Source organism: Lepidochelys kempii, chromosome 3, assembly GCF_965140265.1.
Source record: "Lepidochelys kempii isolate rLepKem1 chromosome 3, rLepKem1.hap2, whole genome shotgun sequence".
Taxonomy (NCBI): Eukaryota; Metazoa; Chordata; order Testudines; family Cheloniidae; genus Lepidochelys; species Lepidochelys kempii.
Genome location: NC_133258.1, coordinates 104677190 through 104740013, shown reverse-complemented (window position 1 = coordinate 104740013; position 62824 = coordinate 104677190). Strand labels below are relative to the sequence as shown.

The window sequence follows — 62824 nt, the reverse complement described above, 5'->3', positions numbered from 1 at the left end:
TAATTTTGTAAAGTTTTGTGTATAGGCAGCTTCAGGAGAGAGAGCACTTGTGCAAGAAGCTGCAGAGCTTGGTCTCTGATTAGAGTCTGTTCCTGAGGCATGCTTGGGCCTTAGGAACAGGACATTGGGGTTGGGCTAATATTCCGGGAAGAAAGGATTGGCTGCATGTTGTTTGACCATCTCATTTCAGGACCTGGGTAGATCCGTAAATAAAATATGTTACGCTTAGAATATACCCAGACTCCGTATCACTGATTCCTCCTTCACTGGGAAGTCCACTGCAAAGCCCCGATATCTACTACCTCTCCGCAGAGCGATGCTGGTGTTTGAATGGCTCCAGGGTGTCAGAAGATGGGGCAACAATGTATTAAGTGCATTTAAATAAGTTCATAAACACAGCAGTTGGTACAACAAGTTGGATAGCACAGTAAAGCATGTCGGAGACTGAACTCCGAGGCTCTTGTAAAGCATGGCACTTAAGTCATAATGGCTTTTTTTTTAACTGCTTTTTTTTCTCCTAAATGTTCTTACACCTGCAGTTTGTATAGACGTTAGTGGGAGTTTTGGGTGCTTTGCACCTTTCTGCTATTTAAAGGCATAAAGCAATTGTATTTTCACTCACATCTCTCCAAAAGTACATTTCAAAATGAATGTGTTAAATAAACTTGGAAACTAAAAGCATTCTGGACCCAAAACCAAGGCTTTCAAGCCAGATTACCTTTAATAGCAAAGTGCTGTACATTATGAAGAGCAGTTTTGTCGTGTTCTTTGATTTTTGGATGGGCAAACAGCGAAGCAGAATAAGAAGCAAAAGCCTCTTCACAGCTGAGCAAGTGATAGCCAAAAACAGACAAGTGTGGCATTTTTGGTGGCCTCAGAATGGACATAAAACATTGTGGTGTTTCTGGGAGCTGCTAGATACGCAGCACTTCTGACCATCAGCTCATTTATTTAGGTGCCTACATATGGTCTTAAGATGCTAACTTTAGGCACCCAGGTTTTTTGATCTTTTAATTTTAGCCTAGTTATGATGGAGGGGCAGCCAGGCCAAACCTGAGCAGCATTGCGCCCCTGGGTGCTGGGTCCCTACTCCACTCACTGAAGTTGGGGTTGGCCGCCCCTCCATTACAACAGAAGGGCATCTGGGCCAAACCTGAGTAGTGTGGGGACGTGAGACTGTGGAGTGAGTGAAGCTGGGCAGCAGAGATCATCAGTAGGGAGCTGCCCTAGCCTGGGACGGGATTACTGGCCTGGGAGGCACTGCTAAGTAGCCGGGAAGATCCTGGAGGCAGTGTATGAGAGGCTGGGGATGAGTTATCGGTGGGCTATGGGGTGAGTGGGGAGTGTTGGGGGCTGTGGCTTGTGATGCTAAGGTGTTGAGCTGCAGAGAGAGGCATGTATTTCAGAGCTGCTGCGGTGCGGGGGGGGGGCATGAGGATAAATGGGGGCTGGTGGAGAGTTGTGTTGGGGTATATGTGAGGTGGGAGGGGCATGCTGAAGTTGGTATGAGGCAGGGTCACTTTGCTGTCTAGCTGATGGGAGGTGGGGAGCCCCAATTTCTATAGTGCACAGTGCCCAAAAGTCCAGGCCTGCTTATTATAAAGCTTTATTCCAAGCCTAGAAGTGACACAGCTGCCAAGTCAAGAACAAGTGGCTGTCTGTTTAATTTGGAACAATAAAGATATTAACTTGGTTAGATCAAAAGTTACTTTTATGTAAGGCCCAAAAAAATGGTTACTCACCTCGTAACTGTTGTTCTTTGAGATGAGTGGTTCATGTCCATTCCAATCAGGTGTGCGCGCACCGCATCCACAACAGCCGGAAGATTTTTCCCTTAGCAGTATCCATAGGGTCGGCTTGGGTGCCCCCATGAAGTTGAGCCTTCATGGCTCCCAATATAGGGCCCTGCCGACCTGCCACCCCTTCAGTTCCTTTTTACTGCCGGTGGTGGCTAGCTGGAACACTTGCTTTGCAAGCGGTTTGGGTAGTGTCCACTCTTCGTGTTTATAGTTTGTCGTAGTTACTAGTGTGTGTTAGGTGGTAGCAGTAATAGTAGTTCTTAAGTTTCCTTTCGGGGGTTCCCCCCACCAACACTCCCCCAGTACTGGGGTATGCCCCAGTCCCCAGGGTTCAAGCTCTGCGAGGACTGTGGAAAGTTTATGCCTCAGAGTGACCCGCACTCTTCCCGTCCATGGTATCTCAGGGAGAGCCACCAGATGGAGAGGTGCAGAATTTGCAAAGGGTTCCACCCTAGGATCTTAAAAGACCGGGATCCAAAGGCTCAAGGGCCTTCTTAATGGAGGCAGCACTCCAGCCCCAATCCAACCAGGGTCAGGAGAACCCACTCCCAGCACCTCCTCTCTGGTGCCGACGGTGCGCGAGCCAGTGCTGAGGAAGGATCCCAAGAAGTCACAGCACCACCATGGCTCCACCCAGAGACTATCTTCTGTGAGGCACTGGTCTCAGTCCCTAATGCCCCAGAAAAAGAAGAGTCCGGAGAGGGATCGCTCTTCCCCGTCCAAGCCCAAGGAGCCTGCGGCAGGGACACCCAATTCGGGCCATGTCACCTTGGCTCCTCCACCTCCCAGAGTCTCGTCAACTCCTGCCCCCACCCAGGGACCAAACCTACCCTTGCTAATGGGCGTGTGGGTCTCCAACGAAAGGGGAACTAAATATGGAACAATGATACTTATGAACGACACACACTTCCTTTTTAAAGTAGTGATACATTTGGTTATATATGACCAAGAGCTACAGAGATGCTCTCCATCCATGCAGCTGCTCTTCTAACTGTGCTGATTAAACGCTACCCCCTGTACTTATTGATACATTTGCTTTGGACTGGTGTAACTGGTAAGTAAACTCTTCTAATTCTTTTGATGTGGAGGCAATGTTGGGTTTTCTTAATGAATCTGGACAAATGACTCAGTCAGGATCTCTAGGTGTTTTCACAAATGTATAAAGTTTTGTCATTTCCAAATGTTGGTTGGTTTTATTGTCTTTCAAGGTTCTGAATTAGAAGCTAAGACAAATGTTTCCCATTAAAAATAATTTTATAGCTATATCATCAGTCACTTTAACTAATGTAAAAAGAAAAGGAGTACTTGTGGCACCTTAGAGACTAACCAATTGATTTGAGCATAAGCTTTTGTGAGCTACAGCTCACTTCAATGTGTTTTAGTTTATTCTGTTATAATGCTAGAATAGGTAGTCTGGCTGTATCACTGAAAGAGGGAAATTGGATGCTTCTGAGGCTTGTTAACTGGTTCAGATTAGCATGAAAATTGTTGCCCAGGGTGGATAAACATCAATTATTATTTTTTTAATAAAAAAATCAATTTTTTTATTTAAATCGAATTTTTTTGATAAAATGCTTTTTGAGGGAAAAACCTATCTAAAGATAGTTTTAATTAAGATACATTATAGCTCAAAGATATCTCATCATGGAATGCATCAATGTCCACTGAATGCATCCGATGAAGTGAGCTGTAGCTCATGAAAGCTTATGCTCAAATAAATTGGTTAATCTCTAAGGTGCCACAAGTCCTCCTTTTCTTTTTGTGAATACAGACTAACACGGCTACTCTGAAACCTGTCATCATGGAATAGGGATTATAATTCTAATTCTATAGCATGAGACAATATATTCATGTAATGTTTAAGAAAAGTTTTGTAAATGAGTTTCAATAGTTCACGAATTAAGGACCCAATCTTATGGGGTTCCATAGGCTTTTGTATAGATTATTTAGGTTAATCTCTCTATCTACCCAATGGGACTCCATGCTCAGTCTAGAAGATACCATCAGAGATGCTTAGTTTTGCAGTTCTCAGAAATGTGGATGTGTGTATCCAGAGGTAACATGCTTGTTAACAGCAAAAATGTTTTAAAATAAATAATATAGATGAGAAATAACAGACCTCAAATCTATTGTCCCTCTGCAAATTTGTGTACACAGAGCCAATCCCTTACCTCTCTCTAAAAGTGCAAAGTTTCAAAAAGTTCAATGAATAGAAGATTGTTGGGGGCAGAATAGATTTGGACAAGGAAAAGAAGTCTGGAGATAAATGTGAGAAGCGAGGGACATATGCTTGTTTTGTTAAAATATTATATGTTTGTTGTTGAAGAAAAAAATCCAGAACACTTAATCACAGGTTTCAGAGTAGCAGCCGTGTTAGTCTGTATTCACAAAAAGAAAAGGAGTACTTGTGGCGCCTTAGAGACTAAGCAATTTATTTGAGCATAAGCTTTCATGAGCTACAGCTCACTTCATCGGATGCATTATGTTGTTTGTTTTAGTTAAATAAATCAATTTAAATGTCTGTCTGGTGATGTTCTCCTAATACAGCATGGCAAGAAAATCCTCCAAATATTAATGATTAACCTGTTGAATTGGAGATGATTCACCTCCCAATGACTTCATAAATATCTGCTTCGATTACCTTTAGTAAATGAAATAACCAAACAAGCATTCATTTTCTGATATAGCTGTAAAGTTTTTTCAAAATAAATCACTGTTTAAAAATGTATAGTGTGTACCTTCTAAAAATGAAACCTACATCCATCTCTGAGTTGTGAAGAACATGTCAATGTCAATATCAATTTGATTTAACTCAAATCCACCCTGTTGTTGCCATCTGACAAATGTTCAGTTTCTTATGTGGCATAAACTGGTAAATTTCAGATCACTTTTTACTGGACAGGAGTTGACATCACAAACCAGCACAACAAATGGAACCTTGATTGACCATTAAGATGTTAATATTTTCAATGGGCATACAGAGCCTCTCACTCCTTAGCATGTATATGGGCACTGCATAAATAATAAATATTAACAATAATAATCCCTATAGTTTATGGTTGAGACGTGGGTGGGATGGCACTGGGGAAACTAGAAACTGCTGATGTAGCTGTGCCTGTGAATTGACTTAAAATGCTTCAATTTTCTAGGATGTCAATGTGGACCCTGTTACTGGCACTAAATTCACTATTCTGTAAAAGAAAATAATACCACAAATTACAATTTAACTACTTTAGTTCTGTATGTGTGTAAAACAAATGCTTTCTATCCTTTATTACTTTAGTTTCAGGAAATCGAGAATTGCACGAATTAATTAAACCACAAAAGGTCGAATTTCACTCATTAAACTTCAACAATACTTTGCTTTGGCATCCTGGGAGGGCTGCCACAGGTGACATCATCTACTTTGTGCAGTACAAAGTGTAAGTACAGTGAGGAACTCCCAGCTCCTGTTTGTCTTTATGCCTGTGGTAGCTGGGCTGAGAGTGAAACTGAGCAAGAACTGATTTTTTTTCAGTTCACTGGCAGTTCCAAAAAGTCAAGAACAAAATTGTTTTGGGTTGACCCAAAGAAAATGCTTTGCAAAATATTGGGCAAACTGAAAAGTCAAAGAAAAATTTGTTTTGGGTCAAAGTGGTTTTGTTTCAGTTTTGAGCTTTTCAAATGGTTTTATGATTATTTATTAGTAAAGTAGTGTTTAATTTTGAAACAGTCTTTTTGAATGCAAAAATGTTCAAATGAAACATTCTGACTTCAAAGAATGTGCTGTTTTCCCCCTCCACAACCATTCAATGAAATTGACAAGAATTCGCAAAAGGGTTCACTGCTGCTGAGTCTGCATTTTTCACTGAAAAACTTCACTCTTCTCTTCCTTCCTATGTTTGGGGAATTGCCGTGTTCTGTTACCTCAAAAGAGGTGATTTAGTCAATTGCTACAAATAGCACAAAAGATGACTTTTTAGAACCTGACAAAGGGTGATGTCAAGTCACTCCCTGCAATGTGCTGAGCATCTTCATCACTCATTGTCTCTGGGGTGGAATGTGCTATCTCACTGGCCTACATTTTCAAAAGCAACTAGTTCGCTTGCATGCCTCAGTCTTTAGTTGTCCAATTTTTGAGACACCTTAAAAGGGGTTGGTTATTAGATATACTGAGCTCCTTCCCTCTGGGTGAAATTCTGTGGCCTGCATTGTGCAGGAGGTCAGACTAGATGATCAAAATGGTCCCTTCTGACCTAAATATCTATGAATCTATATCATGTAGGTCATCCCACATGGAGGCACCTTAGATCACTAGTCACTTTTGAAAATTTAAGCCACAGTGCCCAGCAATAGGAAGTGAGAAACAAGACTTCATTTGCTGATTGGAACCGCAGGAAGCCTTAGATGGGCAATTTGACATTTTGCTGACATGGAAAAATATCTAGTAGGCTGCAGCTAGCACCCTTTATCTAGAGGGGAAAAAAGTGCCATAGGTTTTTAATAACAAGAAGCGGTCAGCACTTCAGTTTTATGTCTCCTTTAGAAAAATGCAGTAATACACTTCGGAAAGCACCTATGACATCAACTTTTCCTGCAATCAACTTGGATGAAAAAGCTATTTGCCATGGCAGATCTGAGGATCTGGTGTTTGGGTGCAGCTCAGCAACTGGATATGGAACTATAATGTCAGAACCTCCACAACTTTCAACCAATGGTCAAAAATTACCAAAGTCTACACCTTCTCTCCCTCTCCTCCTTCCTCCCCCTCCACAGATATGGGCAAAGCCTGTGGAAAAATAAAGAAGAATGTTGGGGTATTCATGAAGTTTTTTGTGACCTAACACATGAGACATCTGATATCGGAGAACCTTATTATGGCAGAGTGAAATCTCTTTCAGCTGGAGTCCATTCAGATTGGATCACCAGTAGCAGATTTACTCCGTGGAGGGAAAGTAAGTCTGAAAGTGTTTAGCCATTCTGTATCCAGAAATATGGGCTCCCTCTTCCAGGGATGTCTGTTTTTTCCCCACAACTTGTAATTCTGAATAGTCACTTCATAACTAAAAGTTTAACAAAAGAAAAATTATTATTACATTGCAGACCAAGTTAACATTGCGTTTCTTAAATCTTAGCATATACCTTTTGTTTCACGCTATGATCTTTTTTGTTCTGAATGCACATTTGTACCCACAAAATAGGTTGCTAGAAGTCTAAGCTCTATTGCTTGTGACTGCGATTGTTTGCAGCCTTAGAATCATAGAATCATAGAATCATAGAATATCAGGGTTGGAAGGGACCCCAGAAGGTCATCTAGTCCAACCCCCTGCTCAAAGCAGGACCAATTCCCAGTTAAATCATCCCCGCCAGGGCTTTGTCAAGCCTGACCTTAAAAACCTCTAAGGAAGGAGATTCTACCACCTCCCTAGGTAACGCATTCCAGTGTTTCACCACCCTCTTAGTGAAAAAGTTTTTCCTAATATCCAATCTAAACCTCCCCCACTGCAACTTGAGACCATTACTCCTCGTTCTGTCATCTGCTACCATTGAGAACAGTCTAGAGCCATCCTCTTTGGAACCCCCTTTCAGGTAGTTGAAAGCAGCTATCAAATCCCCCCTCATTCTTCTCTTCTGTAGGCTAAACAATCCCAGCTCCCTCAGCCTCTCCTCATAACTCATGTGTTCCAGTCCCCTAATCATTTTTGTTGCCCTTCGCTGGACTCTCTCCAATTTATCCACATCCTTCTTGAAGTGTGGGGCCCAAAACTGGACACAGTACTCCAGATGAGGCCTCACCAATGTCGAATAGAGGGGAACGATCACGTCCCTCGATCTGCTCGCTATGCCCCTACTTATACATCCCAAAATGCCATTGGCCTTCTTGGCAACAAGGGCACACTGCTGACTCATATCCAGCTTCTCGTCCACTGTCACCCCAAGGTCCTTTTCTGCCTTGGTACTGTACTCATAGTTGACAGCAAACACAAAAGTGCTGGTGCAAAATTAGAGGCCTCACTGAAGATACCCTCTACAGTGCTAAATGCTTGTTGTCTTTAGCCTTCTACAGCAACATGTAAAGGTTTCTATAGTAAGAAAGAACACATTATGTCAAATTTGTTCTCCTCCACATTGCTGGCTTATTGATCTCAGAGTATGTTAATTCCATGAGAAGGATGGGGAAGTTCCTTTTTCTGCCGAAAGAGTGAATTTAGCAAAACTGAGCTATGAGCTAGCTGGCAGTGGGTACACTTTGTGCTTGTGGAAGATGCCCACTTCCCTAGAGACTGGACTATATATAACTACCACCAGTCCGAGCCGACTCACATTCAATGCTTCTGTTTAGAGTATGCTGCCGAGGAAATAGTGAAACTGTTGAACTGCTTGGGGGGGGGAGGAGGGAGGAAAGATTCCTAGGTGGCTCTGAGCTATGAAGGTCAGTAAAATTCAGTTGCTTTAGCAAGTAAGACTCTCCGTGCAGGGTAAAACAGCTGTGTAGTATTGCTGTACAGTACACCCATGCAATCTGCACCAGGTGGTGGGCAGATGATATGTTTGCTAAATCAGGGTGTGGCAGAGGAGCAGCAAAAAGATGTACAAGTCCAAGGGTGAAGCATGTGTTATCCAGACATCAGGTGTCAGAACCTTATTCAGAAACAGAGCATTAATAGTCAGACATCTAGGTCTCAGGAATCCGCCATTCTCAAAAAATTGCTATTACAAAACAAATACTTTATACAAAATTCCACTTAGCTTGAGTACACACGAGTACTAATTAGTTGCCTATACATAACTGAGAAACCAGAGGCTGATGCTCTTTAACTTAAGAAACGGGTATCTCCAAGATAACTAAATGGCATGGAGCTGGAACAAGCACTCTCATTAGCATTCAACACCACGGCCACGTCTGGACAAAGGATCGAGAAACCTGAGAGTAAGGGGGGAAATGTGTCCTCCTTAAGGTATGGAAAAAAGGAGCAGAAAGTCAAGAGTTATTGGCTACACTGGAACATCCTGCCAGTAGTCTACACCAGCACCTGTCAAGTGCAAGTTCAGTGCCTTCAAGAACACAGTATATCTTCCAATGAAGGAACAGTTTGTAAAGCTTGTTGTATAGCTGGATCATCATCCTTTACTGCACTGCAATTTCTTCTATGTGTTGTTTCCTAATTGCATGCTTAACTTTCTTGCTAATGCATTTCCTTCCACCTGGGGCCAGGGGAACAAGTCTGAAGGGAAGTTCATAGCAGATGAACCTTTGTTTTGGCACAGTAGGTTTACAGCTTTACAGTATTTAGAAGTTGGTAAATGTGTAACTTTTTCTTTTGACGGTATATATCCTAGTGATGACATACAGAGAAGCAGCAACAGAAAAGGTGATAGCATGCTTTTCTAGATCACTTTTGTTTGGTACAGTTGATCTCATGGATCTGTGAGAGTCAGTGTTAGGGGGCTTATTCCTTCACCCACTTACTTCCCTGGTCCTTCTTGCATGAACAGAGAGCAACAATACCCGAAGTCCAAGGGTTCAAACAATTCAATGTTTATTGGGGTGAACTTCCAGCAAGCATGATTCCAGTTTCCTTCCTTAGTGTCCCCCTTCCCAGCTCTGACACCACAGAGCCTTAAACCTGTGTACCTGTTCCCATTCTTGCCCTTAGCTAAACATGATTCCAATTTCCCCACCCCCATTCCCTGTTCTCATTCCCCCCTTTTCTTCCTGACTGACTGCAGACTATATAGTAAAACTTGAGTTCTGCTTAGCTATACCTTAACCAATCATTTTCCTGAAATTTAACTAACCAATCCTAACATATTGTAACATGATTATGTAACCAATTATATCCCACCACCTTAATTAGTTTACACCCAGCAAAATTAATTATACAGCAGACAGAAACAATCACAGAACCAGACAGAGATTATCCAGACAGACAATAGCAAAGTGGGAACTATAATGACAAAAGAATACAGAAGTGAGGATTTCACATCCCAGCTATTGATAAGTGAGTTCTTGCCAGACAGGATGCTATCAAACTAAGTTTCCTTTTACATCTTCTAGGCACTTCCCTTTCTCTGGAGGCGATAGGCATTATCAGGACAGGATTGTATTCGTAACAGCCCAACAGCACCTTATTTCAATGTGACTAGTTTGGAATGTGAGGATGTGACTGGTCGCTTCCCAGCTTATGGCTGCCTCTGCTGCTTAGCCAAAGGCCTTAGCCTAAGAACAGGGCCTCAGACGGTCACAATAAGAGAAGGACCTTACGCTGGCAGCCAGTGATTTTGATTCTTTCTTTTATATCTCTATAACTAGCCAAGTGATAATAATACACCTAAATTCTTAGCATATAGGCCTTTACAGGTAGGCCCGAATATCTATATCCTAATAGTCAGACTGAACAATCCTCATTACAATTTAAGGGACTGACGTTTTCCTTAATCATTTGCTTGTGACTGAGACTAAGCTTTGTCCCAGAGACTAGTATTTTATGACAGTAGCTTGGGTGATGAAACATGTTCACCTGTTTCACTTTCATGGGTGGTGGAACAACTTTTAGAGTGGGGGTGCTGAGAGCCATTGAACCAAGCTGTAAACCCTGTGTATAATGGAAGCCACTTCAAGCCAGGGGATGCTACAGCACCCTCCTTCCATCACCTTCCCCCTCCAACTCCACCCACCCACCCAAAAAAGAAATAACATTGGGTTGATTCTGCCTTACCATGTCATTGGGAATGGCACAAGATTTAACCCGTAGCTATTTAAAAACCCAAATGTTTTTCAAATATGTCAAAAGCTCCTGTCCTCACTGAGGACTATGTCCATGGCAAGACAGTTGTTTTTAAGGTAGCCATTTTGAGTAATCCAAACACACAGACAATTCTGAAAGTCCTAGCTCATGAAAATTCCCTTTTGCTTACAACAAATATACCTTGTGAACAGCAACATGGAATTTTACCAAACTTTCACAAGTTTTCATCTTTTGAGCTGATATTTCTCATGGTTGTAAATTAAAACTTTGCACTATTTAAAAAAAAAACCTTAAAAGCAACCCATCAGCTGTAAGTACCGCTTTACTAGCATGATGCCACTATACAAAGATAGTAACATTACAAATTAAATTATTTGATGGTCTATTTTTCCCCCAATTGCTTACAATTCAGGAATGTGAGGTAAGCATTAATCAGTTATAATTATTTTCATATTTTTGTTTATTACTGTAGCAAAAATAGGACCTCCATCAGTAAATGTGACTCCTAGAAACAAATCCATAAAATTAAAGCTCCAGGCTCCAAATTCACCTTATACAAGGAGAAGAGGCAGCAAGATACCAATGACAAACTATTATGATCTATCCTATCGAGTGTTTCTAATCAGCAACATGCTAGATGAAGTAAGTGCACGTTCATATACACATTGTACTTCTAAAAATTTAATTATGTAAGCCTGTGCAAACCCCTCCTGTTTTAATAGAGCCGGTGCTAGACATAAGAAGGGCAATTGCTTAGGGCCCCGACCAGCTCAAGGGGACCCCTTATTCACTTTCTCATTTAACGTGGACTATATAACAAGTTTATTAGTATGTGGGCGGGGGGGAGAGGGCAAAAAATATTTCTGCTTAGGGCCCTCACTGGGCTAGCACAGCCTCTGTTTACAATTGAATTAACCCTCCAGATTTTCTTGTGCATAGTTAAATGAATGTAGAGGTTTTAGAAAATAATTCATGACTTTATTATTGTGTCGCCAACCTTTATCCTATCCCTTTGTTAGTGTGTTTCAGCTCTCCTTTATCATTCCTAAATAAGCTCTTTGCGGAGGGTCTTTTTGGATGCTACAAGCTAATAAATTATTTTATTTACATACTGTTGTTGGCTCACGCACATCCTAAACATGGCTGTACAGTGCTGCTGTCCTTAACGAAGCCATGCCATAGAAATACTTATTACAGAAGCATACTGATTGTGATTTTCCCCTTCCCCCTATATGTAGAAAAACAAAATACTGGTGTATGAAGGAACAGACAAAATTGTTAAAATAGAAGGTTTGAAACCTGAAGTCAGCTACTGCATAGTGGTTGAAACCTACTTGCCAGTGCTGGAGCGCAGCAGTGTGTACAGCAGTAGGAAATGCACGGTACCTCTATGACATGGTAAGTGAACAAAAGAGAAGCTGCATGGGATCCCAGAAGCTAGAGATGGTAAAGACCTACCAGACTACCTAGTCCATGCCCTTGCCAACACAAGATAGAACAAAAGGTCATATGAAACTGCTACTGTATTTGAAACTCAAGCAATATACCCAAAGCTTTCATGCACTTCTCTCAAAACTGTGTTGATGTCACAATTGTACAGGAAGCCAAAGCAGAAGAAATATGGTAGATACAGAACGTTTGATTATTTGCTTGTTGACATTAGTGCTTAGATCACCAGGAAAAACCCTCATATAAATAGATTAGGAATGCCCCTTATTTCCCAGTGATTAAATATGGATACACAGTATTATTTCCATCAGCTTTGATGGCCTGGAAGTAACAAATAACTCAGACCTGTAACTTAGGGTATGTCTACACTTGCAGAGTTTTTGCACTGTAAGTTTCACCGGTAATAGGGAACCAGTGAAAGTAAAGCGCTGGTTTGTGTACTCAATTCTTCAGGCTTCAGAGAGCGTTTGCCTTAGCAGCACTTGCATCACCGATGAGAGCAGTGCTCTAGGGCAGCTATCCCACAGTGCAGCGCTCTCGATAGGTCTTGGGGGGGAGGGGGAAGTTTGAGCAAAAGGCGTTCTGGGTCCCTGCTCAGTGCCCTTTGATGCACTGGTTCATGTCCCAGCAGCCCTATTACTTTCTTGTTTCTTTCACGACATTTTTTAAAACCCCCTGCTGTCTGGCTTCTTTCCCTGCCACATCTACAATCAGGAATGGATCCTGCACTGCTGTCTGCTATTCTGATAGCTGTCACTTGCACATCGCACATGGCAGTGCAGCTGTTCTTAAACTTGCAAAGAGAACTGCAGTCAGAGATGCCCGATGAGCTGCCTGAAATGGAAATAAGTAACATTCGATTGCTTTTGGCATTAGCTGAGGAGCTGAGCACTGTGGACCCGGTGTTTTTGGGCTAGGGAAACTAGCTCAGAGTGGTGGGATTGTATCATTATGCATGTCTGGGATGACGACCAGTGGCTTCAAAACTTTCGGATGCGGAGAGCCAACTTCATGGAACTGTGTACTGAGCTTTTCTTAGACCTGTGTCGCAAGGACACCAGACTGAGAACTGCACTCACTGTCGAGAAGCTTGTGGCAATCACACTGTGGAAGCTGGCGACTCCAGACAGCTATCGGGTGGTTGCAAAGCGGCTTGGAATGGGAAGATAGACCGTTGGTGCCATGGTAACTCAAGTGTGCAAGGCCATTAATCACATCCTACTGCACAAGACCGTGACTCTTGGAAACGTGCGTGACATTTTGGATGGCTTTGCAGAAATTTGCTTCCCTAACTGTGGTGGAGAGATAGATGGAACGCACATCCCTATTGTTGCCCCGGCCCACCTTGGCACAGAGTACATAAATTGTAAGGGGGTACTTCTCCATGGTTTTTCAGGCACTAGTGGATCATCATGAGTGTTTCACTGATATTAATGCTGGGTGGTCCAGAAAGGATGTATGACACACGTATCTTTAAAAACACTGGCCTGTTCAGAAAGCTGCAAGTGGGGACTTTCTTTCCAGACCAACGGCTCACTGTTGGGGAAGTGGAATTGCCCATTGTGATCCTGGGAGACCCAGCTTACCCACTGATGCCATGGCTCATGAAGCCATACACAGGAAACTAAATGTCAGTAAGGAATGTTTCAACAACAGGCTGAATAGGTGCAAAATGGCTGTTGAACGTGAATTTGGCTGTTTGAAAGCGCGCTGGAGATATTTGTATTGTAGACTAGAAATGAGTGAGGAAAATATTCCCACGGTTATTGCGGCGTGCTGTACTTTACGTAACGTTTGTGAGGGGAAGGGCGAAAGGTGTACTCATACGTGGAGTCTGGCGGCCGAACGCCTGGCTGCAGCAGCCAGATACTTGGGCTATTAGAGGGGCACAACGTGTGGCAGTTAGGATCTGGGATGCCTTGAGGGGAAAGTTTTTGAAAATGAAAATCATTAAACTTTGCTGCTGTGCTTGGGAAAGGAAGTGTCAACAGCACGTGCTGTGCTGCCTGGAGGTTCTGTCTGCAATTTCAGTGACGTTGAAGTGCTAGATGACTTGTAGCTGTGATGACGTGTACAGAAATGTGAACACGCAAATAAAGCTCGCTTCTTTTTGAAAAAAGTGTGCTTTTATTTTAAAAACAGAGAAAACACCCCATGCACTTATATCAATCCTGAGTGATGGTGGGGAACAGAATGGGTGCCCGTATACCTCACAGCAGTGTATAACTCCAGCTGTCACTGGACAAGCTGTCTGGGGGTGTGGATTGTTGAGGAATGGAAAAATTTAAAGCAAGCCTATGAGAATGTGCAGTGGGAGTTTGGGGAGTGTATACAGAATTCTTTCCCATTTGCTGCAATGGGGGGTGGGCATGAATCAGGTCATTCTGCGGTATAATGAGAGAATGCAATGTATCTGTCTGATGCACCAGAACACTGATTAGCCTCTCCGTGGCTTCCCTATGGAGAGCATTATTCTCTTTTCAGTCTCTGTTCTCTCCCTCTTTCCACTGTGTCATGGTTTCTCTCCATTTATTTTTATCATGTGTCTCCACTTGGGAGTGCAGAATCACCTTATGAAACTTGTCTGCCTTAGTGCTTCTTGGCTGCTTTCTGATGCGGCGCAGACAGTCTGCTACAGTGGGGGGTGGTCTTCCACAGTCATTTCTGGGGAGACAAAAGCAACACATTGCTGTGAAACATGCATACAGGAATCACTGTGTACCTCGCAATACACCACTGGTAAGAAATCACTGTTTTGGTGACAGAAGTCAAGCACCCATGGTGCACAAGAACCCAGCAATGGTGAGGGAATGCAGGGTTAGAGGGTTTATTGCATACACCCATTCTGAAAAGGGCAAGCGTGAAGGGAGGGCACCCAGCACACAAACACAGCCACCTTAGTACTCTTCTTTGCCCATAACCTGCTTTATGCATTGTCAGAGCAAAGCAACTTATCAGAGCTCTGCTCTCCTGCCTCTGCCTCAGCAGCCAGTGGCTGCTCACACTGGCTGGACACCTCCAGGGAGGAGAAGAGGTCCTGAGCGCACGCAGCAAGGGGCTCCACAGCTTCCTCAGCCACCTCCTCTTCATCTATGACTCCTCCTGCTGGCGGGGGCCACTTTTCACTCCCTCCAGACATGCAGAAGTACCACTGGGCTCTTTGCAATGGAGGTGGGGTCAGCACTTAGGATTGCATTCAACTCACTGTAAAAATGGCAGTTTTGGGGCGCAGCACCAGACTGACAGTTCATAGAATCATAGAATATCAGAGTTGGAAGGGACCTCAGGAGGTCATCTAGTCCAACCCCCTGCTCAAAAGCAGGACCCATCCCCAATTAAATCATCCCAGCCAGGGCTTTGTCAAGCCTGACCTTAAAAACTTCTAAGGAAGGAGATTCCACCACCTCCCTAGGCAACGCATTCCAGTGTTTCACCACCCTCCTAGTGAAAAAGTTTTTCCTAATATCCAACCTAAACCTCCCCCACTGCAACTTGAGACCATTGCTCCTTGTCCTGTCCTCTTCCACCACTGAGAATAGTCTGGAACCACCTCTCAGGTAGTTGAAAGCAGCTATCAAATCCCCCCTCATTCTTCTCTTCCGCAGACTAAACAATCCCAGTTCCCTCAGCCCCTCCTCATAAGTCATGTGTTCCAGACCCCTAATCATTTTTGTTGCCCTTCGCTGGACTCTCTCCAATTTATCCACATCCTTCTTGTAGTGTGGGGCCCAAAACTGGACACAGTACTCCAGATGAGGCCTCACCAATGTCGAATAGAGGGGGACGATCACGTCCCTTGATCTGCTCGCTATGCCCCTCCTTATACATCCCAAAATGCCATTGGCCTTCTTGGCAACAAGGGCACACTGCTGGCTCATATCCAGCTTCTCGTCCACTGTCACCCCTAGGTCCTTTTCCACAGAACTGCTGCCTAGCCATTCGGTCCCTAGTCTGTAGCTGTGCATTGGGTTCTTCCGTCCTAAGTGCAGGACCCTGCACTTATTCTTGTTGAACCTCATCAGATTTCTTTTGGCCCAATCCTTCAATTTGTCTAGGTCCCTCTGTATCCTATCCCTGCCCTCCAGCGTATCTACCTCTCCTCCCAGTTTAGGGTCATCCGCAAATTTGGCGAGAGTGCAATCCACACCATCCTCCAGATCATTTATGAAGATATTGAACAAAACCAGCCCCAGGACCGACCCCTGGGGCACTCCACTTGACACCGGCTGCCAACTAGACATGGAGCCATTGAGGGAGTTTGCCTCCCTCACCTTGTGGTAGGCGTTCCTCAGCTCCTTCACCTTCGCTCTGCACTGCATGATGTCCCTGTTATGCCCCTTCTCCTGCAAGCTGCGTGCAATCTGCTCGTAGGTATTGAAATTCCTGTGGCTGGAACACAGCTGGCATTGCCCAGCGTCCTCTCCCCAGACTCTGATCAGATCCAGTAGCTCAGTATTGCTCCAAGCAGGGGATCGTTTGCTACGTGGAGCAGCCATGGTCACCCGGGCAGATGAGCACTTGCAACAGGAAAGGGCGTTTCAAACATCCCGGGGCTTTACAGGGGGCAGGGCGGACGTCCATTTACCTGGCGTCAGAGCAGCAGAGGCGCTGGCCAGAGTGGTCACTTTTGGAACTGTGGGACTTGGGCTGGGGAGCTCATTTGGGAGACCGCGGAACTAAAGGCCTCTATCGTAAGCAGATATGGGTCTCCACATCAGTGCCCGAGAGCTGAAAGCGGTGCGCATAGCATGTCAAATATTCTGTCCTTACCTAATCAAACAATGTGTATCAGTCATGACTGACAATATGACAGCAATGTTCTATATCAACAAATGGGGGTGCATGCTCCTCTCCCCTGTGCCAAGAAGCCCTCATGCTGTGGGATTTCTGTGTAGAACATTCAATTCACCTGCAGCTGTCGTACCTCCCCAGGGTTCAGAACGAGCTGGTGGACCACCTCAGCAGGTTGTTCCACAGCCACGAGTGGCCCCTTTGCCTGGATGTCGCAATTTCAGTCTTCCAGAGGTGGGGGTTTCCCCTGATAGACCTCTTTGCCACGCGATGCAACAGGAAGCGCCAACAGTTCTGCTCCTTCCAGAATCACAGCCCGGGCTCCAGTGCAGATGCGTTCCTCCTCCATTGTGGAGGTTCTCTCCTATATGCCTTTCCGCCCATATCGCTCATTCACAAGGTGCTGCTCAAGATCCGCAGAGATCAAGCATGGGTCATACTGATAGCTCCGGCCTGGCCCCATCAGCACTGGTACACTTCCCTCCTAGACATGTGGGAGCCCCGATTACCTTGCTGCTCTCCCCAGACCTTCTCACACAAGATCACAGACATCTCCAACACCCCAACCTCCAGTCGCTCCATCTTATGGTGTGGAAGCTCCATGGTTAAATCCATTCAAGTTTTCCTGTTCAGACCAGGTCTGACAGGTCCTCCCTGGCAGTAGGAATCCCTCTAGGAGAGCCATGTACCTTGCCAAGTGAAAGAGATTCTCAATCTGGTCGGAGCAGCACCACTCGCCCCCAACGCTGGCGTCAGTGCCACACATTCTGGACTACCTCCTCCATCTGAAGCAGGAGGATCTCTCGTTGTCTTCTCTATGGGTGCACCTAGCGGCCATCTTGGCCTTCCACGCAGGCGTGCAGGGCCACTCGGTATTTGCTAACTCCATGGTCCACCAATTCCTGAAGGGGCTCGACAGGTTATACCCTCACGTCCGTCAGCCGGTCCCTGCCTGGGACCTCAGCTTGGTCCTTTCAAGGCTCCTGGGGCCCCCTTTCGAGCCTTTAGCAACATGCTCCCTGCTCTACCTCTCTTACAAGGTCGTGTTCCTGGTAGCAATAACCTCAGTCAGGAGGGTGTCTGAGCTCAGGGCCTTGACATCAGACTTTCCCTACACCGTGTTCTATAAGGACAAGGTTCAGCTCAGGCCTCACCCTGCTTTCCTCCCAAAGGTCATCTCGCAGTTTCACATCAACCAGAACATCTTCCTCCTGGTTTTCTACCCTAAACCTCATTCCAGCAGCAGGGAGCAGAGACTCCACTCTCTGGATGTCTGCAGGGTGCTGGCCTTTTACATCGAGAGAAAGAAACCATTCAGAAAGTCGTGGCAGTGGCGGACAGGATGAAAGGTCAGCCCGTTTTGTCCCAATGCATCTCATCATGGATCGTGTCCTGTATCCGTGAGTGCTATGACCTGGCAGATGTTCCCACACCACCCATCACTGCGCACTCTACCAGGGTGCGGGTTTCATCAACAGCGTTCCTGGCTCAGGTTCCCACCCAGGAAATTTGCAGAGCCGTGATGTGGTCCTCCATACACACTTTCACCATGCATTATGTGACTACCCAGCACGCCAGAGATGATGTGACCTTTGGAAGAGAAGTACTCCAGTCAGTGGACAGCTCCAATCCCACCTCCTGAACTTGGCTTGGGAGTCACCTGATTGGAATGGACATGAACAAGTACTCAAAGAAGAAAAAAACATCACTCACTTCTTGTAACGGTGGTTCTTCGAGATGTGTTGTTTATGTCCATTCTAATACCCACCCTCCTACCCCTCTGTTGGAGTAGCCAGCAAGAAGGAACTGAAGAGGTAGCGGGTTGGCAGGCTCTACATTGAGCGCCATGAAGGCGCCACTCCAGGGGGTGCCCAGGCCGGCCCGACAGATGCTAAGGGAAAAATCTTCCAGCCATCATGCACATGTGTGCGCACACACCTGATTGGAATGGACATGAACAACATGTTTCAAAAAACAAGAGTTACGAGAAGTGAGTAACCAGGTTTTTTGGGGTGGGTTTTTTTTTTTTTTGCTCTTTAAATGGCAAGTGTAGACATGCCCTTAGTGATTGTAAAGCTCTGGCACAAAAAGGGGCTATAAAAGTTGTTGTTTGTTCAGGGATTTACAAAGCTCCCTTCAACTTCTAATAGTAGTTAGTGTCTGGGTCATCCTATGGAACACTTCATACTTTATGTTCTCATTTGTTATATTTCCAAGCCATGTGCTTTATAGGCACCAACTATCAAATTTCCCTTTGCCGAATCTAAAGTAAAGAACAAACTCAGTTACTTTATTTGAAAAACCACAGCAATAAATCTGTTTTATCCATTTATCTGGCCTCCCACCACAGCATGTTGGTGCTTCACAAACGTTAGTGACAGGGAATTAGTATTAACCCATTTGGCAGGAACTGTGGCAGAGAGAGATTAAAGGCCTGATCCAAAGTGCACTCAAGTCACTTTCATCAATTGGCTTTGGATCCTGCCTTATATGACTTGCTCAAGGTTACCAAGGAAATCTATGGAAGTGCCAGGAATTGAACCCATATACTCTAAGTGCCATGGCAATCTCTTAACCCCAAGACTATCCTTCCTGTCCGTTTCATGTTAGACTGCAGAGTGGTGCCTTCTCAGGCAATTCAATCAGTGGCATTTTCTACAGAGGCAGATGTGGTGCTGAAGAATTTGTTTTCAGTGATGGAGTAGCTGCTTCTATCTGAAATGCTCCAGCTGTTCCAGGCTGGTGTCTTACCGTCACTTGCAGACTCAGAACTCCTGTTCAGGAGAAGTTCTGCATATAAAGGAATGCAGGATCTTGGTGTGTGTTGCCATTATCTTTTAGCAACTTACTCTTGCCCTTGAATTGTTATATTATTATGTGGATAAGAATGGCCATACTGGTCAGATCAAAGGTCCATTAAGCCCAGTGTCCTGTCTTCTGACAGCGGCCGATGCCAGGTGCCCCAGAGGGAATGAACAGAACAGGTAATCAAGTGATCCATCCCCTGTCACCTATTCCCAGCTTCTGGCAAACAGAGGCTAGGAATAACTGAACACATTGCTAACAGCATTACCTCAGTATCATAAGGGTTGCTGAGTATTTGGCTAACAGTGCTCTGGTGACTTTTTCATTCTTTTTTACTCCCAGTATTATAGATAACAGTGGAAGAGGACACACTCAATGCTTCCTTCTCTACCGGCTCTAGCGGTCAAGTGGACTCCTGTATTTTTGAATATTTGCAAGTCCACATTCAAATGTCTTTAAAATAACCAATGGCCTCTGATGCTTTAGCAAATCAAATTAATGTAACATTAAGCACAGGAAATAAAATCTTTATATATCACATCTTAAAACGTTTACAACTTATACATTCTTGCCATGTAAATCATTTCATTGGAGACCTTTTTATGTGTTTGAGATTTTCTGGTGGTTGAAAATATGCAGGAGGATTATTTCCAGAATTCATTTTTCTTTGAGCCTTGGAATTAAAAAAAAAAGTTTCAATTCTTTATTTCTATATCTACACTACCCATCACAAGCAGCAGCGTGTAGGTTGCTAGATGCTGCAATGACAGGCTCTGGGAGCAGGGAAAAGCTTCAGCAGCTCCCTAGTGCTAGAGCTGTTCACTGTAGGGAGGAAAGGCTCTGGATGGTGGGAGACAGCAGGGAAACCCCTGTGACATTACACCCCATATTCTTCACAGTAATATTATTATGATTGATTATGGGATAATTATGATGTATTTTATATAAGATAGGTCATGTGTGATATCACTGAAAAGGTTATGATTTACTGAACCTGATTATCCTATTTGTATGTATTTATCATTTTGTAGGAATATTGACTGTGTATCTGTATTACAAATATGTTTACTCATGGAGAGCACCCACTAGGCAGAATACACTCAGTCTAGATGGCTGGCTGGGAAGGGCCATTAGAGAAAACAATAGGTCTTGGAAGAGGCTAATCTCCTACTAGGAGGCCTTCCTAAGGACACTAAACAGCTTCTGAGTCAAGGCTGCTATGACATTACAGGTGCATGTGACCAGATCACCTGGTACTGGACTCCATCTTGGAATACTAGTGTTTTTCCACTGACGGGGCATGGGCTCCAAGCTTGGAGACAAAGGGTTCCTGCCCTATGCAAAAGCTATATAAGGCAGGAGAGTGATATCATAGTGGCTCTTCACTGACTCCCTGCCCAGAGGAGATTCTTGGAAACACCTGAGGAACAAAGACTGTACTGGGAGAAGTGCTGGACCCAGAGTAGAGGGATTTCTAGCCTGTGAAAGGTACACCTGGGGTTTTTAAGTGGCAAGCAAGTGCAGCTTGCCCCTTAAGAGCCTGAAGCCATCTTAAATCATCATTTTGGGTGATAATTTGCTACTTATATCCAATCTCTTTAGTATATTAAGCTTAGATTGTGTTTTTGTTTATTTTCTAGGTAACCTGTTTGGATCTGTTTGCTGTTCCTTATAATCACTTAAAATCTATCTTTTTGTAGTTAACAAATTTGCTTTTGCTTTATCACAAACCAGTGTGTGGAAGTTATAACTTGGGACAAAAAGCTGTTGTATATTCTCTCTCCACATTGAGAGAGGGGGCGAATTTCATGAGCTTACGTTGTACAGATCTCCGTGCAGCTCAAGACAGTATAATTTTGGGTTTACACCCCAGAGCGGGATGTGCACTTGAGTAGCTGGGCAGTTCCTTACCTGAAGCCTTCCCATACAGAGCTGATCTCAGTGTCTGTATGTAACTGCAGCTGGGTGTGTCCCTACCTGTATGTGTGCTGGAGGGGACTTGAGGGCCTTCACAGCACTACAGTGTAAAAGGAGCCCAAGTCCGTGGGTCAATTGGGCTCAGTGGTACCCCAGTTCCAGGTGGCACTCTGGGGGGAACCCATCACAACCGCCCTCTACCATAGACATTTCCCACTGTCTTTCCCTATAGCAGGGAAGGGCTCCAGCAGTGAGAGCAGCAGGACACTATACGCTTAAACATAGCAGTGTAGGCAGAGAGACACAGCTTGCGTGAATAGAGAGCCATGTAGGTACCGACCCAGGCACATCCCCACATCCTTTAGGTGTGTCTGTATTTGCCTAAGCCAGGCCTCAACTTCTACACTGCTCTTTATTACCCGTGCTAGGGGGATTACACATGTATGTGCACTACACAACACCAAAAGAAGGGTGCTGTGGAGTTGCTACTCCTGGGAGAATGCTATGCTAAAAAATTAAAAATTCTGCACACAATAGTTTACAATTCTGCAAAATTCTGCATATCTCATTTGTTAAAATAACACACTATCACACCAGTTTCAAATATTTTGGTAATTTACTTCAAATTACTTGTCAACCCCTAATGGCTGCCAGCAGCTCTGCAGCCTCAATTCTGCAGGGGGAAAACAAGAAATTCTGCATTGCACAATGGCGCAGAATTCCCCTAGGAGTAAACAGTTGCCTCCTCCCAGAACAATATAAAGAAAAAAATACAATCTCTAGAGAAAACGTGTGCTGTTTTTAAAATACACACTATGTCTACACTTCATCCTTTTTCTGGCAGCATATAGCCTACTACTCCCTGCCCCCAGTATGGGAATAAATAGCAATATAGCCAGCAAGACACAGCTTAGGCAAGCAAAGGCACACCTGCAGGATGTGGGTATGTACCTGGGTAGATACCCTTCATGTCTCTTCACTCACCCAAGCAGTGCCTCCCTCTCTACCCTGCTATTTTTAGCAGTGTTTTGTCCCACTGCCTGAGACTTCCCCTTCCACAGGGAAAGGGTCTGGCAGTTGGTTTCCCCACTTCCTCCCCCTTCAAGCCTTTCTTCTGCACAATGAAAGGTTCCAGCAGTGGGGAGCTACTGAAGTCTTTCCCCACTGCTGGAGTCTTTCACGGACAACATGTGGAGGTACACACAACAGTATGGATGCAGCTTGCTTTTCATGGCCGCATGTATCTCCACAATCACTACACACTGCCAGCACTGGTGTGTAGTGTAGGGGTAGACATACAGACTCCCTTTCTCCCTCCCTCCCCCTGCCAGGCCATCCTCACCAAGGCTGCGTTTTGTCTTCAAAGCTCAGGTGTAACTTAGGCTATGTCTACACTACCATGGTAAGTCGACCTACACTATGCAACTCCAGCCATGTGAATAACGTAGCTGGAGTTGATCTACCTTAGGTCGAGTTACCGCGGTGGGTTGAAACTCTCCCGTCAACTTACCTCACTCTTCTCATTGGGGGTAGAGTACAGAGGTCAACTGGAGAGCAATCTGCTGTCAATTTGGCGGGTCTTCACTAGACCCGCTAAATCGACTGCTGGTGGATCGATCTCAGCGCGTCGATCCATGCTGTAGTGTAGACATAGCCTTTGTGTTAGCAAAGCCAATCTATGACTGGGTAGGAGCTGAGTGACTAAACCCTCTGAAACATGAGCTAATCCAAAAGTCATAAAGGAACTGCCCCCTCACTCTACCAATGACAGCTAGGTAGGATGAAGGGGATGTTTGTAATGGTCGGTGAGACTCATGGTAAAACAGCATCTGAATCACCATCCACAAGGCTTGCTTCCTCTCAGTCTGAGAAATCAGTTTCTATTGATCTTCATGCTCAGCAGGGAAAAAGATTTCCAGCCTTAAATGTCACTCAATAGCCTTTAGGCGCAGTGGGGTGGAGAAGGGAAGTGACTTGTAGTTCTGTGAAAACTGCAACAAAGACGCTTCTATTTAATCCCCCTATTGCATCACCAGTTATCGTAAATTAGATGAAAGGAATTGGCAGCAAGGTATAATGTAAATCTGATATAAAATGGTTCATTATTAATGTATTCTGTTACTCAACCACATTTACTGCAATTTACATAAGAGTTATAATTTAAAGTGAATTGCTTCAGTCTGAGCAACACAATCCAAATGTATAAAAATGTGAAATTTTTTCATGCTATATTTAGCATTTATATTGTACTGGTCCATGTATCTACAAAACACCATCCAAACCTTGATTGAGCCATCCTGGGAAATACTGTATTCAGATTTTTTAAAAAAAAGATCGGTCAGAGGTAATCCATCTAGGCTTGGAGCAGGGCGGCACTTGTCAAGGCCAGAGAAAAGGATGATGCGCACGGGCAGCGGGTATAGTAGGCAAGAGGAGGCGGTGCCTCCCCTACCACAGCCATCTCTGCCGCCCGACACCTGGGCCATGGGGCCCCGCCCCCTCCTGCCTCTTCCCCTCCCTGCTCTGACCCTTCCCGGAGGCTCCCACGGCCTGCTGCTGCTGCCGCTGCCTAGTGAGTGTTCTTCCTCTCCTTCACTCCACCTTCCTCACACTTAGGAAGCACAGTGTGTGAGGATGGGAGCGGCAGGTGGGGGAGTGAGGAAAGGAGGGGATTCCTGAGTTACTTTACAAAGTGAAAAAGCCTTCCAAACCAGAGACCTAGTAACAGATCACTGAAACAGTTAAAGGGCCATTTAAGTAGTAATAAAGCCATTTAACAGGCATTTGCCAACGCCCAGGAAGACTTTGGCCACATTCAGCTGGCTTTTATATTGTAGGAAAATGTGTTATGGGGTTAAAAACAGTTTCTAAGAGACCCATCAGTCATTTTCTGTACCAAGCAGAAGTATTTTTTACTAAGCTCGCTCAAGAAGGAGCTGACATAGCCAGTGAGTTTATTTCTTGATCTAGTATTTTTATTCAAACCCAGCTTCAGTAAACGAGTCTGGCAGGGAATTCTATGTAAGAAAGGTTATTAAACTACTGCCCGAATGCAGGCTGTCAATGACACTTTTTCAAAAGGAGAGATTAGGCTTCAGGTTGGTGCAGGTAGCCTGGCTTTTCGTCTCTCTAGATACAGTATACACCCAACTCCCTGCCACACACAGAATCCATCTGGCTATTGAGCTATACTTGTTCAGTTCCCTTGGGGAATGTTATTAGTGCTTTAAGGTTAAAAGGGGGACGGGTCTCATGGGGGGGGGGCTGCAGCAGGGTGAGGAGGTGAGTGGCGAGCCAGCTGCACGGCAGGTGTGGCAGGGGGTCTTGTGGTGGGCAGAGGGGTGAGGAGGTGAACAGCAGATGGGCAAGCAGCAGGTGGGCAGGGGAGGAAATGAGCAGAGGGAGGACCTCATGGCGGGGGTGAAGAGGTGAGCGGCAAGTCAGCAGTGGGCAGAGGTGGGGCCTAGGGCGGAGCAGGAGTGGAGTGTTGGTGGGAATGTGGCGGAACAGGCGCGACAAGGAGCTTGCCTCCCCCCAGGGGAATTTTCACCCACCACCCATGATGATGCAGTAACTGAGATGATGAGAGTCTGAAGGAGTGTTTTAGCTGTGTGAATGAACAGGAAATGCCATATCTTAGAGATGTTCTGCAGAAAGAGTTTGCGAGATTTAAAAATATTATTTGTGTATTAATTTTGTTCAAATTCCAAAAATGGAAACCATACATTATAAAAGGTACTTGATCCTGGTATAAGGCTGTCTGTCATTTTTTCCACACTTTACTTTTCCATACCACTAATACTGGGGGCTCTCACCTTTTCCAAAAACCAGCTATTACACATCTGGCTGCTGGTAGCAATTGACTCATGAAGGATCAGTAACCAATTAGTACAAAGTAGAGAGTTCTGACACTGATCTAAATTATATGCATACATAGTTCTTTTATTAATTTATTTGAAGCTGTCTAGCTCTGTACACATGGCTAATCTATGTATCCAGGTCTTTTCTACCACTGTTCCCCTCATTGCCCACTCCCATTTTTCTTCCAATTGTTTTACACCAACAGGCTGCACTGGTTCTTAAACTAAACAGTGAGCTCTTGGGGCAGCAAGGTCTCTAATGAAGTGTTTCTACAGCACCTTACACAATGGAGGTCTCAGTTCTGATGGGACCCTCTGGGTGCTAATATAATGTTTGTGCAAATAATAATGCTTGTCTAATAAAAAGTGTGTGTTTATTATTAACTAGCTTTGGTCCATCCTATCTACTAGAATAGGCCATTCTACAAATTTCCTGTAAGGGCACTTTGCAAGAGTCAAAAACATATCTATGAAGTACAATGTTTTGAGACTTTTTGTCCCCTTCCATTGATATTTCTTGTCGGCATACAAGACCCTCTACATCTGTCGCACTTGGCAATATTTTCTAAGATGAACAATAATTCTAGTGTGAAATCTGAAAAACAGACTTGCTGCTTTTAAGCCAAACACACTGGTAGAAGTCTCTAGGCACTACTGCAATATAACTGATTAATTATAATACACAGCTATAGTGGCTTCTTGAGAGATGGGGACTCATGCAGTTTAGAGACCTATCTGTGGTATCTGGATGGGGAGTCTGTGATAGGATCATACAACCAGGCTATCCAGAAAGCAGCCTGTCTAATGACTAATAAGCCATTTGAGCCCTGTGGCGAGCAATGGCTACTTCATCCACCCCATCCCTCTTCCCCCAGGCTATGTTAAGAATGATAAAAAAAGTTATGGTAGATGTTTCTTACATGCCAAATCTTTCCTTCCCTTATATAAAAATATAGGTATATTTCACATCTGCTGCCACCGTGAGGGCTACTGGGATAGCCTTTTCACCAAAGTTCCATCAGTCATTTTCACCTCAGTGGCAGAGACAAACCATTCCAGCTTCAAGAGCAACAGATCAGATTGTTGCCAGTCGTTGGGTTCTGTAGAAACACCCTCACAATGGGAATGTACCTCTTCAGCTGTTCCATGTTAAGCAGCAGGACTAGATCAGTAATGTAGATATATTCATAACAAAGCCCCCAGCCGCCTCCATCAGCAGTGTCATGGCTTTGGCAGCTTTCTTGTTATGGGCACATTATTAGGATGGAAACCCAATGAATTACAAAGTGCATTGACCAAGGAATAGATGTCAGCAATCACGTGGGCGCTAAAAGCTTTGGTGATGCTGCAAGATCACCAATGACAGACAAATTGAATATTCAGCCAGACTGTATTAAGGACCTAGCTAGAGGCAGATCCCATAGTGCTAAAGGCCATGGGGGGGGTGTGTGTGTGTGGACAAAGTTCCTGTTCTACCTTGGTGGGTCTTGCGCTTATTGGCGGATTTGCTCACCTTGGAGCTTCACAGCAGCCCTCAGCTTGGCCATTTTTCTGAACCCACAGTCCAGGTCGACGACTCCTGCATCTGACCAGGAGTTGGGAGAATTTGGGGGGAACCCGGGCCCGCCCTCTACTCCAGGTTCCAGCCCAGGGCCCTGTGGAATGCAGCTGTCTAGAGTGCATCCTGGAACAGCTGTGTGACAGCTACAACTCCCTGGGCTACTTCCCCATGGCCTCCTCCCAACACCTTCTTTATCCTCACCATAGGACCTTCCTTCTGATATCTGATAATGCTGATATCAGTCCTCCAACAATCCACGTTCTCACTCTCAGCTCCTAGTGCCTCTTACTCCCAGCTCCTCACACGCACACCACAAACTGAAGTGAGCTCCTTTTTAAAACCCAGGTGCCCTGATTAGCCTGCCTTAATTGATTCTAGCAGCTTCTTGATTGGCTGCAGGTGTTCTAATCAGCCTGTCTTAATTGTCTCCAGAAGGTTCCTGATTGTTCTGGAACCTGCCCTGTTAGGAAACGGAACGTCTTTCGCTTGCTCCTCAGCTATCTGCTTTCTATTCTTTCCTACAGCCCCCTGGTCCGGATTTTTCTTACTTTTTGCACCTGCCTTAGTCCCCCCCCGACCGGGTCAGATGCTTTTTTGTTTTTTCTTTTCATTTTTTGTGTTTTTTTTTTCCGTCTACGTCCTTCGCCGGCCATCCCCCCCACGCCTGCTTTCGGGCGCAGCTATTTGCCTCAGCTGAGCCCCCAGAGGAGGGGGGGAAGATTGCCGATTTTGCTGTCCGGAGGGGGGAGTGGAAACCCCCAGACCCAGCTGTTTTGCCAGCAGCTCGGACCTTACAACATTCTTAACGTGCCGGAAGCCTTGGAACACAGCCAACACAGCCGGAGATGGAGATTTCAGCAGACAGAAGAAATAATATAAATCATCGTGACGAAGGCAGTAAGATTGAGTAACTTTCTGAATTATACTCTCGTGGGGGGGAGTTTGACTGTGATTACTTGCGTTTGTGGTGGCACAGAGGGTGTGGCGTGGAGACCCCCACCCCCGATCCATCGGTGCCCCTACCCCCCCATCGTTATTACAACTGTCACGGCCCCCCCGCAGTCTGTCCCTGCTGGCAACCTGCCATCTCCCTTCGGATCCAGCTGTTTGCTTTGAACTTTGCCTTCCGGACCGGACCTAACAACCGACCAACCGAGACTCTTTGGACAAACGTGTGTGGGTCTGCACCCCCCCCCCGGATTGCTTATCCCACAACTTGCCCCTTTTACTGGACCCCGATTTTGTTCCCCCCCCTCCTCCCAGCCCCCTCCCTCGGCATTTTTTCCCTTCCCGTCCGCAGCCAGCGGAAGGAGGGGCTATTCCGCCTTTCCCCTCCCCCCTCCTCCTTCCGGTGTCTCCCTGTCTCTCCCTGCTCACAATGGCGGGGAACGAGAGGGGCGAGACTGCTTTAATGAAATTAGTTGTCCCTTCCCCACCACCACCCCTGCCCGACCCCCAAGGTCCCTCCCCTACTACTATTGTTAAGGTACTTGCCACCCCCCCTGCTGGGGCACCGGTAGCAGGAGGCACCAGGGTGATTGCTGCTGCTGCTGCACCCACCACCCCCCCAGATTCTAGGAAACCCCCCCCCCCGGTTCGCTGGAAGGGCCAGGGCGGGTGGAAAGGAAAGGGCCCCACTAAAACCACTGAGCCCTCCATGGCAGGGGCTGCCCCCACCGCTGCGGCCTCGTCATCAACCGTGGCGCCCCTCCCAGCGTTTCCCTCCACCAACTCTGCGATTGTCCCTCCCCCGGCCCCCAGAACGTATGCCCGGGCAGCAGCGGGCTCCCCCCTGCCTGCCGTCTCGTCATCTCGCCCCCCCCGCCTCCGCCACCATCACCAGCGGCCGAGGCCCTTTCCCCACCTTGACCAGGAAGCATGGCGTCCGTTGCCTCCTGGTGCCCGCCTCGCCCCACATGGAGACATACGTGCAGGCGTTGGCGAAGGTGGTAGGACCCACGGCTATTGTGGCGGCCTACAAGATGTATGGGAAGGTCGTTTTCTTCTTAGCCTCGGAGGATGCCGCCCAGGAGGCGGTGGAGAGGGGCCTGACGGTGGGGGGGTGTTTGTCCCCCTAGAACCGTTAGAAGACCTGGGCGTTCGCCTCGTCCTTACCTCCGTTCCTCCCTTCTTACCCAATGCTGCCCTGTTACCCGCTCTTTCCACCCTGGGGAAACTTGTTTCTGTCATCAGCCCTCTCCCGTTGGGCTGCAAGGACCCCACCTTCCGTCACATTTTTTCGTTCCGCCGGCAAGTGCAGCTTCTACCACCGGCAGGGGCGCGTGACGGAGAGGCGCTCGAGGGGTCCTTTCTAGTCCCCTACGAGGGAGCCCGCTATCGGGTCTTTTATTCTACCGGAGAGGCCCGGTGCTACCTCTGCCGTTCAGCGGGGCATGTCCGCAGAGACTGCCCTTTGGCCCGGGGGGGAGGGGCACCCGAAACCCCCGAGACCCGGCAGGACATCGGCCCCGTCGCTGCCGACGCCCCTGGCTGCCCAGTACCAGAAACCAACCCTCCTCCTACTCGACCCATCGCTGCTCCCGTCCGGGCCCAAGAGATACCTTCCCTACAATGCCCGGGCGAGCAAGGGGTTTCCACCCTTGCTAGTACCAACCCAATAGAGCCCATGGAGGAGGGTGTGGCAAGGATATTATCGGGTACAAGAGAGGGCCCTCCCCAAGGAGAAGCCCCCACCCCTCATGTTGCCCCACCGCTACCTCCCCGAACCCCTAAACCGTCGCCTCCGCCCCCCGACACGACCCCTGCTAACCAGCCCCCAGATGATGCTATGGAGGGCTGGACCCTAGTCCAGGGGAAGTGAGGCAAGCGGAAGGCTCGAGCTCCGCTGCATCCACCCGACGCGGAAGCCCCCCGGAAGACCAGGAAAGGAGGCACTGCTATCGAGCCTCCCGCCACGGCCGCGAGCGAGATCCATCCGCCGGTGTCGGGAGGGGAAGACGGACTGGCATTGGAGGACAGAATCCCCCCTCCACGGGAGACCCTCCCCTCCGAGATTTCTGAGGACACCCCTTCTGCCTGGACGCTACCCGAACCCCCCGCGGACCCCGAGGCGGCCGTTGAGGCGGGCCCTAGAGGAGAGGCCCCCGGGGTGGCAGGAGTTGGCCTCTCCTCCGTGTATGCGGAGATTGAGGCCCTAGATTTGACCCCGGTCACCCAGGGAGGGGATGATTTGCTGCTGGCTGGCCTCGAGCTGGGCAGCCTCACCCCAGCCTCCCTTTCCCCATGCTCCCTCCCCCTATTTGCCTTCCCAGGTGAGCACCCTGCAGGAGGCGGTCCACCACCTGATGCCATGACCGCTAAGACCACCATGGAGCCAGCACCTAGCATTATTGGGAGCCCCTCCCCTTCCCCCTTAACCCTTGACTCTGCTCAGGAGGCACTTTCCTTTAGCTGCTCGCCTCCTGCACCCCAGAGCCTTACCCCTGCCCCCACCCCTGCCCCTGCCCAAGGTCCCTCCTCCTGCAATGTTAATGCCGCCCCTGGGGTTATTTCCTTTCCACCTTTTGCAGACTCCCCCCAGGGAGCAGTCTTTGCACTTTCTAGTCGCGACCCATTAGGAGTGGCAATTTTTCCCCTGCCATCCCCCTCCACCCCAAGGCGTGAAATGAATTTAATAACCCCAGCCTGTCAGACGCCCCGTCGGTGGTCTGCACCCTGTCTACCTGCCTTAGCGGACCACGAGGCTGTATTAAGAGGCCCATCAGGGAATACCTCGGGAATTGTAATCCCACCCCCCCATGAGCTGCGGCATGCGCTACGGAAGTTCCTAGAGCACTCCCGTGGCGCCCGCGATAGGGCACAGCTGGCTCTTCGGCTATGGGGGGACTTTGATCAACTCCTCCAGGCCACAAGGGCCCTTATAAAGGAGGGCAGGGGGCAAGGAAAGCGCGGTGCTGCGGCCTACGAGCGAGCCCGCAGCTTCCGACACGATCTACTCACCCACGGGATGGGTCATGGGTTGCTGTGCAACCCGCCGGGGGCCCTGAACCCCCCCGCCAATACGAGACCCCCACCCCCCCAGCCCTCCGTATGACGCCTCTTATTATTGCGACCCTGAATACCAGGGGCTGCAGGATGGCTCTCCGCAGGTCCCAGGTGCTCTGTTACCTTCGGGAGGGGAGGTACTCTGTAGTTTTCCTGCAGGAGACCCATACGGACCCGGCCGCCGAGGACAGGTGGCGGCTGGAGTGGGGGGACGGGGTATACTTTAGCCACTTCGTGACCTAGCAAGCTGGAGTGGCAACCCTGTTCTCCCCCAACCTACAGCCTGAGGTGCTGGGGGTCAACGAGGCCGTGCCGGGCCACCTGCTGCACCTTCGAGTCCGTATGGAGGGGCTCGTGGTTAATCTTGTTAACATCTATGCCCCGCAAATGAGCTCCAGGCGGCCACAATTTTATCAGCAGGTGTCCGACTTTCTCGGCACCCTGGATTCGCACGAGTGCCTGGTCCTGGGAGGGGACTTTAACACCACCCTCGAGGAACGAGACCGCTCAGGGGCCGAACCAAGTCCGGCCGCTGCGAATATTCTCCAAGGGATAGTCGACCATCACTCACTAGTGGACGTCTGGCGTGACCATCACCCAGATGACACCTCCACGTTCACCTTTGTCCGGGTGGAGGCCCATCGGTCACACCACTCTCGGTTGGACCATATTTATTTATCCCGTTTCCATCTTTCACAGGCCCACTCCTCCGCCATTCGGCCGGCCCCATTCTCCGATCATCATTTAGTCGCTGTAACGGTTTCCCTTCGTGCAGAGAGACCGGGGCCGGCCTATTGGCACTTTAATAACAGCCTGTTGGAGGACGAGAGCTTTGTGATGTCCTTCCGGGAGTTTTGGCTGGCCTGGCGAGAGCAGTGGCGTGCCTTTCCCTCGGTGCCGCGATGGTGGGATCTCGGGAAGGTGAGCGCCAAGCTCTTCTGCCGTGACTACACCCGGGGCACCAGCCGACGGCGAAATGCGGCGATAGAGCAGCTGGAACGGGAGGTCTTAGAGATGGAGAGGCGCCTGGCCGCCGATCCCAAGGACCCGTCCCTCTGCGGAGCGTGCCGGGAGAAGCGGGAGGAGCTCCGGGCCCTTGAGGACCACCGGGCCCGAGGTGCCTTCGTTCGATCCCGCATCCGCCTCCTTTGGGAGATGGACCGCGGCTCCCGCTTCTTCTATGCCCTGGAGAAAACGAGGGGGGCCAAGAAACACGTCACCTGCCTTCTTGCGGAAGACGGCACCCCCCTCACGGGTCCGGAGGAGATGTGTGGGAGGGCCCGTGACTTCTACACAAGCCTTTTCTCCCCAGACCCGACCGATCCTGATGCTTGCGAGGTGCTCTGGGAGGAACTCCCCACGGTCAGCGTGGGCGACCGAGACCGACTAGAGCTGCCTCTCACCCTGGCCGAGTTCTCGGAAGCCCTCCGTCGCATGCCCACCAATAAATCTCCGGGCATGGACGGGCTGACTGTGGAGTTTTACCGCGCGTTCTGGGACATTCTCGGCCCAGACCTAGTCACCGTCTGGGCTGAGTCCTTGCAGAGCGGGGTCCTCCCTCTGTCATGCAGGCGAGCGGTGCTCGCTTTGCTGCCGAAGAAGGGGGACCTCCGCGATCTACGAAACTGGCGTCCCGTCTCACTCCTTAGCACGGATTACAAAATCGTAGCGAAAGCAATCTCGCTGCGGCTAGGGTCCGTGATGGCGGATGTGGTCCACCCAGACCAGACCTATACTGTCCCGGGTCGCAGCATTTTCGACAACCTCTTTCTAGTCCGAGACCTTTTGGAACTCGGGCGGAGAGATGGTCTATCGTTCGCCCTCCTGTCTCTTGATCAGGAGAAGGCGTTCGATAGAGTAGATCATGGGTACCTCCTGAGCACTCTGCAGGCGTTTGGATTTGGACCTCAGTTTGTGAGTTTTCTCCGGGTGCTGTATGCCTCCGCGGAGTGTTTGGTTAGGCTCAACTGGACCCTGACTGAACCGGTCAGCTTCGGGCGAGGAGTGCGGCAGGGGTGCCCCCTCTCGGGCCAGTTGTATGCTCTGGCGATCGAGCCTTTCCTCTGTCTCCTCCGCAGGAGGATGACAGGGTTGGTGCTGCGGGAGCTGGAGCTGCGGCTGGTCCTGTCGGCGTACGCCGATGACGTACTCCTCGTGGTCCAGGACCCGGGCGACTTGGCGCGAGTGGAGGCATGCCAAGCCATCTATTCGGCAGCCTCCTCTGCCCGAGTCAACTGGGTCAAGAGCTCTGGCTTGGCGGTGGGGGACTGGCGGCAGGTAAGCTCCCTCCCACCCACACTTCAGACCATCCGGTGGAGTGCGGGTCCACTGCTCTATCTCGCCGTTTATCTTTCCGCCACGCATCCTTCCCCGCCGGAGAACTGGCAAAATTTAGAGGGCGGGGTGATAGAGCGGATCCGGAGATGGACGAGGCTACTCCGATGTCTCTCCCTCCGAGGGAGAGCACTGGTGCTTAACCAACTAGTCCTGTCCACGCTCTGGTACCGGCTCAACACCCTGGCCCCGGCCCCGGGTTTCCTGACCCACCTCTGGAGATTGATTCTAGAGTTCTTCTGGTCAGGAATGCACTGGGCCCCTGTTGGAGTTCTTCATCTACCCCTGAAGGAAGGAGGGCAGGGCCTGAAGTGTCTGTACACTCAGATCCGCGTTTTCCGCCTCCAGGCCCTGCAGAGGCTCTTTTATAGTGCAAGTAGTTCGGCGTGGAGCATACTGGCGCACGCCTTCCTGCGCCGTTTCCAAGGGCTTCGATATGACCGGCAGTTCTTTTATCTTTCTCCGAGGGGTTTTCCGCGAGACCTCTCCGGGCTGCCGGTCTTCTACCAGGACCTCCTCCGGACCTGGAAATTGTTTCTAACAACCAGGTCCGTGGTGGCCACCGTGGGGGCAGATCTTCTCACGGAGCCCCTGCTACACAACCCCCAGCTCCGTGTGCAGGTGGCGGAGTCCCGCTCGGTGCGCCAGAGGTTGGTCCTGGCGGAAGTTACGAGGGTCGGAGACCTCCTGGACTACGACCGGAGAGACTGGCTGGATCCTCTGATGCTCACTCGGCGCATGGGGCTCTCTAGCCTCCGTACCCCCCGGCGCGTGCTTCAGGAGGTGAAGGCCGCCTTGACCCCCGCTGCTCGGGCTTATGTTAGCCTAGCCTTGTGCGAGGGCGCACCCCGCCCATCCCTTACCCCAGGCCCGCCGGACCTTTCCATCGGGCCCCTACCCCGTAGATCCCAACAAACCCCTCACCCTTTCACTGCAAGCCGGCTGCACGAATTGCAGCCGGTTAGCTTTCAAATTGCTCCACGGAAATATTTATATACACTTACGCTTCACACCCTTTACGCCCACACCCTGGTGTCCCGCCCCGATACAAAGTGGCGGGATCTCCTGCCACCTTTGGAGGGTGAGCAACCTCAGTGGGCCAGCCTGTATTCCACCCTGGTCCCAAGGCCCGTCGGGGACATCAGTTGGCGGCTCCTTCACGGAGCTGTGAGCACGGGCGTGTTTCTGACACGGTTTACCCCCATTCCGGACACTTGTCCTTTCTGTAATGTGCGGGAAACCCTGGTGCACGTGTATTTAGAGTGTGCCAGATTGCAGCCCCTTTTCCGGCTCCTCACAAATATTCTATTACGCTTCTGGCTTCATTTTTCCCCCCACCTCTTTATCTATACACTTCCCATCCATGGCCCCACAAAGTCGCGGGATCTTCTGGTCAACCTCCTCCTAGCTTTGGCTAAAACAGCCATTTATAAAACCAGAAAGAGGAGGTTGGCCCATGAAACGTCCTGCGATTGTGGGGCCGTTTTCCGATCCTCAGTACACTCACGTATCCGAGCGGAGTTCCTCTGGGCGGCGTCCACCGACTCCCTTGAAGCCTTCGAGGAGCGGTGGGCGCTGTCTGGGGTTCTCTGCTCGGTGACCCCATCTGGTACCCTCCGTCTGACCCTTTGATTGAGGGGAAGAGCGAGAGACGCCAGCCCCAGCCATTGCCGCTGTGGATACCATCATTCCTGTCATCTAGGAGGGGTCCTATAATACATGGGTGTCTACCCCCCCTCCCTAAACCGCCCACCCCGCAGCCGTGCCCATCTTACCGGGCACTCTCAGGAGAGGGAGGATCGGTGACACTGGGCGCGGCACTGGGTAACTCGAGGGGGTGGAAGACCACGAGTGTCGAAGAAGCCCCCCCGCTCTAGGCCACCAGGTAACTCAGGAGGGTGGAAGACCACGAGTGTCAAGGAAGCCCCCCCGCTCTGGGCCCAGGCTAGCCTGAACACTTCTCCCTCCTGAAAGCTGCTGTGTTATACCTTCTGATTGCGTTGTTTTGTTGCATAGTTGTTTTGTTTCCTTTGGTAATTCTGTAAGCGTTACCAATAAACTTTCTTTCTGTTTCAAAAAAAAAAAAAAACCTGCCCTGTTGGGAAACGGAACGTCTTTTGCTTGCTCCTCAGCTATCTGCTTTCTATTCTTTCCTAAAGCCCCCTAGCCCGGATTTTTCTTACTTTTTGCACCTGCCTTAGCCCCCGCCCCGACCGGGCCAGACGCTTTTTTTGTTTTCTTTTCATCTTTTGTGGTTTTTTTCCCGTCTACGTGCTTCGGCCCTCAGCTTGCCGCCAGCACCCACCCCCCCACGCCTGCTTTCGGGCGCAGCTATTTGCCTCAGCTGAGCCCCCGGAGGAGGGGGGGGAAGATTGCCGATTTTGCTGTCCGGAGGGGGGAGTGGAAACCCCCAGACCCAGCCGTTTTGCTAGCAGCTCGGACTTTACAACATTCTCAGCATGCCGGAAGCCTTGGAACACAGCCAACACAGCTGGAGAAGAAGATTTCGGAAGACAGGAGAAACAATCCAGGAGAGCTATAAATCTTCGTGAAGGGGGCCGTAAGACTGAGTAATTTTCTGAATTATACTCTCGTGGGGGGGAGTTTGACTGTGGTTACTTGCGTTTGTGGTGGCACAGGGGGTGTGGTGCGGAGCCCCCCCCCGGTCCATCGGTGTCCCTAACCCCCCCCACCATTACTACAACTGTCACCGCTCCCCCGCCGTCCGTCCCTGCAGGCAACCTGCCATCTCCCTTCGGATCCAGCTGTTTGCTTTGAACTTTGCCTTCCAGACCGGACATAACAGCCGACCACCTGAGACTCTTTGGACAAACGTGTGTGGGTCTGCACCCCCCCCCCCCCGGATTACTTATCCCACAGCTTGCCCCTATTACTGGACCCCGACTTTGTTTTTTCCGCCACCTCCCAGTCCAACCCCCTCAGCATTCCCCCACCCCCCCGCCTGCAGCCTAGCGAAAGGAGGGGCTACTCCGCTTCTCTCCTCCCCCCTCCTCCTTCCGGTGTCTCCCCGTCTCTCCCTGCTCACAATGGCGGGGAATGAGAGGGGTGAGGCCGCTTCAACAAAACTAGTTGTCTCTCCCCCGCCACCACCACCGCCTCGTCATCTCGCCCCCCCCCTGCCTCCGCCACCATCACCAGCGGCCGGGGCCCTTTCCCCGCCTTGACCAGGAAGCACAGCGTCCGTTGCCTCCTGGTGCCCACCTCGCCCCACATGGAGACATACGTGCAGGCGTTGGCGAAGGTGGTAGGACCCACGGCTATTGTGGCGGCCTCCAAGATGTATGGGAAGGTCATTTTTTTCTTAGCCTCGGAGGATGCCTCCCAGGAGTGGAGGGAAACGCAGGGAGGGGCGCCACGGTTGATGACGAGGCCACAGCGGTGGGGGCAGCTCCTCCGGATCCGTGAGGGGGGTGCCGTCTTCCGCAAGAAGGCAGGTGACGTGTTTCTTGGCCCCCCTCCTTTTCTCCAGGGCATAGAAGAAGTGGGAGCCGCGGTCCATCTCCCAAAGGAGGCGGATGCGGGACCAAACGAAGGCACCTCGGGCCCGGTGGTCCTCAAGGGTCCGGAGCTCCTCCCGCTTCTCCCGGCACGCTCCGCAGAGGGACGGGTCCTCGGGATCGGCGGCCAGGCGCCTCTCCATCTCTAAGACCTCCCGTTCCAACTACTCTATCGCCGCATTTCGCCGTCGGCTGGTGCCCCGAGTGTAGTCACGGCAGAAGAGCTTGGCGCGCACCTTCCCGAGATCCCACCATCGCGGCACCGAGGGAAAGGCACGCCACTGCTCTCGCCAGGCCAGCCAAAACTCCCGGAAGGACATCACAAAGCTCTCGTCCTCCGACAGGCTGTTATTAAAGTGCCAATAGGCCGGCCCCGGTCTCTGTGCACAGAGGGAGACCGTTACAGTAACTAAATGATGATCGGAGAATGGGGCCGGCCGAATGGCGGAGGAGTGGGCCTGTGAAAGATGGAAACGGGATAAGTAAATACGGTCCAACCGAGAGTGGTGTGACCGATGGGCCTCCACCCGGACAAAGGTGAACGTGGAGGTGTCATCTGGGTGATGGTCACGCCAGACGTCCACTAGGGAGTGATGGTCAGCTATCCCTTGGAGAATATTCGCAACGGCTGGACTCGGTTCGGCCCCTGAGCGGTCCCGTTCCTCGAGGGTGGTGTTAAAGTCCCCTCCCAGGACCAGGCACTCATGCAAATCCAGGGTGCCGAGAAAATCGGACACCTGCTGATAAAATTGTGGCCGCCTGGAGCTCATTTGCGGGGCATAGATGTTAACAAGTTTAACCACGAGCCCTTCCATACGGACTCGAAGGTGCAGCAGGTGGCCCGGCACGGCCTCGTTGACCCCCAGCACCTCAGGCTGTAGGTTGGGGGAGAACAGGGTTGCCACTCCAGCTTGCTAGGTCGCGAAGTGGCTAAAGTATACCCCGTCCCCCCACTCCAGCCGCCACCTGTCCTCGGCGGCCGGGTCCGTATGGGTCTCCTGCAGGAAAACTATAGAGTACCTCCCTTCCCGAAGGTAAGAGAGCACATGGGACCTGCGGAGAGCCATCCTACAGCCCCTGGTATTCAGGGTCGCAATAATAAGAGGCGTCATGCGGAGGGCTGGGGGGTGGGGGCCTCGTATTGGCGGGGGGGTTCAGGGCCCCCGGCGGGTTGCACAGCAACCCGTGACCCATCCCGTGGGTGAGTAAATCGCGTCGGAAACTGCGGGCTTGCTCGTAGGCCGCAGCACCGCGCCTTCCTTGCCCCCTGCCCTCCTTTATAAGGGCCCTTGTGGCCTGGAGGATTTGATCAAAGTCCCCCCATAGCTGAAGAGCCAGCTGTGCCCTATCACGGGCGCCACGGGTGTGCTCTAGGAACTTCCGTAGCGCATGCCGCAGCTCATGGGGGGGTGGGGTTACAATTCCCGAGGTGTTCCCTGATGGGCCTCTTAATACAGCCTCGTGGAAGGCGGACAGACAGGGTGCAGACCACCGACGGGGTGTCTGACAGACTGGGATTATTAAATTCATTTCACGCCTTGGGGTGGAGGGGGATGGCAGGGGAAAAATTGCCACTCCTAATGGGTCGCGGCTAGAAAGTGCAAAGACTGCTCCCTGGGGGGAATCTGCAAAAGGCGGAAAGGAAATAACCCCAGGGGCGGCATTAACATTGCAGGAGGAGGGACCTTGGGCAGGGGCAGGGGTGGGGGCAGGGGTAAGGCTCTGGGGTTCAGGAGGGAAGCAGCTAAAGGAAAGTGCCTCCTGAGCAGAGTCAAGGGTTAAGGGGTAAGGGAGGGGGCTCCCAATAATGCTAGGTGCTGGCTCCATGGTGGTCTTAGCGGCCATGGCATCAGGTGGTGGACCACCTTCTGCAGGGTGCTCACCCGGGAAGGCAATTAGGGGGAGGGAGCATGGGGAAAGGGAGGCTGGGGTAAGGTTGCCCAGCTCGAGGCCAGCCGGCAGCAGATCATCCCCTCCCTGGGTGACCGGGGTCAAATCTAGGGCCTCAATCTCCGCGTACACGGGGGAGAGGCCAGCTCCTGCCACCCCGGGGGCCTCTCCTCTAGGGCCCGCCTCAACGGTCGCGTCGGGGTCCGCGGGGGGTTCGGGTGGTATCCAGGCAGAAGGGGCGTCCTCAGAAGTCTCGGAGGGGAGGGTCTCCCGTAGAGGGGGGATTCTGCCCTACAATGCCAGTCTGTCTTCCCCTCCCGACACCAGCGGATGGATCTCGCTCATGGCCGTGGCGGGAGGCTCGATAGCAGTGCCCCCTTTCCTGGTCTTCCGGGGGGCTTCCGCGTCGGATGGATGCAGCGGAGCTCGAGCCTTCCGCTTGCCTCGTTTCCCCTGGACTAGGGTCCAGCCCTCCATAGCATCATCTGGGGGCTGGTTAGCAGGGGTCGTGTCGGGGGGCGGAGGCGATGGTTCAGGGGTTCGGGGGGGTAGCGGTGAGGCAGCATGAGGTGCGGGAGTTTCTCCTTGGGGCGGGCCCTTTCCTATACCCGGTAATATCCTTGCCACACCCTCCTCCATGGGCTCTGTTGGATTGGTACTAGCAAGGGTGGAACTCCCTTGCTCGCCCGGGCGTTGTAGGGAAGGTATTTCTTGGGCCCGGACGGGAGCAGCGATGGGTCGAGTAGGGGGAGGGTTGGTTTCAGGTGCCGGGCAGCCAGGGGCGTCGGCAGCGACGGGGCCGATGTCCTGCCGGGTTTCGGGTGCCCCTCCCCCCTGGGCCAAAGGGCAGTCTCTGCGGACATGCCCCGCTGAACGGCAGAGGTAGCACCGGGCCTCTCCGGTAGAGTAAAAGACCCGATAGCGGGCTCCCTGGTAGGGGACTAGAAAAGACCTCTCGAGCGCCTCTTCGTCATGCGCCCTTGCCGGCGGTAGAAGCTGCACTTGCCGGCGGAACGAAAAAATGTGACGGAGGGTTGGGTCCTTGCAGCCCAACGGGAGAGGGCTGATGACAGAGACAAGTTTCCCCAGGGTGGAAAGAGCGGGTAACAGGGCAGCATTGGGTAAGAAGGGAGGAACGGAGGTAAGGACAAGGCGAACGCCCAGGTCTTCTAATGGTTCTAGGGGGACAAACACCACCCCCACTGTCAGGCCCCTCTCCACCGCCTCCTGGGCGGCATCCTCCGAGGCTAAGAAAAAAACGACCTTCCCATACATCTTGTAGGCCGCCACAATAGCCGTGGGTCCTACCACCTTCGCCAACGCCTGCACGTATGTCTCCATGTGGGGCGAGGCGGGCACCAGGAGGCAACGGACGCCGTGCTTCCTGGTCAAGGCGGGGAAAGGGCCCCGGCCGCTGATGATGGTGGCGGAGGCGGGGGGGGCGAGATGACGAGGCGGCAGGCAGGGGGGAGCCCGCTGCCGCCCGAGCATACGTTCTGGGGGCCAGGGGAGGGGCAATCGCAGAGCTGGTGGAGGGAAACGCAGGGAGGGGTGCCACGGTTGATGACGAGGCCACAGCGGTGGGGGCAGCCCCTGCCATGGAGGGCTTAGTGGTTTTAGCGGGGCCCTTTCCTTTCCACCCGCCCTGGCCCTTCCGGCCAACCGGGGGGGGTTTCCTAGAATCTGGGGGGGCGGTGGGTGCAGCAGCAGCAGCGATCGCCCCGGTGCCTCCTGCTGCGGGGGGGTGGCAAGTATCTTGACAATAGTGGGGGGGGGACCTTGGGGGTCGGGCAGGGGTGGTGGCGGGGGAGGGACAACTAGTTTTGTTGAAGCGGCCTCACCCCTCTCATTCCCCACCATTGTGAGCAGGGAGAGACGGGGAGACACCGGAAGGAGGAGGGGGGAGGAGAGAAACGGAGTAGCCCCTCCTTCCGCTAGGCTGCAGGTGGGGGGGGTGGGGGAATGCCGATGGGGTTGGACTGGGAGGTGGCGGAAAAAACAAAGTCGGGGTCCAGTAATAGGGGCAAGCTGTGGGATAAGCAATCCGGGGGGGGGGGGGTGCAGACCCACACACGTTTGTCCAAAGAGTCTCGGGTGGTCGGCTGTTATGTCCGGTCCGGAAGGCAAAGTTCAAAGCAAACAGCTGGATCCGAAGGGAGATGGCAGGTTGCCAGCAGGGACGGACGGCGGGGGGGCGGTGACAGTTGTAGTAAGGGTGGGTAGTTAGCGGCACCGATGGACCGGGGAGGGGGGTCTCCACACCACACCCCCTGTGCCACCACAAACGCAAGTAACCACAGTCAAACTCCCCCCCACGAGAGTATAATTCAGAAAATTACTCAGTCTTACGGCCCCCTTCACGAAGATTTATAGCTCTCCTGGATTGTTTCTCCTGTCTTCCGAAATCTTCTTCTCCAGCTGTGTTGGCTGTGTTCCAAGGCTTCCGGCATGCTGAGAATGTTGTAAAGTCCGAGCTGCTAGCAAAACGGCTGGGTCTGGGGGTTTCCACTCCCCCCTCCGGACAGCAAAATCGGCAATCTCCCCCCCCCCCTCCGGGGGCTCAGCTGAGGCAAATAGCTGCGCCCGAAAGCAGGCGTGGGGGGGTGGGTGCTGGCGGCAAGCTGAGGGCCGAAGCACGTAGACGGGAAAAAAAACACAAAAGATGAAAAGAAAACAAAAAAGTGTCTGGCCCGGTCGTGCGGGGGGGTGGGGCTAAGGCAGGTGCAAAAAGTAAGAAAAATCCGGGCTAGGGGGCTTTAGGAAAGAATAGAAAGCAGATAGCTGAGGAGCAAGCAAAAGACGTTCCGTTTCCCAACAGGGCAGGTTTTTTTTTTTTTTTTGAAACAGAAAGAAAGTTTATTGGTAACGCTTACAGAATTACCAAAGGAAACAAAACAACTATGCAACAAAACAACACAATCAGAAGGTATAACACAGCAGCTTTCAGGAGGGAGAAGTGTTCAGGCTAGCCTGGGCCCAGAGCGGGGGGGCTTCCTTGACACTCGTGGTCTTCCACCCTCCTGAGTTACCTGGTGGCCTAGAGCGGGGGGGCTTCCTCGGCACTCGTGGTCTTCCACCCCCTCGAGTTACCCAGTGCCGCGCCCAGTGTCACCGATCCTCCCTCTCCTGAGAGTGCCCGGTAAGATGGGCACGGCTGCGGGGTGGGCGGTTGGGGGGGGGTAGACACCCATGTATTATAGGACCCCTCCTAGATGACAGGAATGATGGTATCCACAGCGGCAACGGCTGTTACCTGACCCAAAAAAAAGGGACCTATTTAGCCTGCTCTCCTGCTGCTGCCGCCTTCTGGGCTGGGCTGGGCTGGGCTTTCCTTGCTTTTTGCCCCTGCTTTCGGCTTCCCCCACCCGACCGGGCCAGACGCTCTCCCCCCTTTCTTTTCTTTTTGTTGTTTTTTTTTTTCTTTCTCTGCTGTTGCTAGAGTGCTGGCCAGCTGTCGGCTGGCTGTTAGCCCTCCTCCCCCACCCCCGCTGCCCGCCTGCCCTCAGACGCTGCTGCTGCTCCAGCTGAACCCCCACCCGAGAGAGGGGGGAGCCTGCCGGCCCGCTTCCCCAGAGGGGGGGAGTGGAAGGACCCAGCCCCCAGACCCAGCTGCTTGCTGTTTGTCTGCGGACCCATCTCCGGTCGAGAGGACTCTTATCACTTGCTCCGGCATTTCTGGAATGCTGCTGCTGCAAAAAAGAAAGCCCGGAACAGACAAAGAAAAAGCCGTCCACCGGAGGAACACTGCCCGGGGAATCTACAAATCGCCGTGGAGGGGGCCTAAGACTGAGTAACTTTCGAACTGTGCTCTCGTGTGGGGGGAGGCCTTGACTGTGTCTTAACTGTGTTTGTAGGGACACAAGGGGTGTGGCACGGAGCTGCCCCCCGATCCATCTGTGTCCTCCCAACCCCCACACTATGATCTTCACCCCCGCCCATTCCACCATCTTTGCTGGCTGTCTAACATCTGCCTCTGGATTCAGCTGCTCGCCCTGATTCCACTGCGTGAGCCAGAAGCACCAGCCAACCAAACAGGACTCTCTGGACAAGCGTACGGTGGTTCACGTGCCCCCTTCCCCCGAATTGTCCACCCCACAGCTTGTCCCTTTCTACCTGACCCCAACTCCTGTTAATCACCTGCCACCGCGCCCGTTGGGGCATCGGCAATTGAGGGCACCGGGGTGACCTCCGCCGCTGCCATGCCCACCGCCTCCCCAGACTCTAGGGAAGCCCCCCCAGACGGCGGGAAAGGCCAAGGCAAGAAGAAGGGGAAGGGCCCCACTAAAACCACTGGGCCCTCCATGGCAGGGGCCACCCCCACTGCTGCGGCCCCGCCACCGACCATGGTGTCCTCCCCCGCTGCCCCCTCCATCAGCTCTGCAGATGTCCCTCCATCAGCCCCCAGGACATATGCCCAGGCAGCAGCAGCTCCCCCGCCTGCTGCCTCGTCATCTATCCCACCCACCACCTCCGCCACCATCAATAGCGGCCGGGGCCCCTTTCCCACCATGACAAGGAAGCACGGTGTCCGATGCCTCCTGGTGCCCGACTTGCCCCATGTGGAGATCTACATGCGGGCGTTGGCGAGGGTGGTGGGGCCCTCAGCCATTGTGGTGGCCTCCAAAATGTACAGGAAGGTTGTTTTCTTCTTAGCATCGGAGGTTGCCGCCCAGGAAGCGGTGGAGAGGGGCCTGGCGGTGCGGGGGTGTTTGTCCCCCTAGAGCCGCTAGAGGACCTGGGCGTCAGCCTGGTCCTGACCTCTGTCCCTCCTTTTCTCCCCAGTATTGCCCTGCTACCCGCCCTTTCCACCCTGGGGAAACCTGTTTCTGTTATCAACCCTCTCCCATTGGGCTGCAAGGACCCCACCCTCCATCACATTTTTTCCTTCCGCCGGCAAGTGCAACGTTTACTGCCATCGGCGGCACGTGATGGAGTGGCGCTCGAAGGATCCTTCCTAGTCTCCCACCAGGGGGCCCGTTACCGGGTGTACTTTTCCACAGGGGAAGCCCGGTGCTACCTCTGCCAGGCATCGGGACATGTCCGGAGGGACTGCCTCTTAGCCCGGCAAGGAGGGGCACCTGGGATCCCCAAGACCTGGCAGGACGTCGGCCCCGTCATTGCCGATGCCCCTGGCCGCCCAGTACCCGAACCCGCCCCCCCACTTCGGACCACCGCTACTCCCGCTCAGGACCAAGGATGCCCAGACGAGCGGGAGAGCCCCGCCCTCGCTGCTGACAATCTAGCGGGGCCTATGGAGGAGGGTGTGGCAGAGATACCACCAGGCATGGGAGAGAGCCTGCCCCAGGGAGAATCCTCCCTCCCTTATGCTGCCCCACCATTCCCCCCCCTCCAAGTCCCTGAGCCATCGCCTTTACCCCCTGACATGACCCCTGCTAACCAGCCCCCAGATGATGCCATGGAGGGCTGGGCCCTAGTCCAGGGGAAGCGAGGCAAGCGGAAGGCTCAAGCTCCGCCTCATCTACCCGAGGTGGAGGCCCCCCGGAAGACCAGGAAGGGGGGCACCGATGCTGAACCTTCTGCTTTGCCCACGAGTGCATCCCATCCACTGGTGTCAGCTGGAAAAGACGTGGCAGCACCGGAGGGTAGTGTCTCCCCTCCACGGGAGACCCTCCCCTCCGAGACCCTCAAGGAAACCCCTTCTGTCCTGACGTTACCCGAAGCCCCCATGAACCCCGAGGCAACCGTTGTGGTGGGTGCCGGTGGGGAGAACCCCAGGGTGGCGGAAAGTGTCCTCTCCTCCATGTTTGAGGAGATCGAGGCCTTAGATCTGACCCCGGTCACCCGGGGGAGGACGACCTTTTGCCAGCAAATCTCGATCTGGGCGACCTCACTCCACCCCTCTTTTCCCCATGCTCCCTCCCCTTAACTGCTGCTTCCGCTCCCACCTCCGAGGAGCCCCTGGACTCCTCCACTGACCCAGCCGCTGATGGCACACCACTGACAACCACCGAACCTGCTCAGGTGACAGCTGGCGCCCCACGGCTGGGACACAAGTCGCCAGGGGCACCCCCTGTTGGTGCGGAGCAATCGACTTCCTTCCCAGGCGGGTGCCCTACAGAAGATAATCCACCTCCTGATGCTGTGGCCGCTAAATCCACCACAGAGCGCGCGCCCAGTGTCACTGAGAGCTCCCTTCCCACCCCCTTAATCCTTGAGCCTGTTCGGGAGGCGCCACCATCCAGCTGCTTGCCTCCCGAAACCCAGAACCTCTCCCCTGCCCCTGCCCCTATCCAATTTACCTCCTGCAATGTCATTGCCACCCCCGGGGCTGTCTCCTTCCCTTTCCCAACTGATGACCCCCAGGGAGCGGCCTTTGTGTTCTCCTGCCCTGACCCATTAGGAGCTGCTATTTTCCCTCCACCGCCCCCTATCGCCCCAGAGCTTAAGGCAGGCCTAGAAGCTCCAGCCCATCAGGCACCCCGTCAGGGGTCTGCACCCTGCTTGTCCGTTTTAGTGGACCACAGGGCTGCACCAAGGGCCCCGCCGGGGAACAACCGGGAATCTGTAACCCCCCCTCCCCCATGAGCTGCAAGGAGAGCTGCGGAAGTTTTTAGAGGATGTCCGTGGCTCCCACAACAAGGTACAACTTGCTCTCCAGCGATAGGGGGACTTTTCTCAAATCCTCCGGGCCACAAGGGCCCTCATGGGGGAAGGTAAAGGGAAGGGGAAGCAGGATGCCGCGGCCTACTGGTGGGTCCGCATCTTCCATGAACAATTACTTACCTACGGGATGGGTCATGGACTGCTGCGTGGACTGCTGCGCAGCCCGCTGGGAGATGCAAGCATCCCTGCCAGTGAGGACTCCCCCGACCCTCCCCAGGACACCTCTCACCAACGCAACGTTGAACACCCGGGGTTGTAGGATGACTCTCCGCAGGTCCCAGGTGCTCTCCTTCCTTCAGGAGGGAGGGTACTCTGTGGTTTTCCTGCAGGAGACCCATATGGACCCGACCGCCAAAGACAGTTGACGGCTGGAGTGGAGGGACATGATCTACTTTAGCCATGCCACAGTTCAACAGTCTGGAGTGGCGGCCCTGTTCTCCCCCGACCTATGGCCCGAGGTGCTAGGGGTTGCCGAGGCCGTGCCGGGTCGCCTGCTGCATCTCCAGGACCGTATGGAGGGGCTCGTGGTTAACCTCGTTAATGTCTATGCCCCGACGTCGGGCCCGGAGCGGCTGCAATTCTACCAGCAAGCGTCCGCCTTCCTCGGCACCTTAGATTCTCACAAGTGCCTGGTCCTGGGAGGGGACTTTAATACCACTCTCAAGGAACAGGACCGCTCGGGGACCGAGCAGAGCCCAGCCGCCGCGGACACCCTCTGGGAGATAGTCGAACTTCACTCCCTAGTGGACATCTGGCGCGACCACCACCCGGATGACACTTCCACATTCACCTTTGTCTGGGTGGAAGCCTATCGGTCGAGCCACTCCCGGTTGGACCGCATTTGTTTATCATGCTTCCATCTCTCACGAGCCCACTCCTCCAGCATTCAGCTGGCCCCATTTTCTGACTATCATCTAGCCATCATGACAGCCTCCCTCTGTGCGGAGAGGCCGGGGCCGGCCTACTGGCATTTTAACAATGACCTGTTGGAGGATGAGGGCTTCGTGACGTCCTTCCGGGAATTCTGGCTGGCCTGGCGAGGGCAGCGGCGTGCCTTTCCCTCGGCGCGGCGATGGTGGGACCTGGGGAAGGTGCGCGCCAGGCTTTTCTGCCGTGACTACACTGGGGCACCAGCCGACGGAGAAATGCGACGATAGAGCAGTTGGAACGGGAGGTCTTAGAGCTAGAGAGGCATCTGGCCGCCAGCCCCGAGGACCCGCTCCTCTGTGGAGCATGCCGGAAGAAGCGGGAGGAGCTCCGGGCCCTCGAGGACCATCGGGCCCGGGCCACCTTTGTTCGATCCCGCATCCGCCTCCTTCAGGAGATGGATTGCGGCTCCCGCTTCTTCTATGCCCTGGAGAAAATGAGGGGGGCCAAGAAACACATCACCTGTCTCCTGGCAGAAGACAGCACCCCCCTCACGGAACCGGTGGGGATGTGCGGGAGGGCTCAAGCCTTCTACACAAGTCTTTTCTCCCCGGATCCGACCGACCCTGGCACTTGCAGAGTGCTCTGGGAGGAGCTCCCTACGGTCAGCGCGAGCAACCGAGACCAGCTAGTGTTGCCTCTCACTCTGGCCGAGTTCTCGGAAGCCCTCTGTCGTATGCCCATTAATAAGTCTCCAGGCATGGACGGGCTGACCGTGGAGTTCTACCACATGTTTTGGGATGTCCTCGGCCCAGACCTAGTCACCATCTGGGCCGAGTCTCTGCAGAGGGGGGTCCTCCCTCTTTCGTGCAGGTGAGCTGTGCTCACCTTACTGCTGAAGACAGGGGACCTCTGCGATTTACAAAATTGGCGTCCCGTCTCACTCCTTAGCATGGACTACAAAATCGTAGCGAAAGCAATCTCGCTGCGGCTAGGGTCCGTGCTGACGGATGTGATCCACCCAGACCAGACCTACAGCGTCCCAGACCGCAGTATCTTTGATAACCTATTTCTGGTTCAGGACCTTCTGGAACTCGAGCGTAGAGATGGTCTATCGTTCGCCCTCCTGTCCCTAGATCAGGAGAAGGCTTTTGATAGGGTGGACCACGGGAAGTTCCTGAGCACTCTGTGGGCTTCGGACCCCAGTTTGTGGGTTTTCTCCGGGTGCTGTACACTTCCACAGAGTGTCTGGTTAAGCTCAACTGGACCCTGACCGAACCAGTCAACTTTGGGTGAGGAGTACGGCAGGGGTGCCCCCTCTCAGGCCAGCTGTATGCTCTGGCGATTGAGCCCTTCCTCTGTCTCCTCCGCAGGAGGTTGAAAGGGTTGGTACTGCAGGAGCTGGAGCTGCGGTTGGTCCTGTCGGCGTACGCTGATGACGTGCTCCTTGTGGTTCAGGACCCGGGCGACTTGGCGCAGGTGGAGGCTTGCCAGGCCATCTATTCGGCAGCCTCGTCCGCCCGGGTCAACTGGGTCAAGATCTCTGGCTTGGCGGTAGGAGACTGGCGGCAGGCAAGCTCCCTCCCACCCGCGCTTCAGATCGTCTGGTGGAGCGAGGGTCCGCTGCTCTACCTCGGCGTTTACCTTTCTGCCATGCATCCCTCTCCGCCGGAGAACTGGGAAAACTTAGAGGGTGGGGTGATAGAGCAGCTCTGGAAATGGACAGGATTACTCCGATGTCTCTCCCTCTGAGGGAGAGCACTGGTGCTTAATCAACTAGTCCTGTCCATGCTCTGGTACCGGCTCAACACCCTGGTCTCGGCCCCGGGTTTTCTGACCAACCTCCAGACATCGATTCTGGGGTTCTTTTGGTCAGGAATGCACTTTTGGTCAGGGCCCCTGTAGGGGTTCTTCATCTACCCCTGAAGGAAGGAGGACAGGGCCTGAAGTGTCTGCACACTCAGATCCGCGTCTTCCACCTCCAGGCCCTACAGAGGCTCCTTTATGTTGCTGGCAGTTCGGCGTGGAGCATACTGGCGCACGCCATCCTGCACTGCATCCGAGGGCTCCGATATGACCGGCAGCTCTTTTATCTCTGTCCAGGAGGTCTTCCACGAGACCTCTCCAGGCTGCCGGTCTTCTACCAGGACCTCCTCTGGACTTGGAAACTGTTTTTAACAACCAGGTCCATGGCGGCCACTGAGGGGGCAGATCTCCTCGCGGAGCCCCTGCTACACAACCCCCAGCTCCATGTGCAGGTGGCGGAGTCCCGCTTGGTGTACCAGAGCTTGATCCTGGCAGAAGTCACGAGAGTCGGAGACCTCCTGGACTACGACTGGGGAGACTGGCTGGATCCCCTGATGCTCGCTCGGCGCATGGGGCTCTCCAGACCTCATACCTCCCAGCGCGTACTTCAGGAGGTGAAGGCCGCTTTGCCGCCCGCTGCTAGAGCTTACCTCGATCAGGTCCTGCTTGAGGGCACGCCCCGCCCACCCTCTACCCCAGGCCTGCTGGACCTTTTAATTGGACTCCTCCCCCATAGACCCAATCGACCCCCTCACCCCTTTACGGTGAGCCGGCTGCATGAACTGCAGCTGGTATGCTTCCAAACCGCGCCAAGGAAACATCTATACATGCTCGTGCTTCACACCCTTCACACCCTCACCCTAGTGTCCCGCCCCGACAAAAAGTGGCGAGACCTTCTGCCACCTTTGGAGGGTGAGCAGTCCCAGTGGGCCAGCCTATATTCCACCTTGGTTCCGAGGCCCATCGGGGACATCAGTTGGTGGCTCCTTCACGGAGCTGTGAGCACGGGCACGTACTTGGTGTGGTACAACCCCATCCCAGACACTTGTCCCTTTTGCAGTGTGAGGGAAACCCTGGCACACGTATATTTGGAGTGCGCCAGGCTGCAGCCCCTGTTCCGGCTCCTCACAAATCTTTTATTACGTTTTTGGTTGCATTTTTCCCCTCACCTTTTTATTTATGCTCTCCCCATCCATGGCCTCACAAAGTCGCGGGATCTCCTAGTTAACCTCCTCCTGGCCCTGGCTAAAACGGCCATCTATAAAACCAGAGAGAGGAGGTTGGCCGATGGAGTTTCCTGTGACTGTGGGGCCGTTTTCTGATCCTCGGTCCATTCACGTATCTGGGCGGAGTTCCTCTGGGTGGCGTCCACCAACTCCCTTGATGCTTTTGAGGAGCGGTGGGCACTGTCTGAGGCTCTCTGCTCGGTGTCCCCATCCGGCTCCCTTTGTTTTGACCCTTTGATTGGGGGAGAGAGTAAGGGATCCCAGCCCCAGCCATTGCTGCTGCAGACACCACCACCTTAGAGGGGTCCTTTCACATGTGGGTGCACGTGCCCCTCCCCCGGGTTGTCCATCCCACAGCCTGCCCCTTTTGTTGGGTTTTTTCAGAGGAGGGAATTGTTGGTGACACTCGGACATGGAGCCAGGTAACTCGAGGGGGTGGCAGACCTTGAGAGTCGATGAAGCCCCTTCGCTCTGGACCACCAGGTAACTCAGAAGGGTGGAAGACCACGAGAGTCGAGGAAGCCCCCCGCTCTGGGCCCAGGCAAGCTTGAACACTTCTCTCCCCTGAAGCTAATGAGAAAACAATTGTGATTGGTTGCTGTGTTACACATTGCATATGTTGTTGTTTTGTTTTGTAAGTGTGTTATGCAAATAAAAAAATACCTTTTTTGCTTCAAAAAAAAATTACTCTCCTCTAGCCATCTGGCCCGACCCTGTCACAATATATATCAAACACAGGATCCTTTCTCCAAAGAGCATCCAGTCTTAAAAATTACACTAATAGCTAAAGTGTTCAGGCCTGAGTAGAAATGGAGTAAGGATTTTGGATATGACCCTAATAAGAAGTTGGAAATATCAGGTTCAACAAAATTTACATTTTTCCCTAACATTAAAATCGCATTAGCAGATTTTAGAAATGAAGAGGTTTGGCCAGTAATACTTACACTGTAACCAAGAGTCACTTCCTTAACTATAAAGCAGGTTTATTGAAAGCTGGAACAGTATTTGCAAGGACTTCTTCCAGTCTGAGAATGCCATTATTTATGGTCCCCAGCCCTGTAATGCCCTGTAAAAGGTAAAATTCTCCTTCTATTTGTAATATAAATTTCCTTCCATCTCCACTCTAAAAAGCACTTTTGCTGGGACAGTGTTTGGTAAAATTGCTGGCGGCATATCTCCAACCCCTCCCAAACAATGATAATGATGCAGTCGCATGACGCCCTCTGTGGCAGATGCAGTGAGTCAGGCTCATGCAGGGATATGCACTATGCAGTTCCTGGAACAAACTGAGTGAATCTTGCACACTGCTTTAAGATGTCCCCCGGAAAGTTTTGGTAAAATGCTCATTTACTTAGGGCTTGTCTACACTACAAAATTAATTTGACCTCGAGCTGCTGAATTAATTAAGTTGATTGTGCATGGCCACACCATGCTCATTGTCTCGATGGCATGGTTCCTCACTAACAGCACCTGCATCGATGCACAAAGCAGTGCATTGTGGGTAGCAATCCCAAAGTGCAACTTGACACAGTGTGTTTTGGGAAGTTTGTGCACAGCCTCGTGGGACCAAAACATTGCTGCAGGGGAGAATGGGAACATTGCGTCGGCATCCCATGATGCACTGTGCTCCCTCCCTCACATCAACAACAAACAACCCAGTGGATTTCGCACCTTAAAACCGCCGCGTGTACGCCATAACCCCAGAAGCATGGAGCCTGCTCAGTTGTGCACTCATGCCTTCTCCTGCAGTATTTCCAGCACTGAAGTAGGGTCTGCTGTGTGGAACATCGCAATGTCCTGCAAGCAGCCCTGCTGCAAGCCATTGAAAAAAACAATTCACAGTTGCTGCTGGCAGTCACAGAGCAGCTGCACTCTGAGGGAGGGAGCGCTGTTTCTGGTCCCATGAAACAAGCAGTGACTGGTGGGACTGCATCGTTTTGCGGGTATGGGATGACGAGCAGTGGCTGCAGAACTTTCAAATGTGGAAGGCCACCTTACAGGAACTTTGTGCAGAGCTTTCCCCTGCTCTCTAGTTCCGCAACACAAAAATGAGAGCTGCTCTGACAGTGGAGAAGCGAGTGGCGATCACTATTTGGAAGCTTGCAACGCCAGACAGTTACTGGTCAGTGGGGAATCAACTGTGGGAGCTGCTGTGCTCCAAGTGTGGAAGGCCATTAATCGACTTCTGCTACGAAGGGTAGTGAGTCTAGGACATGTGCAGGACATAGTGGATGGTTTTGGCACGATCGGGTTCCCTAATTGCGGTGGGGTGATAAATGGCACGCATATCCCCAGCTTGGCACCAGACCACCTTTCCAAAGAGTACATAAACCGAAAGGGATACTTTTCAATGATGCTGCAAGTACTGGTGGATCACGGGGCGTTTCACCGACATCAATGTAGGATGGTCGGGAAAGGTTCATGACACACCCATCTTTAGGAACTCGGGTCTGTTCAAAAAGCTGCAATCCAGGACTTTCTTTCCAGACCACAAAATGAACATTGACGACGTTGAAATGTCTACAGTTATCCTGGGGGACCCAGCCTACCCCTTGCTCCCATGGCTCATGAAGCCATACACCGGCCATCTGGACAGCAGTAAGGAGCAGTTCAACTATAGGCTTAACAAGTGCCTTTGGTCTTTTGAAAGGGTGCTGGAGAAGTCTACTAACGAGGTTGGACCTTAGTGAGGAGAACATCCCCATGGTTATAGCTGCCTGCTGTGTGCTCCACAATATCTGTGGAAAAAAAGGGGGGAAATTTTCCACAGGGGTGGGCAGTTGAGACAGATCACATGGCAGCCATTTTTGAGCAGCCAGACACCAGGACAATAAGAAGAGCACAGCAGGGGCACTGCATATCCGCGAGGCTTTGAAAAGCCGTTTCAGTAATGAGTCACAGTAATGTGACCTGCTTGTCTACATTCTGCTTTCCCAAACCTTCACCTGGCTTGTATCATAGAATCATAGAATATCAGGGTTGGACGGGACCTCAGGAGGCCATCTAGTCCAACACCTTGCTCAAAGCAGGACCAATCCCCAACTAAATCATCCCAGCCAGGGCTTTGTCAAGCCTGACCTTAAAAATATCTAAGGAAGGAGATTCCACCACCTCCCTAGGTAACGCATTCCAGTGTTTCACCATCCTCCTAGTGAAAAAGTTTTTCCTAATATCCAACCTAAACCTCCCCCACTGCAACTTGAGACCATTACTCCTTGTTCTGTCATCAGCTACCACTGAGAACCGTCTAGATCCATGCTCTTTGGAACCCCCTTTCAGGTAGTTGAAAGCAGCTATCAAATCCCTCCTCATTCTTCTTTTCTGCAGACTAAACAATTCCAGTTCCCTCAGCCTCTCCTCATAAGTCATGTCTTCCAGTCCCCTAATCATTTTTGTTGCCCTCCGCTGGACGTTTTCCAATTTTTCCACATCCTTCTTGTAGTGTGGGGCCCAAAACTGGACACAGTACTCCAGATGAGGCCTCACCAATGTCGAATAGAGGGGGACGATCACGTACCTCGATCTGCTGGCAATGCCCCTAAGTATACATCCCAAAATACCATTGGCCTTCTTGGCAACAAGGGCACACTGTTGACTCATATCCAGCTTCTCGTCCTCTGTAACCCCTGGGTCCTTTTCTGCAGAACTGCTGCCGAGCCATTTGGTATCACTGTCCCTGTAAAGCCAACCCCCGACCCAAGCCCACTGCTTCTACTCAATAAAGAACATTTATTTCTCAAATCCATTTACTTTATTTAACAAACATCAGTAAAGAGGGAAAACAGGGGGAAAAAAAGTAACCTTGGGGAAAAGGGCATGTAAAGTTGGAATGGGAGAAACATTTTCAGCTGTGTAACATAACACCCCATTCCAGACCATCAAAGGTCTGTGAATGGCCTCCTTCTGTTCCTTGTACCCTCCCCCTGAACTAAGCGAAAGGGATAATGGACTTTTTGCCCACGCCTCATGGAACGCTTGCGGAAGGGTGATTCTGCACCAGGTGATGCTGGCTGGCTGTCCACCAGGATCTGCAGAGGGACTCTACCCTTCTGCTTCTGTTCCTGCAGTTCAACCAGATGCCTCAACATGTCTGATTGGTCCCTCATAAATCCGAAGCATCTCATCCTGCACCACATGCTCTTGCTCATTGGAAGCTTTCCTGCTGTCCATGTCTAACTTCTCGGACAGTGAAATCCTCCATGCTTTCATCTCTATGTCAGCTGTTACAGAGGCATTCATTATCTCAGTGAACATGTCCTCCCGCGTTCTTTGTCTTCCTTCTATTCAGCAAAAGTCTGCTTTCAGGTGTTGATGACACGCCAAAGAACACATTTCCAGCTGTTAGTCATGGGAAAAAAATAAAGGAGCCATTGTACAGGAATAAAATGTTTTCATAGCAAGGCAGCTTTCATTAAAAAAAAACAAAAAACAAATAAACGTATTACACTAGGTGCAAGCCATAACATAATCAGAATCTGCAACCATTCACTGTGCCATTTTGCTACTTCAGCCATGGTGAGTAGGCCCCCCGGGTCATGGGTGCCCGCACTTTTAATGAAATTTATAGCAGGCTCATGTCAGGAGCAGAGGTAGCTAGTCGAACAATGGCCCTTCCCCATAGCACCATGGGAAGCTGTTTACGAATGGGGTTGGGGGGGAACGTTTTCATTACCAAATTGCAGAATCTCTCATGTGGGCCCCTGTCCCCTATCAGTCAGTTTAAACTACTTGCCAACCCATGCCAAGCACAATAAAGGCATATTAGTGGCCGTGTGGTTTGGTGATCCTGAATGTGTGTGGGTGGAGTGGGTCTACATGCCCTTTTTTTTTCTTGTAAGAGCACTTTTAATGAGAACTTCCCCCATTTCTCCTAGGCGACCCTATGTAATATCAGTCTCCTAAGGGTAACAGAGGCGGAAAGGAAGGAGATGCTGCAAGCAGCTGGGTATAGACATGGTCCTTATGCTGCTATGCTGTGTACCGCAAGGATGCCAGCAGAATTAATTCAGGAGTTGTGTGGGAAAGTGTCCTACCGTGGTGGAAGAAATAAAATGGCCCTGCCCAGAAACCTTCTGCAAAGGATTGCAGAGTACCTCCATGAAAGTTTCCTATAGATATCCATGGAGGATTCCTGGGCTATCCCAGTCCACATAAACAGTCTTTTCCAGGGGCCACCCTCTGTGTAGCTGGAGTGGCCTCTTGTAAGCAGAGAACCACAGCACCTAGCTTTTTCTTCACAGTAAACATGCAATACCATCGAATATGTGTGTGCCTGCTAAAGTTTAACTGGACTTTGATTGTAACTGTATACTCACCAGAGGTAGCTTTCCCAGCATCACGGTTGGCCACCGTGATGTTCTGCTACCCACAGGGCTCCAGGGTTACAAATATTTCCTCAGGGAGAATGGATCCACTGCTTCCCTGTCTCCCATTCTCCTCCTCTCCTTCTCTTCCTCATCCACTTTGTTGTCCCTAGACTCATGCACCTGTGAGGTGTCCATGTTGCTTGTGGGGGTGCTGGTAGGGTCACCCCCAAGAATTTCATGCAGCTCGTTGTGGAACCAGCATGTGTGGGGTTCAGCACCAGAACAACTGTTTGCCTCCCTTGCCTTCTGGTACGCTTGGTGAAGTTCTTTTATTTTCACATGGCACTGCTGTGTGTCCCTCGTGTAGCCCTTCTCCCCCATTCCACGAGCGATCTTTGCACAGATGTCAGTGTTTCTTCTGCTGGATCGTAGCTCTGCCTGCACAGACTCTTCTCCCCGCACAGCGATGAGATCCACCACCTCCTGTGCAGATCAGGCTGGAGCGTGTTTAGGAAGTGTAGTCTCCATGATCAGCTGTGCTCAAGCTGGCATGCTCCCAGTGCTGATCAAACAGGAAATGGGAAATCAAAAATTCCCGGGCTTTAGCAGGGGAGGGGTTGTTTCCTGTGTACCTGGCTGCAGTGCAGCAGAGTTGAGTATGATCTCCAGAGCGGTCACAGATGAGCATTGTGGGACACAACCTGGAGGCTAATTAAGTCAAATTACACAATACTGTGTCTGTACTACCTCACAATCAACCCATGAAAATCAAACTAAGCGCTACGTCTCCCACAGAGGAGGATTACAGAAATTGACATTAGAGGCAACTTAGGTGAGTGTAAAGGACCCAGTAGTGTCGACACATACATTAACAGGTCAACTTAAGGCAGCTTCCGTCGGCCTAACTTTTTAGTTTAGGCCAGGCCTCAGTGCCTTATGCCCCTGCATCAAGTCCTTCTGCTTTTGCTCTTCAGGATGATTACCCCAGACTATGGACTGGAAGTACAACTCTTCGTCTTCTTGGCCAGAATTGCAAATTCACTGCAGGGTTAACTGGCTTGTGTGCTGTGGCTGCCCTTTCCTATATGTGGGTGCAGGAAGAATGCCTGCAACGTCAGTGTTTGTGTGGATCCATCTACCGCTATTATGTCTGCACCTGATCTGCTTGCTGCATGGACCCCCTGATTTTGCAATCTTACGTATTTCTACAGCATGAATTACTTCAGTTTCTACCAATTGTTAAAATCTCTACCTCAAAATAATTCTGGGAAAATTTACAAACATCCTCTGTTTCAGAGAACATCAGTGAAATGGCTCCTCATCTCGAGGCATCTAAATGAGGTGTGTGGATGGGATGAGGTAGCATTACAAAAAACTGTTAGCATTGTACCCCCAAGCTACAAGCCTTTTTGGCATAGCTCTTTGCATTTTATGGAATATTCACAGTGTTAGGCATGTCCTGTTTCAAACGTCTTGCCTGACTATTTGTCCAAACCCTTTTAACTCAGCAATGCAACTGAGCATCTTGGTGATGCGAAATAAATATTTTGGCTTTTAGGATTTTATACAAATTGATCTTCATAAGCACTCCTCTAATGTTAAGGACAAAGTCAGGAAAGGAACAATAAAGGATGTGTTACCCTAAGCCCTGGTCTACACTAGGACTTTAGGTCGAATTTAGCAGCATTAAATCGATTTAAACCTGCACCCGTCCACACAATGAAGCCCTTTATTTTGACTTAAAGGGCTCTTAAAATCGATTTCCTTACTCCACCCCTGACAAGTGGATTAGCGCTTAAATCGACGTTGCCGGCTCGAATTTGGGGTACTGTGGACACAATTCGATGGTATTGGCCTCCGGGAGCTATCCCAGAGTGCTCCATTCTGACCGCTCTGGACAGCACTCTCAACTCAGATGCACTGGCCAGGTAGACAGGAAAAGAACCGCGAACTTTTGAATCTCATTTCCTGTTTGGCCAGCGTGGCAAGCTGCAGGTGACCATGCAGAGCTCATCAGCACAGGTGACCATGATGGAGTCCCAGAATCGCAAAAGAGCTCCAGCATGGACCGAACGGGAGGTACGGGATCTGATCGCTGTATGGGGAGAGGAATCCGTGCTATCAGAACTCCATTCCAGTTTTCGAAATGCCAAAACCTTTGTGAAAATCTCCCAGGGCATGAAGGACAGAGGCCATAACAGGGACCCGAAGCAGTGCCGCGTGAAACTGAAGGAGCTGAGGCAAGCCTACCAGAAAACCAGAGAGGTGAACAGCCGCTCTGGGTCAGAGCCCCAAACATGCCGCTTCTATGATGAGCTGCATGCCATTTTAGGGGGTTCAGCCACCACTACCCCAGCCGTGTTGTTTGACTCCTTCAATGGAGATAGAGGCAATACGGAAGTAGGTTTTGGGGACGAAGAAGATGATGATGAGGAGGAGGTTGTAGATAGCTCACAGTAAGCAAGCGGAGAAACCGGTTTTCCCGACAGCCAGGAACTGTTTCTCACCCTAGACCTGGAGCCAGTACCCCCCGAACCCACCCAAGGCTGCCTCCTGGACCCAGCAGGCGGAGAAGGGACCTCTGGTGAGTGTACCTTTTAAAATGCTATACATGGTTTAAAAGCAAGCATGTGAAAGGATTACTTTGCCCTGGCATTTGCGGTTCTCCTAGATGTAGTCCTAAAGCCTTTGCAAAAGGTTTCTGGGGAGGGCAGCCTTATTTCGTCCTTCATGGTAGGACACTTTACCACTCCAGGCCAGTAACACGTACTCGGGAATCACTGTAGGACAAAGCATTGCAGTGTATGTTTGCTGGCATTCAACCAAAATCCGTTCTTTATCTCTCTGTGTTATCCTCAGGAGAGTGAGATCTAATTCATGGTCACCTGGTTGAAATAGAGTGCTTTTCTTCAGGGGACACTCAGAGGAGCCCATTCCTGCTGGACTGTTTGCCTGTGGCTAAACAGAAATGTTCCCCGCTGTTAGCCACAGGGAGGGGGGAAGGTTGAGGGGGTAGTCACGCGGTGGCAGGAGGCAAAATGCGACCTTGTAACGAAAGCACATGTGCTATGTATGTAATGTTAACAGCAAGGTTTACCCTGAAAGAGTGTAGCGACTGTTTTATAAAATGTGTCTTTTAAAATACCGCTGTCCCTTTTTTTTTCTCCACCAGCTGCATGTGTTTCAATGATCACAGGATCTTCTCCTTCCCAGAGGCTAGTGAAGCTTAGAAAGAAAAAAAAACGCACTCGCGATGAAATGTTCTCCGAGCTCATGCTGTCCTCCCACACTGACAGAGCACAGACGAATGCGTGGAGGCAAATAATGTCAGAGTGCAGGAAAGCACAAAATGACTGGGAGGAGAGGTGGAGGGCTGAAGAGAGTAAGTGGCGGGCTGAAGAGAGTAAGTGGCGGGCTGAAGACAGGGCTGAAGCTCAAATGTGGCGGCAGCGTGATGAGAGGAGGCAGGATTCAATGCTGAGGCTGCTGCAGGACCAAACCAGTATGCTCCAAACCAGTATGGTTGAGCTGGAGCACAGACTGCCACTGCTGTCCCTCTGTAACCAACCGCCCTCCTCCCCAAGTTCCATAGCCTCCACACCCAGACGCCCAAGAACGCGGTGGGGGGGCCTCCGGCCAACCAGCCACTCCACCACAGAGGATTGCCCAAAAAAAAGAAGGCTGTCATTCAATAAATTTTAAAGTTGTAAACTTTTAAAGTGCTGTGCTTAAAGTGCTGTGTGGCATTTTCCTTCCCTCCTCCACCACCCCTCCTGGGCTACCTTGGTAGTCATCTCCCTATTTGTGTGATGAATGAATAACGAATGCATGACTGTGAAGCAGCAATGACTTTATTGCCTCTGCAAGCAATGATTAAAGGGAGGAGGGGAGGGTGGTTAGCTTACAGGGAAGTAGAGTGAACCAAGGGGCGGGGGGTTTCATCAAGGAGAAACAAACAGAACTTTCACACCGTAGCCTGGCCAGTCATGAAACTGGTTTTCAAAGCTTCTCTGATGCGTACCGCGCCCTCCTGTGCTCTTCTAACCGCCCTGGTGTCTGGCTGCGCGTAACCAGCAGCTAGGCGATTTGCCTCAACCTCCCACCCCGCCATAAACGTCTCCCCCTTACTCTCACAGATATTGTGGAGCACACAGCAAGCAGTAATAACAGTGGGAATATTGGTTTCGCTGAGGTCTAAGCGAGTCAGTAAACTGCGCCAGCGCGCCTTTAAACGTCCAAATGCACATTCTACCACCATTCTGCACTTGCTCAGCCTGTAGTTGAACAGCTCCTGACTACTGTCCAGGCTGCCTGTGTACGGCTTCATGAGCCATGGCATTAAGGGGTAGGCTGGGTCCCCAAGGATACATATAGGCATTTCAACATCCCCAACAGTTATTTTCTGGTCTGGGAATAAAGTCCCTTCCTGCAGCTTTTGAAACAGACCAGAGTTCCTGAAGATGCGAGCGTCATGTACCTTTCCCGGCCATCCCACGTTGATGTTGGTGAAACGTCCCTTGTGATCCACCAGAGCTTGCAGCACTATCGAAAAGTACCCCTTGCGGTTTATGTACTCTCCGGCTTGGTGCTCCGGTGCCAAGATAGGGATATGGGTTCCGTCTATAGCTCCACCACAGTTAGGGAATCCCATTGCAGCAAAGCCATCCACTATGACCTGCACATTTCCCAGGGTCACTACCCTTGATATCAGCAGATCTTTGATTGCGTGAGCTACTTGCATCACAGCAGCCCCCACAGTAGATTTGCCCACTCCAAATTGATTCCCAACTGACCGGTAGCTGTCTGGCATTGCAAGCTTCCACAGGGCTATCGCCACTCGCTTCTCAACTGTGGGGGCTGCTCTCATCTTGGTATTCATGCGCTTCAGGGCAGGGGAAAGCAAGTCACAAAGTTCCATGAAAGTGCCCCTACGCATGCGAAAGTTTCGCAGCCACTGGGAATCGTCCCAGACCTGCAACACTATGCGGTCCCACCAGTCTGTGCTTGTTTCCCGAGCCCAGAATCGGCGTTCCACAGCATGAACCTGCCCCATTAGCACCATGATGCATGCATTGGCAGGGCCCATGCTTTCAGAGAAATCTGTGTCCATGTCCTGATCACTCACGTGACCGCGCTGATGTCGCCTCCTCGCCCGGTATCGCGTTGCCATGTTCTGGTGCTGCATATACTGCTGGATAATGCGTGTGGTGGTTAATGTGCTCCTAATTGCCAAAGTGAGCTGAGCGGCCTCCATGCTTGCCTTGGTATGGCGTCCGCACAGAAAAAAGGCACGGAACGATTGTCTGCCGTTGCTCTGATGGAGGGAGGGGCGACTGACGACACGGCTTACAGGGTTGGCTTCAGGGAGCTAAAATCAACAAAGGGGGTGTCTTTACATCAAGGAGTATTTCAGGCAGGACTTCACGGAGGGTTCCAATAAGAAATTGTGCACCTAAGTTATCGTTCTTATTGGAACAAGGAGGTTAGCCTGGCCTCTGATTGATACATGGCTAGATTTACCTCGCTGCACCTTCTCTGTGAGTGACTGCAGTGTGACCTAGAGGAATGAGTCCCCTAGACAGGGGAGGAGGCAAATGAGTACAAAACAAATCTGGTCTATTTCTTGTTTTGACCCACTCCATCTATCTTTTACATCTTTGGCTGGCAGCAGACGGTGCAGAAGGACTGCATGCCATCCACATCTCATGGCTGCTCGGCAGAAGATGGTACAGTACGACTGCTAGCAGTCCGTATCGCCTGCCCGCTCACCATAAGACGGTTCAATAGGACTGACTGCAGGACTAAAGAGAATGACCTGGTCAAGTCACTCCAAATTTAGTCCCTGCGCCCATGTCTGCCCAGGCGCTCCCAGCCGACGTGGCCAGGAGCACCTCGGACATGACAATGACGGCTACCAGTCGTACTGTACCGTCTGCTGCCACAAGGCAAGGGGTTGCTGCTACTGTGTAGCAATGCCGTACCGCGTCTGCCAGCACCCAGGAGACATAGGGTGATGGTTACCTGAGCGGGCTCCATGCTTGCCATGGTATGGCGTCTGCACAGGTAACTCAGGAAAAAAGGCGTGAAACGATTGTCTGCCCTTGCTTTCACGGAGGGAGGGAGGGAACGGGGACCTGACGATATGTACCCAGAACCACCCGCGACAATGTTTTAGCCCCATCAGGCATTGGGATCTCAACCCAGAATTCCAATGGGCAGCGGAGACTGCGGGAACTGTGGGATAGCTACCCACAGTGCAATGCTCCGGAAGTCGACTCTAGCCTCGGTACTGTGGAAGCGCTCCGCCGAGTTAATGCACTTAATGCACTTAGAGCATTTTCTGTGGGGACACACACACTCGAATATATAAAACCGATTTCTAAAAAACCGACTTCTATAAATTCTACCTAATTTCGTAGTGTAGACATACCCTAATACTCATATAGAGTTCAGCAACAGTGCATCTCATCTAATTGTATAAGACAACAACAACTCCTTGTTTTCACGGTCAGCCAGTGCTGTATTATTTAAACAGGGGACTTAAGAATAAGATTCTGAAAAATCTGATAGAGTGACAGCAACAGACCAGATGCTCCAGCTTTATAAATTAAGAGATTATGCATAGCCAGCTGTACCATATAAATGCTCTGTTTTTATACTCTGCCATGATCCTTAGTATTTATCATATGGTCTAGCATTTGGTCAGTCCTGTCCACACCTCCCATATATCTATTCTTATGAGGTGTGGACTTGGGGTTTATTTACATGCACGACTTTATCTCAGGTGGGAACTGTTTCTATGGTCTCATCTTATGTTGTGAGGTGATACTGTGTTCTTTTGCACCACAGCTATCAGTTCATAGAATCATAGAATCATAGAATATCAGGGTTGGAAGGGACCCCAGAAGGTCATCTAGTCCAATCCCCTGCTCAAAGCAGGACCAATTCCCAGTTAAATCATCCCAGCCAGGGCTTTGTCAAGCCTGACCTTAAAAACCTCTAAGGAAGGAGATTCTACCACCTCCCTAGGTAACGCATTCCAGTGTTTCACCACCCTCTTAGTGAAAAAGTTTTTCCTAATATCCAATCTAAACCTTCCCCATTGCAACTTGAGACCATTACTCCTCGTTCTGTCATCTGCTACCATTGAGAACAGTCTAGAGCCATCCTCTTTGGAACCCCCTTTCAGGTAGTTGAAAGCAGCTATCAAATCCCCCCTCATTCTTCTCTTCTGCAGGCTAAACAATCCCAGCTCCCTCAGCCTCTCCTCATAACTCATGTGTTCCAGTCCCCTAATCATTTTTGTTGCCCTACGCTGGACTCTCTCCAATTTATCCACATCCTTCTTGAAGTGTGGGGCCCAAAACTGGACACAGTACTCCAGATGAGGCCTCACCAATGTCGAATAGAGGGGAACGATCACGTCCCTCGATCTGCTCGCTATGCCCCTACTTATACATCCCAAAATGCCATTGGCCTTCTTGGCAACAAGGGCACACTGCTGACTCATATCCAGCTTCTCGTCCACTGTCACCCCTAGGTCCTTTTCCGCAGAACTGCTGCCTAGCCATTTGGTCCCTAGTCTGTAGCTGTGCATTGGGTTCTTCCGTCCTAAGTGCAGGACCCTGCACTTATCCTTATTGAACCTCATCAGATTTCTTTTGGCCCAATCCTCCAATTTGTCTAGGTCTTTCTGTATCCTATCCCTCCCCTCCAGCGTATCTACCACTCCTCCCAGTTTAGTATCATCCGCAAATAAGCTGAGAGTGCAATCTACACCATCCTCCAGATCATTTATGAAGATATTGAACAAAACCGGCCCCAGGACCGACCCTTGGGGTACTCCACTTGATACCGGCTGCCAACTAGATATGGAGCCATTGATCACTACCCGTTGAGCCCGACAATCTAGCCAGCTTTCTACCCACCTTGTAGTGCATTCATCCAGCCCATACTTCCTTAACTTGCTGACAAGAATACTGTGAGAGACTGTGTCAAAAGCTTTGCTAAAGTCAAGAAACAATACATCCACTGCTTTCCCTTCATCCACAGAACCAGTAATCTCATCATAAAAGGCAATTAGATTAGTCAGGCATGACCTTCCCTTGGTGAATCCATGCTGGCTGTTCCTGATCACTTTCCTCTCATGCAAGTGCTTCAGGATTGATTCTTTGAGGACCTGCTCCATGATTTTTCCAGGGACTGAAATGAGGCTGACTGGCCTGTAGTTCCCAGGATCCTCCTTCTTCCCTTTTTTAAAGATTGGCACTACATTAGCCTTTTTCCAATCATCCGGGACTTCCCCGGTTCGCCACGAGTTTTCAAAGATAATGGCCA

The 62824-nt window shown here is 51.0% G+C and overlaps 1 protein-coding gene across 3 annotated transcripts; it reads left to right on the top strand.

The window, feature by feature from the left end:
- Positions 1-2729: 2729 nt before the first annotated feature.
- IL22RA2 (interleukin 22 receptor subunit alpha 2) lies at positions 2730-20083 on the top strand. Of its 3 annotated transcripts, none has more exons than XM_073337429.1 (6): positions 2730-2853; positions 5083-5221; positions 6555-6733; positions 11001-11170; positions 11767-11926; positions 19916-20083. In XM_073337429.1, exons 1-5 carry the CDS (start codon positions 2760-2762, stop codon positions 11920-11922), a joined length of 738 nt encoding a protein of 245 aa, XP_073193530.1. In that variant the 5' UTR covers positions 2730-2759; the 3' UTR covers positions 11923-11926; positions 19916-20083. The 3 variants fall into 3 exon arrangements, with proteins under 3 accessions (XP_073193530.1, XP_073193531.1, XP_073193529.1); XM_073337430.1 differs by lacking the exon at positions 19916-20083 and adding an exon at positions 12692-14040; XM_073337428.1 differs by lacking the exon at positions 19916-20083 and having other exon boundaries at positions 11767-14040.
- The last annotated feature ends 42741 nt before the right edge of the window (positions 20084-62824 follow it).

Excerpts from the sequence above, each read along its gene's own strand:
- IL22RA2 (XM_073337429.1), top strand. The coding sequence starts at position 2,760 with ATGCTCTCCATCCATGCAGCTGCTCTTCTAACTGTGCTGATTAAACGC. Across the intron at positions 2,854-5,082 it reads GCTTTGGACTGGTGTAACTG|TTTCAGGAAATCGAGAATTG; the intron begins GTAAGTAAACTC and ends TTATTACTTTAG. Across the intron at positions 6,734-11,000 it reads ATTTACTCCGTGGAGGGAAA|CAAAAATAGGACCTCCATCA; the intron begins GTAAGTCTGAAA and ends TTATTACTGTAG.